This window comes from Lagopus muta, chromosome 25 (genome assembly GCF_023343835.1).
Source record: "Lagopus muta isolate bLagMut1 chromosome 25, bLagMut1 primary, whole genome shotgun sequence".
NCBI classification, from domain to species: Eukaryota; Metazoa; Chordata; class Aves; order Galliformes; family Phasianidae; genus Lagopus; species Lagopus muta.
This window is the reverse complement of record NC_064457.1, coordinates 1,819,512-1,878,546: the sequence shown is the minus strand read 5'-3', so window position 1 is coordinate 1,878,546 and position 59,035 is coordinate 1,819,512. Positions and strand designations below refer to the sequence as shown.

The 59,035-nt window shown below is 51.1% G+C and overlaps 4 protein-coding genes and 1 non-coding gene across 6 annotated transcripts; 2 read left to right on the top strand and 3 right to left on the bottom strand.

Moving 5' to 3' along the window:
* The first annotated feature begins 3,840 nt into the window (after window positions 1-3,840).
* Window positions 3,841-9,628, top strand: PHOSPHO1 (phosphoethanolamine/phosphocholine phosphatase 1). 2 transcript variants are annotated; one of them, XM_048926879.1, is made up of 4 exons: window positions 3,841-3,999; window positions 5,377-5,494; window positions 6,734-6,850; window positions 7,591-9,628. In XM_048926879.1, exons 3-4 carry the CDS (start codon window positions 6,806-6,808, stop codon window positions 8,350-8,352), a joined length of 807 nt encoding a protein of 268 aa, XP_048782836.1. In that variant the 5' UTR covers window positions 3,841-3,999; window positions 5,377-5,494; window positions 6,734-6,805; the 3' UTR covers window positions 8,353-9,628. The 2 variants fall into 2 exon arrangements, with proteins under 2 accessions (XP_048782836.1, XP_048782837.1); XM_048926880.1 differs by lacking the exon at window positions 3,841-3,999 and adding an exon at window positions 4,071-4,912.
* Window positions 9,629-9,881: 253 nt separating this feature from the next.
* On the bottom strand, window positions 9,882-14,342 carry ABI3 (ABI family member 3). Its single transcript, XM_048926878.1, has 8 exons — window positions 14,003-14,342; window positions 12,933-13,100; window positions 12,320-12,496; window positions 11,687-11,766; window positions 11,412-11,507; window positions 10,930-11,108; window positions 10,687-10,818; window positions 9,882-10,513 (listed from the first exon to the last, which is right to left on the bottom strand). Exons 1-8 carry the CDS (start codon window positions 14,111-14,113, stop codon window positions 10,353-10,355), a joined length of 1,104 nt encoding a protein of 367 aa, XP_048782835.1. The 5' UTR covers window positions 14,114-14,342; the 3' UTR covers window positions 9,882-10,352.
* An 80-nt stretch (window positions 14,343-14,422) lies between these two features.
* Window positions 14,423-18,279, top strand: GNGT2 (G protein subunit gamma transducin 2). Its single transcript, XM_048926881.1, has 2 exons — window positions 14,423-16,644; window positions 16,855-18,279. The coding sequence occupies exons 1-2, from the start codon at window positions 16,561-16,563 to the stop codon at window positions 16,978-16,980; spliced, it is 210 nt and encodes a 69-aa protein (XP_048782838.1). The 5' UTR covers window positions 14,423-16,560; the 3' UTR covers window positions 16,981-18,279.
* Window positions 18,280-18,641: 362 nt separating this feature from the next.
* On the bottom strand, window positions 18,642-18,713 carry TRNAQ-UUG (transfer RNA glutamine (anticodon UUG)). The gene has a single exon. It is a non-coding gene; the product is annotated as a tRNA-Gln (tRNA).
* A 6,740-nt stretch (window positions 18,714-25,453) lies between these two features.
* IGF2BP1 (insulin like growth factor 2 mRNA binding protein 1) lies at window positions 25,454-51,180 on the bottom strand. Its single transcript, XM_048926660.1, has 15 exons — window positions 50,952-51,180; window positions 49,876-49,936; window positions 32,420-32,468; window positions 31,856-31,907; window positions 31,497-31,560; window positions 30,221-30,502; window positions 29,650-29,784; window positions 29,316-29,438; window positions 28,809-28,944; window positions 28,560-28,682; window positions 28,263-28,379; window positions 28,050-28,124; window positions 27,635-27,766; window positions 27,406-27,519; window positions 25,454-26,792 (listed from the first exon to the last, which is right to left on the bottom strand). The coding sequence occupies exons 1-15, from the start codon at window positions 51,124-51,126 to the stop codon at window positions 26,700-26,702; spliced, it is 1,731 nt and encodes a 576-aa protein (XP_048782617.1). The 5' UTR covers window positions 51,127-51,180; the 3' UTR covers window positions 25,454-26,699.
* Between the last annotated feature and the right edge of the window lie 7,855 nt (window positions 51,181-59,035).

Below are 59,035 nucleotides of genomic sequence, written 5' to 3'. Positions count from 1 at the left end.
TCTGGTAGATATCATTCATAGTCTGAAGGTCTCAGGACACCTAAAATGAACGACGGTGTCCTGTTCAAACCGTGTGTGATAATGGCTCTGGTTCTTACATAGCAACTGTGATTTCAATAGGTTAAGGCATCCTACAGCTCTCTTTCACAACAGGTTCTGGAGAATGATAAAATGCATCGTATGTCAACAGAGAGGTTGAATTTGAAGTTGAATTTGATAGCAGGCACAAGATTGTTCCCAGGGGGGAGAAAAAGAACAGGTGGACTAGGAAAAGAAAGCGTCAAGGAAGCGTGTCATCTAACTGTCCATTCCAGCTGCAGGTTTGCAATCACAGAATCACAGCATGGTTGTGTTGGAAAGGGCCTTGAAGCCCATCCAGTTCCACTCCTGCCATGGGCTGGGTGCCTCCCAGCAGCTCAGGCAGCCCAGGGCCATGGGAGCCTCCAGGCATGGGGCACCCCCAGCTCTGGCCAGCAGTGCCATCACCCTCTGTGTAAAGAATTTCCTCCTCACATCTCCCCTCTTCTAGTTTAAAGCCATTCCCTGTTGTCCTATCGCTATCAGACCGAGTCAAAAGATGCTCTCTGTGTTTTTTATGAGCTCCTTTAAGAACTGGAAGGTCACCATGAGGTCTCCCTGCAACCTTCTCCAGGCTGAACAAGCACAGCTCCAGCAGCCCACTTCTCAAACTTGTTGGGGTCCCTTTGGATGGCATCCCTTCCTCCTGCTGTACCAACTCCCAGTAAGTTCTGCTCTCCAGCATTTTTAGGCTTGGTTTATTACGAAACACACAGAGATTGGAATTACTTCCATGTGAAAGAATAGGATTTCCAGCTGAATGATTGAAATGTATTCGACAGGACTGCAGTTACTGAGAAGAATGTGTTGCTCTGCTCACCAGCCTGGCAGCGTGAGAGCAGTTAAAGCAGCAGATTCTGCTGACCTGTAGTGTGCAGAGATAGCACTATCAGTGCCTCTCTTACACTGCTTCAGCAGAAGCTTATCCCACCTGATAAAAAACCGTGTCTTGTTGCCTGTGTTTCCTGATTTCTAAGTATTATATAGAAGAGAACATATTGAGTGCTCTGTTTTATATGGAGCTGCACAGTTCCAGTTTGGTGCTTCTTTTTAATCCCTTGTTGTACCTTTATATTATGGCAGCTTGTTATATGAATCATTAATGGTGATTAATCTTGTAAATGCTTTCTTAACTACTAGTCTTAATGTAAAACTTCTTCCTCAACATGCTTAGCTTGAGACAGAAAGGAGCTTTTGGTGAATGAGTTCTGAGTGGAAGAGTTGTTGTTTTTCAGGTTGTCTGAACTTCATGACAGTTCTGTCTAGGTGAAGAAGGGGAAATTGTCCATATTGACTGGGGAAGAGGGGAGATGGAAGTCCTCTGAAGAGCTTGCCCAGAATTTAAGTTAAACGTTTGATTCACTTTTCCTTAAAAAGAAATTGGAGTCGTACTCATCCCATGACCACATGAGTACAAGTAAGGTGACTGTGGGGAGGTACAGAGCACGGCTGTTTTATTTGCCCCATTTAATAACTTGCTTCCATAAAAAACAGCATTTACAAGATGGAAAAGGTGTGGGATTCTCGTCTCCTGCTGGATGGTTACCTGACCGCTCTGGTGAGTCTTTCTGTCTTCTTTAGGGATTATTACCAGTACAAACTTGAAGCCTGTGTTGGAGGAACCTCAGGAGACCTGGAATGGCCTGAACTGAGCACACCTGCCTGCTCTGTGTTGTGTCCCAGCTGCTGCACTGAGGGGTTTGCAGATTTGGATGCATGGTGAAGTCACCCCATGCAGTGAAAAGCAAGGAGTGGAGTTTTGTTCTCTCTTTTCTTGACGGTTTGTTTTTTGGTGGTGCTTTGTTGTTTGTTTGTTTGTTTGTTTTTTCCTCTCTCTGATACCAAACAAATATTGTTTGCTCAGCCAATGTGTATTGCTATAAAAGAAATGTGTAAGATGACAGCGTGTTGGGAAGCAGATAGCACAAGGTGACTGCAATTGAAGGTTCCTTGTCTGTGTACCTTAAAGACAACAAGAGTTCCCCTTGTGAATAGAAAAAAGCTGCAGTTTTACTCCAAGGTTCCCCAAAAGGTGTAATCCAAGGAGAGCAGGACTCTGAGACAGTTGGCCAGATGGATTTCATAGGGTCTGCTGAATTAGGCTTCACCTGAGTGCTGCTGTGTGTTGCTGGAGGGCCATGGGCAGCAATGGGGCGGCTGGCAGCTGTGTGCAATTGTAGGCTTGCTGGGTTGCTGATGCAATCCACTTGTTGGTTAGAAAACAGGACGACAGGCTTGGAGAAAAGCACACAGCAGTGAATTTCCTTCAGCATAGGGATGTTACACCCATTGTGGGGAAATTGTGTGTTCATAAGAGGGTTGCCTGCCCGTCTGGGGGTTGCCAGGAACCAGAGCAGCCCAATGCAGAGCCATGCCGTCCTCACTTGCTCTCCTGGATTCTCAACAGTGGAAAATCACTGGGATACAGGATCACCCTTGCCAAACTCCTCTGCCTGTGGTGTTTCTGGAATGATCTTCGCTCTGGTGGTGCTGCTCAGTGGGAAAGAGACAGCATGCAGGGGACAACGTGCCCTTGTTGGGTTTCCCATTGCCTTCGACCTACTGATGGATCACACAAACGCAGCCTGCTGTGTTCCTAGGGGGTGGTGTGAGCACGGGGGGCTGTAACAGCCCCAACATCCCAGACTAAATAGATGATAAAACAGTTTCTTTATAACCAGGATTCTTCCAGCTGGGAGGACGGTGCCTGCAGGCAGCTCTCACTGCATAGAAGTCAGTGTGCTTTAACTCTCAGAAGCGAAGTCCGTTAGGAGAGATCTCAAAATAGCAGTGCTGTGGCTGCAGTAACGCTGCGGGCTGGGGCTGGATTTTGGAGAAATAGGGGGGAATCTACGGGGCTACGCCTGGCACTGCGGGCAGGGAGCGCTCCGCAGCACAGCTGGCACCGGAGAACTCCAATTTGTGCAGCTCTTCTTCAATTTAGCGCGGCTCCTTCCTTTCTTTAGCCGCCGTTAATTAAAAAGCAGGACAAAACCCATCTTCTGGCAGCCTCTTCAGGACGTGTTTTTCAATGCCACGCTGTTGCGTCCCTCCCTGTGCGCGTCCTCGGTGCAGACTTTATACAAGCAGCGCTTTGCTTCCCCCCCATCCCCCCCTTTTTTTTCCCTTAATCACTGGCGATCCCGGCCCCAATTACACGTCCTGCGGAGCCGCAGATACCGCTTCCCCCCGCCCTGCGAGCACGAGGGGGGGTCGGGGCGTGGGTTCGCTTTGCAGCACTCTGCAATTCGATGTCCTGCGGCGGAGCCAGCACCCAAAATTAGCCGTGCTGCGGGCGGCGCCCGGCCAGAAAAAGAGCTATTTTGGGGTCCTGTCACCCACAAACGGGGCATCTTGGGCAGCGCCGAAGGGCCGAGCCCTCGCCCCGCCCGGGCGCCGTTTGGGGTGAATTGCCGCATTTTTGGGTCCGAGCCTCGCTGTTGGTTTTTTTTTGCAAAGCAGTGCGAAACGGCGAAGCTTCTCGGAGATTCAAAAAAAAAAAAAAAGAAAAGAAATAGGTTCTTGTTGGTTTATTGCTGGTTTTGCTGTAACTTTTTAGGAGCAAAGTCACGCTACGGCCGCGCTCCCTGTGTGCTGGTGCGCGTCCCCGACGTTTATTTGGGGAGGGGAACGCGGCTCTCTGCGCCCCCGCCCGACGGGAAAGGGGCGGAACTTCTGTAAGCCCCGCCTCCGTGCTGCGCGCAGGGCGGGCTGCTATTGGCTGCGTGGGCGATGACGTACGCGCACTGCGGTTGTCCCGCGGCGCCGCGCCGGGGCTTCGTTTGCGTCGCCTTAAAGGGGCCGCGCTCGCGGCAGCCCCGGCAGCGGCGCCGGCCCCGCGCCGCTCCCCAGTCGCTGGTGTCTGGCTGTGCTCCGCCGCTCTGTGGGGTGAACCGGGCGCTCCCGGGAGGTTCCGACCCGGTAAGGAAGCCCTGGAGGCTGCTCAGACATGAGTCGGCACCGGTACGGCTGCTGCCGGTACCGAGAGGTGCCGACTCCAGTAGGAGGCTGCGAGGAGCGATGCACAGGGACGGCTGGCACCGGTACCAGGAGATGCAGGCGGGTACCGGTACCGGGAGGTGCCTGCTCCGTGACGGTCTCCAATGGCTGGTGCGACCGGTGCCGGGAGGTGTCAATCTGGTAGCGCTGGTGCCGGTACCGGGAGGTGCTGGTATAGAGCAGGAGCCTTCAGGCACCGATCATGCGTGATCCAGCCCCATTGCGGCTGTCACCCATACCGACAGGACCCGAGGAACGACCACGCATCATCCGGCACCGGCCCCGCTCCCTGTGCCGGGCGGTTCGGTCCTGGCAGCTCCCGGTGCCGCTCCTCTGCATGCGCCCCCCGCCAGCCCCATCCCCGGGGAGCGAACTGCACTCCGGGAACCGATTTTGGGTTCCGCGGAGCACCGGCTGTCTGCCGTCCAGCGCCTCGCAGGTGTAGCATTTTGGGGCTAAAACAGCCTGCTTCGGGTTTGCTGCTTGTTGGTTTGGTTTGTTGTTTTGTTTTGCAGAGAGAGCAGTGCTTTGGTCACGGCGCTTTGAACTGCGTCGTCCTTTTACTGTCGGACAGGGGGAAAAAACAAATGTGTAAAATGAACCGTCCCCATGGGCGGTCCCCAATGGATCATCTACCAACGGAGGGTGCTTTCCTCTCCTTTGCTTTTGGGGCAGCAGCACTTTGTTTTCTGCTTTTCCTTTAGTACGGGTTTACGGGCTGGGCAAACAAATTCGGCGAAGGTCAGCGGTTGGGTTTGGGGTTTAAAAAAGGGATATATTGTCTGTTCCAGAAACAGCATCTAAGCTAAAAATCATCAAAACCGGAGGTGTGGGGGTAAGCAGGGCGATGGAAGTGTGCTTGGGCAGGTGGGAGATGTCTCAGTGCCCCTCAGTGTGCCAGCAGGTCCTGCAGCAGTGCTGGCTGGGTGGGTGCAGCACTGCGCTGCTCTCAGCCGGCGCCGTGTCCTGGGCTGAACCCGAAATCATGGGATTAAGCTGTAAATCCCACAGCCGGGCAGAGTTCCCCTGGGACACACAGCGGTGACCGCTCCGCGGAGATAACGAGGGTGGCAAATGTCGTAGGGTTCCTGTGGGGGGCGGGAAGATGCTTGAGGGGGATGGGAGGGATAGAAAACATCGAGATTTGGGGGATAAATGACCCGGAGAGATTCATCTGCGTGTGACACCAGCAGCTCCCTGCTTTTATCGGGGACATTTTCACCCTCGTCTCGAAATTGAGTTTCTTTAACCCTTTGCTTTCGGTGCCGTTAACGAACCAACGTCTGTTTCCTTTTCCAGTTCCAACCTTCAGGCTTTGAATAATGTTAGGAAGCACGGCTGCTTTAATTTTATTTTGGAAGGACTCCTTTTTCTTTGCAGAAGGTGGAAGGACACTCTCCCAGGAAGCAGCTGCCCGGTGAGTCATCTCCACATATAAATAGCACTGGTGGGAGCGGTGCCGCGGTTTGCTGCTCGCAGAGCAAAGGGGTGCAGTGCTTCTCTTTAGATGGAGAAAGAAAGCATCCATCCCTGAGGAAATCCTTGGTCTTTGTGCACAACGTAACTCCAGGACTTCAGCTTTTAGAGCTGCCTGTAAGCTGTTATCCGTGGGGCTTCGTGCAGCTCTGTTCCAAGGCTCTTTGCTGCTGTAATGCGTCCTTAAAGCTCAGACCAAAATGATTTTGGCACCAATGTAGAATATAAAGAAAAAAGTCACAATTAATCTTCCATGCTGTTTATTCTGTTTCTTTTGACTCGAACCTGAAGATCGTAGTGGTGAATTTCAGCCCCAGACTGGCTGTGGCTTGATTTGGTTTTAAATGATGCCTGTGAATAAGAACCATCTTTTGGTGGGTGCTTACAAACAGAAGTTGGTAGGACAACCTGAGGTTGTGGGAGAAGCAGATTATGGCAGAGTAAATGGATAATCTTCAAGTTCCTTTCCAGCCTAAGCCTTTCTGTGATTTGTTGTGGCCAAAATAACCCGGTGCTGGCCTTAAAACAACTCAATTCCCAAACAAATCCCCTACAGACCAAAAAAAAAAACCCTCTTCATAAAATGACACTGACATTAAAAAAAAATCATTGAAATCCTCCTCGATTCAGCCAGCAATCCATTAAATTGCCCACGTCCCATTGTGCTATTCCTCTTGCCCAGGTCTCCCACCAGGCTGAACTCTGAGTTTTGGCATTCTGAGGTTTTCTGTCGCTCTGTTTTTTCTCCCCACACGCTGCAAGAGGTTGGCAGGATTGCAGATCCAGGGCTGTGCCTGCACTGCGGGCAGCAGGCTGGCACGACTCAACCAGAGCTGCCTGCGCCCTTCTTTGCCTTCCAAGATAATTGCTCCATTTAAAAAAGCAACCCAAACTAATTAGACTGGAAGAAAATCAGGACGATTTTTGGAACGGGATGTTGTTGCTGGGTTGGGTCTTTTCATGTGTGGCAAAGCCTGAGTGCTTGGGAGAGCTAAGAGGGATCAGGAGCATTAAGTGGTCCCTGCCCACTCACGCTGCTCCCTACAGAGTCATTTAATTCTTCAGCTCCTGATACAAAAGGTCATGAGCTTGGGAGTTCAGTGCAGGACACGGGCACACAGCGTGCTGCACGTCTGTGCACATCACATCCATTAACCAGCATCACCCTTATGGTTTGCAGGGAGGATCCCAACACAGAGAGCCCTGAAAGAGACCTTCAGCAAAGTGGTGCTTGAAGAGTGATGGTCTTAAAATGAAAAGGTGCTGTGAGGGTGTTGGGCTGCCATGCCTGTTTAAGGTCAGTGTGATTCTCAGTGTTTTCACCTCTCTGTCTCTTCTCAGGGTCAGGGAGCAGAAGTGAGGTCCCTGTCCTGCATGTCTGATTGGTGGCAGGCGGTGAGCGGGGGCTGCTGGGTTTGGCACTGGGCCTGGGCTGAGGCTGTCCAGCTCTGTGTTGTCAGCAATGTGGTTTTACTTTGGAGAGAAGGGCGGACCCCAGCTCTGAGCCCAACCCAAAGGGAAACCATATCCAGGTGACAGCAAAAATTTAACCTGCAGAATCTTTTCCAAGGAAAAGCCAGACTCGTCCTCGCGAGAATGGCAGCAAGAGGGGTTTGTTTGCAGGTACACGAATCCTTTTGCACAGGTGTGATGTGAGTGGGATGGGGAGCAAACTGCCTCACCCCTTCCCCAGCCCATGGAACCACGCCAGCAATGTCCCCACGTCCCTTGGGAGAGGACGTGTGTCAGTCCTTGGCACACTGACCACCTTGTCTGCAGTACAGGGATTAGCAGTGGCAAAGTGATCTCTTTATAGGAAGGATAAACACTCCAGGGTCAGGGCTGAGGTATGTCAGCAGGGGATTACCCCCAAGGTCCCCAGCTGGGTTAATGAGCTACATGGCAAAACGAGGGCAGGGATAATTTGGCAGAGAAATGCCGCTCTGCAGCGCTGGCAGCCTCTTGTGCTGTGTTTGTTGCCTCTGGCTCCAAAGCCAAATGCTCAGCTCACTATGGGCGCTCTTCTTCCCCCCGCAGGGTGTTGGCATGGCCAGCTCCCGGCCTCCCAAGTACCTCCTGGTCTTTGATTTCGATGAGACCATCATCAATGAGAACAGCGACGACTCCATCGTGCGTGCAGCACCGGGGCAGGCGCTGCCTGAGCACATCCGACAGAGCTTCCGCGAGGGCTTCTACAATGAGTACATGCAGTGTGTCCTGGCCTACATGGGGGACCAGGGCGTCAAGATGGGGGACTTCAAGGCCGTCTATGAGAACATTCCCCTGTCTCCAGGCATGCCTGACCTCTTCCAGTTCCTCTCCAAGAACCACGAGCTCTTTGAGATCATCCTCATCTCCGACGCCAACATGTTTGGCATCGAGTGCAAACTGAGGGCGGCCGGTTTTTATTCCCTCTTCCGTAAAATCTTCAGCAACCCGTCCAGCTTTGACAAGAGGGGTTACTTCACCTTGGGGCCCTACCACAGCCACAAGTGCCTTGACTGCCCAGCCAATATGTGCAAACGCAAAATCCTGACGGAGTACCTGGCCGAGAGAGCGCAGGAAGAGGTGGAGTTTGAGAGGGTATTTTACGTTGGGGATGGTGCCAATGACTTCTGCCCTTCGGTGACTTTGACTTCAGCTGACGTTGCTTTCCCCCGGAAGGGCTACCCTATGCACCAGATGACCCAGGAGATGGAGAAGAAGCAGCCTGGAGCTTTCCAGGCCACTGTTGTTCCCTGGGAGTCAGCTACCGAGGTTGCCCGCTATCTGCAGGAGCTCCTCAAGAAGAAGTGCTGAGGATGGATGGCTCCAAAGAGGCTTGTTTACGACAAACAGCTGGGAAGGGAGAAGGCTGGAAGGTCACGTCCTGCACCCCGTGTTTATTTGGCACTGCTCACTTGGACTTTGATTCCTGGACTGCTTTCCTGCCTTCCTCTCCGAGCTCCTATCTCCCCAGTGATTGAAGCACTTTCTCTCCCCCTACGTCCTTTCCTCTTCCCTCTGCCACATTGAGATGAAGTCTTCTCTATGCAGCTTAGACAGCTTCTCTGCTGTTGGTGGTTGGCAACACTAATGGTATGGTTTGGTTTTTTTCCCTTTTTGACTTCACAAGAGCAGTTCTTTACCATCCACAAGTCAGCTCTCCTGCAGGCTGAGCCCTGCACGTGATTCCTCTTGACTTCACCCCTCTCACCTCCTGCCCATCTCCACTCTCCATGCAGGAGCCTCATGCTGTTGCCTTGAACCCAGTGCTCCAAGGGCTCTTTGCCTCGCCAGGAAGCCACAAGAAATTTAGTCTAGGCAGTTTGTGCTGCCCAGGCTCCCCAGCTCACCATGCATCCCACTCCTTGCTCAGCAGATGAGCCTCGCACAGGAATTTATTGTCCCTTCAGACTTCATTTTCTGAAGAGAAAAATCATGAGAAATCAAGGAAACCTATTGGAAGGTTGGTACCATGCAAAAATAAAAAGCAACCCTCCTTCAGTTCCCATTGCCCTCACCCCATTTTTCTGGGGGGGAGGCAGAACGGCCACATCCTGCTTGAGGAGAAGGACCTGACTTCACCTTTCTCTTCCTCCCCATCACTTCTCCTCCTGGGGCAGCAGCCCCCCAGTGCAGACAGCTCATCTCCATGTCTTTGCTGGGTTGTATTGACTGCTCTGCAACCTCCTGCCTTGGTCCAGAGGTGCTGAAATCCTCCCAGCTGGAGAGAAAGGTGCTTTAGCACTTCTGGTATCAGCTCCCCCAGAGGCCAAACCCTTTACGCCACCACAGTGTTAATTGCCCATTCTAATTGCACTCTGTGAAAGGGAGCTTGCAGTATTTTGCTCTCTGGTGTTGGCTTTTCCTGGATTTATCCACAGCCTTAAATGACCCCCGAGAGTGGCTTGTAACTACTCCAAAGCATAGAAATCCTGGCAACAAATCAGAGAGGTAAGGAAATAACCAAAGTAGCCCTGAGATGATCCTCCTTTATTTCATTTTTTCCCCCTTTTCTTCGTTCTTCCTCGTCTGGACACTGTTCAACTGTGTGGAACTTAAAGCCATGGAATTAAAAAAAAAAATACATATATATGTATATAGATATATATCTATATATTACAGATACACAAGTTCTTTGTATCCAGAACATAAACCTGAGTGTGAAATGGCTCTGAGGTGCATGCACATGGTGTTTCCCTTCCTCAGGCTGCAGGAGGAGGCAGGCAGCCTTTGGGAACTGACCAGGGGAGCAGCAGAGTGGGGTTGGATTATAAGCAATGCTCTGCAGGTTGGGCCTGATCCTACAGCAGCCCCTTTGGTGCAGGATTTAGACCTGGCTCAGCCTCCTCTCTCTCCATCTCAAGCAGCTGCAGATAGGGAGCAGATCCTCTGTGGTTATTGCTCTCCTCCTCATGCTTGTTTGTCATTTCTGAGCTTTGGTCCTGCTCTACCATCAGTTCTATGGGTTCAGGAGCAGCAGCATCAGGGCCAGCCCATGGGATTTCAGAGCTTGCTGCTCTCCCAGTTCCAGCAGTTTGAGGGACAGGGGAGTTGCCTCAGTGCTAAACCTTCACAGCATCTCCAAAACAGCGATTGCTGGTGTCATTAAAAAAAAGATAAAGGGTGGCAGAGGTGTGAGGAGCAGGCAGGGGGATGTGTGGGGCGCAGGCAGCAGCATGTGGAATGGGGCCATGGCGTGGCTGCAGCAAAAGGGCTGAGCTGTGCAAAGCCAAAAGCCAAAGGCAAAGTGGAGCCCTCGCCTCCTGCACACGGTTGAGCTGGATGGGCAATGAGGGGTCAGGAGCTCCTGGTGCTCAGAAGGGCTCCACATAATTGCCAGGGAAGAAACCTGCCTCCTCGCCCAGGATGCCTTCACACCATCCATCAGAGTACCTCCGTGTGACGTAGATGAGGGCCCCAGGCTCGAAGGAGAGCTCGTTGTCCTTCTGCCGTGTGTACGGGTAGAGGGTCAGCACTGTGCAAAGAAGGGGAGAGAGGCCATGGAGCAGAGTGGGGACAGCTGAGATGGGCAGGAGGAAAGGGCTGCACTGCCCTGTAGTGGGGCAGTCACATCCTCAGTGCTGTGACCACACTCAGGGCCAAAGAATCTGGTGGATCTCAGCAGATCTGACCCTGGAGCTGCTGTACCTTTGTCCAGGTAGCTCTGTGGGGTGCAGAGGGGTTCCTCTGCAGCTGCTGGTGGTGGTGGTGGTGGGGTGAAATCCTCAAAGTTGGGCAACACTGGTGGTGGTGGCAGTGGTGGCTCGAGGTCATCGGGGACTGTAAAACAAATTCAGTGAAGGCCAAGGGGCTCCACGTGGAACAGAGACCACGCACAGCACTTGTGTTTGAAATGAGCACCCTGGCATCCGCAGACACTGCAGCACTCACCTGGAAGGCTGAAGTCCGGTGGGGGCACAGCCAGGTCCCCTGGTGGTGGTGGGAGCAGATCCCCAGGGAGAGGTGGGGGTGGTGGGATGGTGGCTGCAGCTGGGGTGGGTGGTGGACCTGATGGGGGTGGAGGTGGGGGTGGTGCTGGGATGCCTTCCCCAGGGGCTCCTCCACTCGAGCTGAGGATTCAGAGTCAGGGAAAATGTGTTGGGGGGGGGGACAACAATGTCACCATGGGCAAACACCCCAACATCTGCGTGCAAAGCCATTTCCCCATTCTGTGCCTTAGCTTCCCCCTTGGGAACCATCTATGTCAAGTTTTTTTGCTTTAGAGATATACAGTGAATTTCCTGCTCCCCAGAACCATATTGCTTATCAAAACCTCTCTGCAAACAGATGCAGTAGGGTAACCACAGCTGCCCCAGGCCCACTAATCCTCCTCCCTGGGCATTCCAGACCCCCCCCCAGGTCCAGGCTGGTACCTGACTGATGTCAGTGAGGAGGCTGATGAAGCTGCAGAGAGCTTTCCCTCGGGAATCACAGGAGGCTGGATGGGCTCAGGGACACGAGTGCTCCTCCTGCCAACAGAGGAGGCGCTGAGCCCACACTGCCAGGTGATGGCATCAGGACAGGGACAGGACACTGAGGGCAGCTGCATTAGGCAGCACACCCATGGCTCTGTCCCTGCTGTTGTCACTTGCTCAGCGACACCCAAGGCAGAAAGATTTCCTACTGCACACCACCCCAGAAGCCTCACCCCATGGTGCCTGCAGACTGTTGGCTCTTGATCCCTTTCCGAGACAGTGTGCCTGTGCGGGACAGCTGGGTGCTGTGGTCCTGCAGGCAGGAGAAGACACAGACATATGGACAAGCTCATTGCATCCCATGCCTACCATGCCCCTGAAGTGCCCCCAAGGCCTTTGCTGAACCCTTCTCAAAAAGATGGGGGCTGTTGGAAGCTGCCCCAGCTGATAGGAGCAGATGTCTGCTGTGTGGCATTGCCACCGTGGGAACTGCAGCCCAGCACCACCACTTCCCCTCCGACTCCATGGTGGTTTCACACTGTGCACGTGGCTCTGATGCTGCTGCAAACCCACAGGCGCCTTCCGGTGAGAGGCAGCTTACAGGGGCAGTTTCAGTGTTGAAACAGCACTGGGGTAGAACAGCAGCTCAGCCCCAGCCTTGGCTGAGCAGCTCTGGGACTGTGTGCCTTTGTGGCACTAACAGTGTTCCATTCCCCTCATGCCCCAAGATGAGCCCTGCTGGGTCAATTCCTGGAGTGGGCTGGGCGAAGTATGGAAAGACCCCAATTCTCCTTCCAGGAGGGGTTTGTGATCACAGAAAGTCCACCTGAGCCCCCACCTTCCCACGGGACACCCTCCAGACTGACCTTTATGCCATGGCCAACGTCGTCCAGGATGCTGAAGTTGAGGGGTTTCCTGTAGTAGGGCTCCAGGGACGGTGGGTTGGGGGGGGATGTGATCTTCTGGTGGGATGGGAACCTCTTGCTGACAGTCAGAGAGCCAATCTCCCGGCGAGACACTTTCTCCTTGTGCATGTCAACACTCTGTAAAAGATGAAAGGCTTTAGGAAGCCTTCAGGTGTCAGGAAGAGGATGAGTGGCTGCAGGGCTCTGTGTCAACATCCCCAGTTCTCCAAGGGGACAAGGCCAGTATCCAGTGAGGGGGGATTACAGCATCTGAGCCCTTGTGACTGCTGCAGGGTGGCTCCTTGGGGGTTTCCCCAGAGGCCTCCATGGTCTCCAAACACCCAGACCAAGACAACCCCTCAAGAACAGTTTCTCACCCCTCGGTGGACTTTTCTTTAGCACGTTGGGTGACCAAGGTGCTGCAAGGGCTGACAGGCCATTAAAACTGCAGGGAAGAATGGTCTCCAGCCCCTGTATAAGCTGTTCCCCTTTTTTTGAGGCCAACCCTTCCTCAGGGCCCAAACCCCACAGCAGCACAGACCCATAACCAGGCAGTTGCTGAGGTTGGACCCACCTGGGCTACACAGCTGACATTGGCCTCCAGCTTTTGCAGCTCGGCTGCCTGCAGGTCCAGCAGCTGCAGGAAGGTGGTGGCCAGCCTGCTGACCTGATAGGCCACGCTGGCCAAGGACTGCGTGCTGAACGCCATCGTCTCCTCCAAAGCCTTCCGCTTGTCGATCGCCTGGAGGGTGAAACACGGCCCTGATGAGCTGGGAAGGCTGACAGCACACAATGCTGCTGCTGCCATTCCCACACTGGGGTCACAAGGGAGCAAAGGGGCTTCCTTCTGCTTTCCAAATGCATCACAGTTCCTCCAGCTCAGGCGGTGGGACTCAGCGGTGCTCAGCACCACCAGGGTGCGGTGGAACAAGCACAGAGGGGGGTCAGGAGGGTCTGTCCCAGCCCTGTTGCCAACAGCTGGGGAAGCAGTCTCAGTTCTCTGAATTGTTTTGCATGCTTCCCCTTCAGAGATACAGCTGGGGGCTGTGAACCAGCCAGAAGCTGCAGCAACAAGAAAACAACCCAGCCCTAGAGGATGCTTAATTGAGGCAGCAGCAATGTCTGGCTATGGGACAGGGAATGCTAGGGTCACAGCCCCATATGGCTGGGGGGGCACCCGCATCCTCGGGTCTGCCATGGGGAAGTGAGGCCAGCAAGGTAGGATCCTTAAAGCACCCAGGAGACCCCCAGTCACAGCACTGTCCCCAGCCAATGGGGCCAAACCAACCCTTTTGCATTCCCTCAGCAGGTCACAAGGACAGCGGGGAGGAAGGCAGCACAGAGCCCAGTGCCCACCGTGTGCTGGGAGGGAGAGAGCATTGCGCAGCACCTCCCAAACCCCGAGCTGCCATCCCCGCTCCCATCCAGCACCAAAACACCTGGAAGACCCCCCCAAATCCCATAACCCTGACAGATGAGCAGAGGGGAAACTGAGGCACAAAAGCAGCGCTGAGAGCACTCAGTGCTGGTCAGGAAATGAACGGGAACAGCAAAGCCTTCACCCTCACACCATCCTCCCCACCACCACCACAGATTCCGCCCCCCCCCCCCCCATCCCAGCGACCCCCCAGCCCCACATCCCACCTGCAGGTAGTTGCTCTCGCAGTACTCAGCCACACGCTGCAGGTTGCTGTGGTTGTCACGCAGGCCCTGCCGTGCCGTGGGGACATCGCAGGGCTGCAGCGGCTCCGCCATGGTGCTGGGACTGGAGCCCACTTCCTCCCCAGCCTCTCAGGCGCCGCGTTTTGAAGCTCGCGGCGATGCTGACGCACTGCTCTGCGGATGCCCTGTGGGTTGTCACCTCTCCCAGCTCCGCCAGCTCGCCGGCCCACAGCCCCGTGAGGAGTGGGCTTGGCAGGCTGAGGGCTGCCATCTTGTCTGCCATAGCGGTGGAGGCTTGGGGGCATGGAGGGGTGGAACCTGAAAGCTGTTGAGGTGCTGGAAGCCCAGTCCCCACCAAATCTGCCCTTCACATCCATACTTACCCCTCTCCCCCCCCCACCCACCCCCAAATTCAACTGTCCCCATCAAGGGGGCATGGCTTCTTTATGAGGTTGAAGGCAGCACAGCCCTGGGCAGAGTGGCATTTCAAGGACAGTGCTGCATTTTGGCTCCTAAGGGCCCAAATCTGGCCACTTCTGGGCGTTTTGGTGCTTGCACCTCCATCCTCTGACAGAGTCCATTAGGCACGGGGCCAGGCTTGGCTCTGTTGCACTCAGTGAGGGGAATTCCCTTCCCCTTGCCTTTATGGGACTGGCAGGAGGAGATCTAACCTCAGGATGGTGCTTCCATTGCCAGCTCAGCTTCCCCAGATGGCCCCATGCCCCCACCTCGCCCAGTTCAGGTGCAGCCATCAGTTTCTGCTTGCTTCTGTGTGCCGGGACAGCACAACCCTCCTTGGTGCTTTGCTGATGGCCTTTCCCATCCCCACAGGACAGTGCCAGAGGCCATGGCCAAGGGCAGGAAACTCTCACTTCCCAGCACTGGGAGGGTCCTTTGTGCTGGGAATCCCCCTCCACCTCCTCCTCTTTGCGCTCCCTCGGGGCCTCCTGAACTCTGTCCTCAGCTTCAGTGTTGCGCATGGGCCAAGCAAGAGCTAAATGCCCATCGTGAGCCCACAACAGTGTGAGGATGAGGGAAATGTTGAACCAGCTCTGCTTCTCACACCCTCAATGGCCAAGAGCCACCCCAAATGCCTCCTGGACCCCTACAGTCCCCTTACCCAAGCTCTCATCCTCTCCATTCCCTCCTATGGTGGAACCTGTTCCAGCTCCCATAGCGGATGCTCCCTTTGCTCCCCTAGCTGGGCCCCAGCCCTGCACAGGCTCAAACACACACACTGGGAGCTCAGAGGCTGTCGAGTGCCCCACAAAGCACATCTCCACCCTTGCCCTTCCTCCCCCATCTTCGCCCTCTCCCAGCCCTCCCCTATGGCCCCACCACTGATTACCCAGAGCTTTGAGGCTAATGCCCAACACCTGACCAGCTTATTCTTCTGAGTCTATTATCAGCTTAGGGACCAAAGACATCTGCTACCTGCTCCTGGCTGGGAGATCTGAAGGAGTCTTCAAACAGAACAGTGCAGACACAGAGGACGGCGGCTCGATGGGTTTCTGAATACCTCCAGCACTGAGAGGGGGAGCCCCTCATCCACACAGGTAAGTGGCTTTGCTTCTTTCCCAGTGCACAGAGGCATCACCACCTCCTCGGGTTGATAAAAGCTGCAGCTTTTATCTTCTTGGGACTCATCATGCCCCATAAGCATTGATGGGGAGAGAGGAGTACTGGGTATGCATGCCATGAAAACAGCCACACAAAACCAGTGGGGTCTGGGGAACAGAAGTTTGATGCCTTCCAAAGCAGGGACAAGACACACCGCTGCTTTAATCACATTCCTCTTTACGATTTAAGAGGTTGTGGCCAGGCTTTCAAGCTAAGTTTTAATATGGGAGCAGCACATGGCAACTCTCCAAATCTCTCTTATATCCCTTGGATGCACCTTTGTAAAAAACAGATGAGCTTTTCCAGCTCACACCATGGAATGTCTCTGTGCCACAGAGGTAACAGCAGTGAAGGGACATAATTCACACCATCACTTACTTGCAAGGGTGGCACAATGAGTGGAAGAGAAAACAACAGTTCAGTTCCTCATAGTGCCTGTGGGCTGCTCCTGCCCAAGCAGAAAGGTGTAGTTACAAACTCACATTGGGAAGGCATCGTCTGCACCTATGCTGCACTGCTTTGTTTAGGAGATGCTGTATAGTTTGGTACATTCTTATCTGGGTCCTCCTAAGATGCTGCAAACCCAACAGCCCCGCAGTGCAATTGGTTTTTCTGTGGGCTCAGCCAGCCCCACTGAACCAGCCATCTCTTGTCCTTGGGAAACAGCCTCTGCTGCACGCAAAGAAAGGGCTGGATCTTCTGCTGCTGCCTTCAAACCACTGTTTTTGCTCCATTTGTCTGGGTGAGAACAAGCAAAGCAAAATTTGATTACTGCAGTTACACTGTGCTTTGAAAGGTGCCTGAAAGCTTCAGCTGAGACGTTATCAGCATTTGCAATAGTGTTAGGGCAAAAGCAAATGCCTTAGGAGAAGCCTTACTGCACTTCAAGCACGCGCCATCTCTGTTGGTTACAGGGCAGAATGGCTCAGGATATGACAGAGAAGGAACTGCTGAAAATGGAACTGGATCAGCTGAAGAAGGAGGTAAAGAACGAGAGGCAAATGGTGAGTATTGCCCCAAAATGCAAAATGGGGAGCAACCTTGGCACCCTGAGGATGCCGATGGGGCACACCACAGCCAAGGGCAGCTCCGTGGTTCCCTCTCCCAGAGGTTCACATGGATTTGTAGGCAGACGATCAGCAAGAGAGCAGCTCTGCAGTGACTGCTTGTTCCCATAACCCACACGAGGCGTCTCCTTCCTTCCTTCCTTGCAGGTCTCCAAGACCGGCAAAGAGCTCAAGGAATACATTGAATCCATGGCAGGAGAGGATCCACTGCTGAAAGGTGTCCCTGAGGACAAGAACCCCTTTAAGGAGAAGGGCGGCTGTACGATAAGCTGACATCCTTCCTCCTCCTGCACCGCCCTGCTTGGGCACAGAGCCATTCCCATGCTCAAGCCAAGACTGTCAGAAACCTGCTTTCCCTATAGTCTGACCTCAGCACTGGGGAGTACCAAAATAAAGTGTAGTTGCATCTGAAGTAGCAGCAGAAAAAAAGAAAAATTATGAGAAAAAAAGAAAAAAAAAAAATTACCCCTGTGATTGCAGAGATGAGGTGCAGCAGATGGAGCAGAGTGTGTTTGTGTGCTCCCATCACTGATTGATGGTTGGTTTCCAGCAAGCAAAAGTTCTGTGTTTTCAGCAGGCAGCAGCAAAGTGGGCTTTAATGGCACAGGTAGGGCTAGGAATGGTTTGTAGGTATAGGGAGGTACTGAAACACGTAGGGCTGTACCTGGACTCCAACCCCAGGCATCCCAGCAGCAGGGCAGGCTCCAAAGCCTAGAGCAGAGCCCTGCATCCCCACTCGCTGCAGAGAAGCATCCCGGTGGGACCTCGCTCACGTTATCGCCTATCAGTGCCTGAATCCCCCATCTGGCACAGGCAGACAAACACGCCCTGATGCTCCCAGGGGTCTGAAGCTTTCATCTCCTCATTCATAACTCCGTCCGTCGCTCACAGACCGCACCTCCCACCCGCAGTGCGTCTACAGGATCGGGGAAAGGGGGCTGGGGAAGGGGGGCCGAACAACCCAAGCGGGGCACGGGAACGAGCAAAGCCTCCATCAAAAACATCAGCCTGCCTCCGTGTCCTCCTCGGGAAACCCTCCGGCAACCACAAGAGATCAAAGCCCGGAGGTTTACAGGTCCGGTTCTGCTCGAAGCACCGCCTTGGCTTCACCTTCCGCTCCGTGCAGCCGGGGAAGAGCGGACCGCCTCCATGCGGGCAGAGGTGCTGCAAAGCTTCGTCCCGCAACGTTTCACCATTGATAAGGATCGACTCGGAGCCGGCAGCTCTGTTTGGAGGTGGCACAAAAACCGGGGCAGATTGGGGCGGCACAGGGATGAGGTCGATGGGGTGCAGGGGCCCATAAAAAAGGGAAAATAAAGGTTTTGTTCTTCCTCTCGCGGAAATACTGAATAAATCCACTCCGTTCCATACGCGGTCTCTTGTCTCTCTCGTACCCGCGTTCCCGTGCCAAAAACATCACCTCGGGGCCAGCATCATCCGTCCCCACCGCTAACCCCGGTGGAGGTCCCATAGAGCTCCGCGACCCCTGAGCTCAGCAAAAACAGCCCGCTTAATCCCAGCTAAACCCCGCGCCAACCCCCTCTCATCCACGCACCATCACCAGCCCGCCCCTTTCTGACCAGTCGCAGCTCAGCTCTTATCAACGAGCCCCGCGATAGCTGAGACCGCAGAGGGAGGGGGGGAAGCTACCAGCCAATAGCAACGCGGGAAGTCGTGAGTGTCGTCCCACGCGCCCAATCGGATGCCAGCTCCTGGATTAACTCCCGCCCCCCCCTTAACACCGCCCCCGCCGCTCTTCCCGCGCATGCGCATCGCGGCGCCGGCGCCCCCGCACAAAATGGAGCCCGGGAGGTGCGCGGTGCCGGTGGGGGGGGGTGGGGGAGCGCGGGGCGACCCCGCAACGCTTCCCGCAGCACCTCGCCGCCGCTGCCGTCCTGCGGGTTCAGCGACGCGCCGGGGGCAAAAAGTACAGGAGGTCCCACCGAGATTTGAACTCGGATCGCTGGATTCAAAGTCCAGAGTGCTAACCATTACACCATGGGACCACGGCATACGCGTTGCGCCACGGCGCCTTCAGGCTTTGCGCACCGCCGCGGGCGTCCGCCCCGATCCCAAATCTATCGTGGGTCCCGATGGAGTCCGCCTCGCACGGCCCCATATCTGCGTACAGCCCAGTGCCGGCAGCAGCCCCGTTCGCCTCCCCCGAAGCTCCCGCTGCTTTCCTTTTAAACCGGGACGCCCGTCGCCGTGACCCCGTTCCCCATCCAGCGGCAAGAAAACGGCATTCCACCGTCCTCCAAACGCCATTGAATTGTGACACGGGCTTGGGTTCCACCACCGCTGCTGGACGGCCCCGAGCACGCGTGGCATCGGCCCGTGCACCCCCCAGCATCTCCATTTCTTCGTTCCCCCCCACCCCACCAAATTGATGAAAAAAATGCAAAGGAACAGCATTAGAGGAATTTTTTTTTTTCCTTTTTTTTTTTTTATTTTAATTTTTTTTTTTTTTTTTAATTTTTTAAAAATGAAACAGTGGAGTAAAGCGGTTTGTGGCAAAACCTCGCTGGGAGAGAAATTAAACCTGCATCCATCCGCCATCCCTGCTACTCCACACCCAAAAGCAACGGCTTTGCGGTGTGGGAAGGATGGGGGTGGAACAGGCAAAGAGGAGGGGAAAGGTAGGAAGAAACAGCCAAGAGGAGGAACACCAGCATCGGCCCCGTACAGTACAATGGTATTGAGGAACAGCCTGAAATCACACTGGGGCGGCTGCTGGGAGACATTGCTTTGGCCATTGGTGTGGTGAGAGCCCTTGGGTGCAGCTGTCCCATGGCTCCTGGGTGTGGGGTGATCGGGAACCCAGAGCTGGCTCAGTTGGATCAGATTGCATGGCTGGAAGACCAACTGCTCAGAGCAGTGCTCATGCTGTCACCAGCCCAGTGGCACCAACCCAATGCCACCAACCCAGTGCCACCAATTTAGTGCTGCCAGCTCAGTGCTACCAGCCCAACGCCACCAACTTGGTGCCACCAACCTGGTCCAACCAAACCAGTGCCACCAGGGAGCCACCAGTCCAACTTGGTGCCACCAAGCCAGTTCCACCAATCCAGAGCCAACCTGGTGCCACCCACCACCCCAATTCCACCAACTTGGTGCCACCAAACCTGATTCCATCAACCTGGTGTCACCAACCTGGTACCACCACCCCAATTCCATCAACTTGGTGCCATCAACCCATATCACTAAGCCACCCACACCCATGGCCACTGGGAAAACCATTGAATGATGGCCCCAGCATCTCCCACCCATGCATGATGGGGTTCAGCCCCGCGACGCCGGGGAGCTGATGGAGTTCTACTGCTGACAGAAGTAAATATCAAAGTTCAAAAGGGAAAAAAAAAAAAAAACCCAAAACAAATGTAATGGAAGTTTGAGCATTAAAAATTAAAAAAGAAAAAAGAAAAAAAAAAATCAGTCACAACCAAATGGTTTGGACTGCTGAGGTCTGGAGCTTTTACAACTAACGACCACTTTAAAGTGAAAAGAAAGCCCGTAAATTCTATTTTTAAAGAACATTTTTCTTTGGAAAAAGAGTAATTTTTTTTTTTTTTTTCCCCTAAACTACAGCATGTGGAGTTGCCACTACCTAGTTTTAATCTATTGTCACTAAGAGGTAGATAAACAAAAATGACTTGGTTATATAGGAGGTCGCTGACGTGGTGGAGCAGGCAGACCCCCGGCTCCAGGGCTTCCTCTGGGGCTTTGCCTCATGTAGGGTGACCCCCAAAAGTCGTCAGGTTCCGATGCAGCCACCCAGAGCTGGATACAAGGCAGTATCAGGGGAGGGGGAAGGCACATGTTGGGTCTGAGGACCGGATTTTGCCTCCTGAAAGTCAACGAAAGTTTGATGTCAACACTGAATCCAGATGTGCTTCAAACGAACCATTATCTGCTGGGTAACGAACACTTCAACCCATTCCAGTGATTCTCACTGTTTCCACTCTGATTCCAGACAATCCCATCTGTTTTCTGGGGTGACCCCAGTGGCAGTGGGGGGCGTGGGAAGGATGGGACCCTGTGGGATGCTCTGCCCCAAGCGCTGCATCCCCACGGACAACAGCCTGTGCTGCTTTACAGAGACCATTTACATGATGGGTCTGAAAAAAAACGGCTTTGGTTCTGCTGTACAGCTGTCTCCCATGCCTTAATTTGGTGCTGGTTCTTTTTTTTTCAAGTGAAAAGTTCCTTTTCATCATTAGCTCTTGTTGATGTTTTCCAGTTCGTAACCCATTGCTTTGCCACCATGGCCCAACACAGCATCCCTAATCAGAGCATCCCTGCTGGGAGCATCCCTGCTTAGAGCTATTCGCCCTCACCAAAAGCTACAAAATGCATAATGCAGCAATGGGTCAATTTCCAACGGGCCCAATGCACTGCCCAGTGACCATTCCAAACCAGCAGCCCCAGCAGTCTTCCTCACCAGCTCTCCTCTTCTGCACTGCAGCTCTCCCTTGAGATGTCCCTGCAGTCTGGGGGGGGGGTAGGGGGGGCTGTGCCCAAAGCTCCTCCGTGCCCAATGCTCAGCCCTGAGGTAGTTTGCACGTGTGCGTTCGCAGCATCTGCACCTTCTCCAAAATTCAAGATTGAAGAGCCTCTCTGCTTCCTGGTTTCCCTTTGGGGCTTATCCAGAATCACAAATGTTCCAAAGGGGGGAAAAAGAAGAAAAAGAAGAAAAAAAAAAAATAGAAAACCACCAAAATGATGAAGGAAGGTCGAGGCCTATGAGCGAGGCTACATTTTTCCCTTCCTACTCCACACCAATTCAGAGCTCCCGTGCCCTGCACCACCATGGTTCACACCTCTGATAGGACCTGGAGCATCACTCAGCCCAGAGCTGACCTCCAGCTCTGCCTACAAATGGACCCCCAGTCTACTCAGACCCTTCCACCTGCTGGCACTCAGCAATGGGCAGCCATTGTCCTCCTCTCCCTTTCCAGGAAGATGGAATGGAAACTCCTTGAGCAAAATCATTGCCAACCACTGTTCCCAAAGCAGACCTGCAGCCCAAATCCTTCACCTCCCATCTGCACAGCCCATAGCCAGGCTGGAACATTAGCAGCAAGAGTATTACTGGGATGGCTGAAGGGATGCTTAGTGGAGCATACACTTGTCACAGGCTCACACTGACTTCCCCCAAAGGAAACAGAAGCTACAACAGAGAATAAGAAAAAAAAAGGGGAAAAAAAAAGAAAAAGAAAAAATAAAAGACACCATAAAACCCAGTGCTGCCGAAACCCTGCTGCCTCAGATGCACTTTGAGGGCTGAGAAAATGGGCAGAGCCTGGAAGGACAAAACAAAATCTGATTTTTCGGTGGGGTTTATTTGGCTTTGTTTTTCATTTGCCTCCAGCTGAAAGACAACACAACATCCTGACAGCATGAACACAAACCCCATAACCCACACAGCATCGCTTTGCCCGGTGCACGGCCCTGAGGACCACAAAGTGCTTTGGGGGCACGGGGCTGTGGGCCCTGTGTGAGGTAGGTGAGCAGCATGAACCTCAGCAGGGAGAAACTGAGGCACGGAGGAAATTCTCCTCATTATTTTTGCTTCCTTTCCTTTTTGCTTTACATCCTCAGCACCAGTGAGAAACAAATCCCTCAGCCCTGGGGAGCAGAAGGCTGCATTGCCCCATTCCCCCTCTCCTGCCCCAAGGTTCCCCACTTCCTCAGGTCAAAGCTCAGCCCCCAGGGGAGAAATACCCCACATCCACAGGGTTGGGCTTGCTGCTTTCTCACTGCAGAAGAAATTAAATATATAAACCCAAAGGATTTCTGTAGGGAAAGCAAAAGGCAGGAGGAGGGCAGGAGCTGGAGATGCTATTACCTTTCTGGTCCTCAGCAAAGCTGTGCCATGAGTCAGCACCTGCCTGATTGCTGCTGCTATATTTTTTATCATTCAGCAGATGGGGGCTGATTTTCTTGCTTTCAAAGTAGGGTGGTTTCCTCCTAAACTGCCTTTTTCTTTTCTTTTTTTTCCCCCTCCAGTGCAAAGAAAGCAGCTAACAGGCAGCAAGGTTCCTTCTCCTCCCTTCTTGCTGATGGGCATCCCTGATTCAAAGCTCACATCTCCTTCCCTGGGACCTGGGGCAGGGATCCTGGCAGGAGATAGGCACAAGTCCTATTCAACTCCATAGGACATCAGTAGGGATTTAAGCAGGGATTGAAGGAACACCACCGAGGGCAGACCTGCCCCTTCCCAGCAACCACCTTTGGAAAAACAAAGCAGCCCCCAAAGAACCTCTCAGCCCTTGGAACAGCACCACAGGGGGAGGCACAGCTCCCACAAAGGGATGGCAATGGGAGCAGCACAGCGGGGTGGCACTGGGATGGCAGCACAGAAATGGGGGAAAGCATCACAGGTTTCCCTGAGTCACCATCAGGTTTAGGTATGTGTCCGGATCTGGATCTTATCCATGCAACAACCCAGAGGAACAGGACTGGGGGTAAAGAGGGGGAAAATGGATCTTTTGTTGTTTTTTTTTCTCCTCAACGATACACTTTGCACCAGTTATTAAAAAAAAATAAAAATAAAAAATGCTTGCTGTGGGAAAAAGAAACACAATTCTTATAATCACCGATGTCTGAATAACACTGATCTGTCCAAAGCTGTAAGAAGTAGAGAGCCAGAGATGAACACTTCCCTAGGACACAACGGCAGCCCCAGCTGGGACCGAAGCAGCCCACCACCACTGCACTGCATCACCCACAGCCCCATGCACCTCGATTTCCATCTTCTCATCCAACGCAGAATGGGTCATTTTCCTGCAGGGACAAACAGCAAGATGGCACATAAAGAAAACAAAAAGAACCTTTTCAAGCATATAGGGTGAGGTCCGTGCCTGTTATTCGTGAGGGTCATTCCATTTTTCTCTCTCCTCCGTGTGCGTTTGTAGAAGAAAAGTTGGTTTCCATTTCTGTCTTTTTTTATTCCCTTTTTTTTTTTTTTCCTCTTTTTTTTTTGTTTTTGTTTTTTTACTTGCTTTATCCTCGGTAAAACTGAGGCAAATCTCTGCAATGCGTTTACCAGCATCATAGTGGAGAAGACAGGCGGCCATTTTGCCTCCATGGCAGCACCGTTGGGGCAGCCCATATGGGTTTGGTTTATGGCAGTCCATACGGTTTATGGCTGCGGGATGCTGCCTGGGTTTGGGGCAGCTCAATGTGCCCCACGTGGTGCTGAGCTCCATTCCAGGAGTGCTTTCGTGGAGGCAAATCCATCCTCATTGCCCACAGTGGAAGATTGCCAATCCCAAGCTCTTCAGCCGTTTGCTTTCCCAATGAAGTCGGATGGACAAAAGCCTTTCGTCATCCAGTAGTTTTGCTGTTGGTTTCATTTTTCTTTGTTCTGTTGGTTGATTTGTTGGTTTGTTTTTCTTGCATGTGAAAGGAAAAGAAAAAAAAAAGAAGAAAAAAAAAAAAGAAATAAAGTCTTTCCAATTGAAAACGTCGGTGGGCTCCGATTTGTCCAAGGTCTCAAAGAGTCGCGACATCCGACAGCTCGTGTGTCGTGTTGGCATTTCTGCCTGGCTTTGGGAAGGCCAACACCATTCGTGCTGCCATCTTTTCCACTACATCTGAGATTTCTGTCGTTCTCCATAGAGAGCTCATCATCACACCTGGGGACCCGGGCGCAGGGCTCCTGGCTCACAAGAAATTACGAACAACTTAACTTCTCTTTTCATTAAAAAAATAAAATATTCAAGACTATCAGCTTTTATATAAAATACCAGCAAGCCCCCCACAAAAAAAAAACCAAAAAAAAAAACCAAAAAAAAAACCAAATAAAAATTCAATTGCTGAGGTAACGTCATACCTTGAGGTAGCTTTTTTTTTTTCTCCTTTTCTCTTTTTTTTTTCTTTTTTTTTTTTTTTTCTTTTTTTTTTTTTTCCTCTTTCCCTCCTCTCTTGTTGCTCAAACACACGGCTATACCTCACCCCAACTCCTGGCCTCACCCCACTGCTGCTGCTGCAGTGCCCCCAGGGACAGTAACCGCTGCTGCGTCCCCATCTCAGCTCTATGGGAGCAGTCTGGTTTAAGAAGAAACAGTACAGAATCAGTGCGAGGTTCACCCCCACCTCCCTCCTTATCACCTCCATGCGGGCTCGCCCCGCTGTCCCCAATGCAATCAGAGCTTTTTGCTTTCTCCCCCTGCTCCCCAGCTTGTGGGACAGCACCGGCGCTGAGTCCCCAATGGGGCCGGGTGGAAGGGCAGCACGGTGCACACACAGCCCCATAGAGACACGACCCGGCCCCGTGTGAGGCAGTCACAGCAGTTACTGTCCCTTCCCAATACTCAAATATTAAAAAACAAACCATTAAAATATATCTAAAATATAAAAATCCTCCTAAGAGTGACGGGAATCAGGAACCACCTTACATTCGTTTGACGGATCTATTTGGTATGGTCGTGTGAGGGGGGGGGGCTGTTCTGGCCGCAGAGAGAAGAGGGTGGTGGTGGTGATTGTGGGCTTTGTTGTTTTAAAAATAAGAAGAAAATAAAGCTTCAGACGTGCCAAATTTCAAATAATTTTTTTTTTTTTTTTTGCCCCCATCTGGAGAGATTTGGGAGAGGGGAGAAAGGGGGCTGGGATACACCACAAACAGCCCCACGAGGGTTAACACCAACCAGCATCCTCCAGCTTTGCTAATGAAAATATTCCATTCCCCTGAGTGTTTTTCCCCCTTCCCCCCCCCCCCCCCAAAAAAAAAGCCACAAAAAAAATCACTGTATGTGGCTGAGCCCATAGAGATACCAATAGGATTTCAGGGCACAAATCTGTACTGGGAAGCGAAGCTGAGGCTGAGCCCCTGATCCCAGCAAAGCCCCAAAACCCTTTGGCTCTGAAACCCAAATCTGTTTAGCTCCCATTTCCCATTACTGAAGGATGGACGTTAATTCATGCTTCCTACCAAGCGGGCTGTGCTTTGTTCCTATGTTTTATTGCTGTTGCTCAGAGGGAGGAAAGTAAAAAAGCAAAGCACTTCCCTTGCCCCTTCCCTTCCCAGGTCAGCATCTCTGCAGTTAAAGCTCTGCATCCCATTCTGCCATTAGTTCATAGGTCAGAAAAAAAGAAAAAAAAAAAACCCCACGATGACAAAGAGAGAAAACAAGACCAAAACTCCCCCCCAAAAACAGCTCCTTTCAAGTAAACTAACATAAAGAAACATCCAACCAAACGAAAAACTAAAAAGTTGTCCTAGAAAATAGAGGTCCTGCGTTGGTTCCTAAGGCTTCAGAAGGCATTGCACTGCACACACAGCACAGGGGAGAGAAAAGCTCTCCTTCTGCCCACCCTCGGGTGCTGCTGACATGATGGGATCCTCCCAGGGGATCCAAATCCATTTGGCACCATGGAGTTTTCCTCCCCCTCCCTTCAGTCCCTCACAACGGATCTCGTTACCAGTGGGGGGGGGATTGGTGATGGTCCACTGGAATTTTTGAAAAATTAAAAAAAAAAAAAAAAAAAAAAAATTCTAAAAAAGGAGAAAAATTAAAAGGGGAAAAAAGAATTCAAAAAAAAAAAAAGAAAAAAAAAAAGATCCCAAAGGTTTAACATCACTCTGGGAAACATCCGTCAGCCATACCGCTGAGGCAGGGAAGGGACTGAGGGAGGGATGGGGAAGTGAAGCTGGGGGGAGCCCTGGGGGAGCCCCAGAGGCCCTGAGATGAGGGCAGGCAGTGCCTGCAGGGGCTGAGTGCAGTGCCTGGTGTTGGGCTCCATCCCCCAGCCCCACAGCACCTCCCGTTTCGGTTCAGTACAGTGTCAGCACATGGAGCTAAAAAGGGGTCAGATGGTGCGGTCTGGTTCTTAGCCCCGTCCCTCTTGCCTTGAAAGCCAATCAAACTGCCTTTTAGTGTCGACCAGTTAATGAAAACAATTGCATCTGTCTATGGTAACTGATTCCCAGCCACTCTTAAGCCTGGCATTGGCTTGTTCCACTTTTCACATTGGTGTCAGTGCTGCTCTCATTTCCTCCTCGCTTGCAGCTGGCCGCTTTGTCCCTTCTGATGCTGCTGCTTCACCTGGGCCAGGATGTCCCGGATTTTGCGCTGCGCCATCTGTGGATGAAAGGAGCAAAAGGAAAATGCAAGGGAAATGGCACTGAGTGCCTTGAGGAATACAGCTGAATGGGAAATCATTGGTCAACCAGGGTACCATTGGCCTTCTTGGCCAGCAGGGCACCTTGCTGGCTCGTGGTCATCCTGTTGGCCACCAGGACCCGCACGTCCTTCTCATCAGAGCTCCCTTCCAGCAGCTCAGCCCCCATCCTGTACTGATGCTGCACTTGTTCCTCCCCAGCCATAGACCCTGCACATGCCCTTGTTAAATCTCATCACATTCCTCTCTGCCCAACACTCAGCCTGCCCAAGTCTCACTAACCAGCGTCAGTGAGCATCAACCACTCCTCCCAGCTCTGCACCATCAGCACACTTGCTGGGCATGAATTCTATTCCTTCTTCTGGGTCACTGATGAAGATGTTGAACACGTGTCAATGTACCCCTCACCCCAGCTCTCCCTCCTGCCCACACCACTCCACAAAAGCACACAAAGACGACAGCAAACAGCAGCAGCCAAGAGCAGAAAACACTGTCATAGGAGGAAGCAGCACTGAACACAACCCCTTATGAGCCGTCAGAGACTCCACCAGCACCGAGCCGCCGGGATCATACCTGGCTGGCATAGAAGTGCCCGATGATCTTCACAATGACCTGCTCGTTCTCATCAGGGGTCTGATCCCGTGGAACCACCACCTCTGCAGCCGTCAGGTTCTGCAGCTCATTGACCTGCAGGGAAGGGACAGAGACCAACATCACCACGCAGTTTGGAAGAGACCCCCCCCCCCCCCCCCCCCCAACATCCCAAATGCTCCCACCCCCTTCCAAACGTGGCTTTGCTTACAGTTTTGCCCCCTTTGCCAATAACCCTCCCTGCAGCCGAGGCAGGGACACGGATGTGTGTCTCCAGCTTCACTTCTTCCTTCGGCCCAAAGAAGTTCTCCTCCTTCAGCTTCCCATAAATCCTGCCTTGCGCCTGCAGAGGAGGAGAAGCAGCATCAGGCTCTGTTCAAGGCGCTCTGTCCCCACACATCTCCATCCTGGGGACAACAGATTCCCTCCCCAAATCCCAGCTCCTCAGAGCTTTAAGTCATCTCAGCCCCAGGAGGGCTGGTGCTGAGTTAAGACAGGTCTCAGTGTCACACTGGGGAGGGCTGACTGTGATGCTTCTTCCCACCCTGCTCTGAAGGGAAGGGGATGGTGGAGGAGGCACTGGGTGACTCTGACACTCCACTGTGATGGCAAGAAAGTGAGGGGACCTTGAACTGAGCTTCTGGAGGGCCTGTGATGACCACCATGCGCACTTTGGAGTCTGGCGTCTCCGGGGGTGCAATCTGGAATGGGGGAGAGAAACAGTCACTGCAGCATCCATACACATCACCCAGGTTTTTAAGGTAATTTCAGCAGCAGAAAGGCACCCAGCTCAGCAAGAGGTGCTGGCAGGACACTGCTCCTTAATGAGGTGACACTACCTTAATAGAGGCACTTGCGAACCGGGAGAGCTGCTTGATGTGCTGGCCCTTCTTGCCAATGATGGCACCGACTGCTTGGGCAGGGATGAAGACGTGTACGGTCTCCTGCTCGGGAGGCTGAGGACACAGAACCACTGCTCAGAGCTCACCATGCCCCCAATCCCCCCCAGAAGTGTCACCCATACCGTAAGTGCTGGCCTTCAACTGCATTTGCAACAGGTGAAGAGCACAGATCCTGCACACACATGGATGTGACCATGCTGAAAGCACCACAAGGTTCCTCAGCTGTGCACCTACCATGAAGGAGCTGTATGGAGCAGCCCCAGAGACACTGCTGGGAGGAGGAGGTACTGCGTTGGAAGAGGCAGGGAAGAGGCCGACAGCAGCCAGGTTAAGGCCAGGGATGAGATGAGATTGGAGCTGAGGGGGAGAGGAGAGAAACGCTCATTGCTTGTACCAGGGCATCCTCTTAGAGCACACAGGAGGGGAGGTAGGGCAGGAACCCTGCCTGGCAGAGCTGCCGTCCCGAAGCTGAGCCGCACTCACGCTCATGGCTGCGACATCGTTCTCGTAGGCTTCTCTCACTTTCTTCATGATCTCCTGCTCTGCTTTGCAGCAGTTCTCGATGGAGCCCTTCACTGTGATCGTTCTTTCAGGGTTGTACAGGGTCAGGTCCTGCAAGCTGATGGGAAGCCAGAGTTACACCAGTGCTGGCCAAAGCAGGGAGCAGCATCATGGTTTACTGCCCGTGTTTTTAAGGAAGGCAGCACAAACATGCTTAAAGAACAGAACCCCAGTTCTGCCTGCTAAAAAAATAAATCAGCACTGCAGCACAGCTCCAAAAGGGAAGAAGAGGGGAACTCAGGAAACAACATGCAGGTATATCAAGACAGGTTTGGGGATCAAAGCACTCATGCCACAGGCTGGCTTCCCAGCAGGTTGACAGCGATCTCTTTGCTTTCTTCACATCCCCCATATCTGCCTCCCCACTTCCATCTGCCTCAGGTTGGGAAAGTCCACCCTGCTTTTCCCAAAGACATCAAGGAGCCTTACGATGAAATGGTGATCTTTGTCTCCGTATCCTGCTCCACTTTCTTCAAGTTTCTCCCTTCTTTGCCAATCAGGCGCCCCACAAAGTTGTTATGGGCCAAGATTTTCAGAGGCACTTCATCAGCTCTTGAGAGAGGAACGGGAAAACAACAAAATTAAAGATTACAGCAGGCAGAAGAAGAGGGATTGGGAGCAGAGTGATGGGGAATACCATGTCCCCCAGTTCTCCCAAGGCAAGGCTTCCACATGGAGCTCTGAGTGCTGGGATGGTAACACAGCCCAGCAAGGAGCTGTGGATACAGCCTACAAGTACAGAGGGATAGGGGAAAAAACTTACGTCTTTGTGTCCTTTGCCTCCTTCTGCATGATCTCCAAGATCATTTTGCAGGCAGCAGAGCAGCCCTCAGGGGTGGAGTGGATGCTGATGGCTTTTTCTGCAGCTCCTGCGTTCTCCTTACGGTGAACATCAATCCTGCAAGCACAGCATTGATGTCAGAGTGGGCACAGAGCAGAGGCTCTGCAGCTTTGCAGCATGTGCTGGCTGCTCTGCTCCTCCAGCATCCCTGCAGGCTGCCCAGAGCTGAAGCTTGGATGTACACAGGAAAGGAAAGAGCAGTTAATTCTGGGCTCAGCATTCCATGTAGATACTGTAGTTAGAAGCCCCATTCACAGAAATCCAAATAAGACATCTGACTCTATTTTAAACAACATGAGTGATCACATAGTGGAGAATGGGTCAGTTGCCGGCAGATGAGATGCACTGCTCATCACTTCACATCTTAGATAAAGCCCTCCTTGGGAGAGAAGAGCAAAAACACATGGGACAAACCCAAACTCAGCCTCATAAGTCACTATAGACCACTCCACTAATTAGAACCAACATGGGGGGGAAGGGTAGAGAGACTCACTTGGACTGTGTCTGCTTGGTAATGTTCCTGATGGTGGCCCCTTCTTTGCCAATGATGGCACCCACATACTGTGTGGGCACCAGCAGACGGAGCGGGATGTCCACGGGCTGCTGCTTCACTGGAGCCCCTGCTGTGACAGGGGAACCCTGCCGGGGGGCACCTCGGGCCCCAAAGCCACCCCGGCGCCCATTCTCTGGGCCCTGCACTGACTGCTCATCAGGGATGTAGGAGACCTTCAGCACGTGGTTCTCCAGCTGGTGCCCGTTCAGCTTCATGATGGCTCTAAAGCAAGGAGAGAAGGGGTTGGGGTGAGGGGATTCCAACCCCTTAGAGCTCCCAGCAAAAGGCAGCATATCAGCACCAGCCCACCCAAAATGGGACAAATCCACCCAGACTGGGTCAAGCCTTGATGTAACACCCTTTGGGAAAGAACTAGGAATGGGGCACAGAGATGTCATCAATGCCACGGGGACCTGGCAGGATTTCCCACCTGGTCCAGATGGAACAAAGTGCTTTAAGTGGGGCGGGGGGGGAATTTCCAAGCAACCAACCCTGGGGAGGGGGTGGGAGCAGTGGGTGAGAACAAGGAATGATCCCCAGACTCTCCTCTGCCTTGCAATATATTGGTTGGTATTTCAGCTGCTGGTGGGGATTTTGGGGACTGGCTGCAAGAGCTAAAAGCTGTCGATAGATGGGGCTGGCAGCAAGAGAAAAGCAACAGCTCTGGCCACAGCTCTGCACAGCTCTCCTAACTTCTGTGGAGAGAAGTCAAACTGAAGGTCTCCAGAAAGGGCTCAGTTACTCCCTTTTGGGCTGCAAAACCCCACCGCTGAACAGAGACAAATAACACCATCTCTGCAGGATGCAAAGGATCCAAAGACCCTCCATAAAGCAGAAAAAGATGACAGAAAGGTCTCACACCAATATTACTACTTTTTCCTTGAGCTGCAATTACTTAAATGACTTCAGTACAAGAAAATCTTCACTTTTCCTTGTAAAAAATAAAAAAGTTGGTTTTCTTTACTCTTTGAACTGCACAAAAAAGCCTAACTTGGATGTGCTCTAAAGGGCTCCAATTCTACCCCACCCCACCCCACCATGAAGGTGAACAAAAAGAAATCAGGGCAGAAAGGAGGATATTTCTCAAAGGTTTGCAACCCCCAATTGATGAATTCTGGGACAGCCTGACTCCCAGCAATGGAAATCCCATTTTCTGTCCCCAGGGAAGGGGCAGTGGGCCATGGGAGGTCCATGGGGTGGCCGTGGGGCAACTTACTGCCTGGTCTGCTCCCGGTTTGTGTAGGTGACATTAACCACAGCGGTCTCACTGTCTGTGTTCACTGCAATAAAAGAGGCAGAAATTAGAGCCAGCATGAGCAGTCTGGGCCATTATGCAACATCTTTGGCCACTAGAGAGTGCTTATGTCTGTACAGCCCATCCTGCTTTATTTATATACAGGGATGTCCTTGTTTTGGTCAAGAAACAAGAGGACACAATGACCAGACTCTGACATCTCTAGCCATAGAGATAACCTCTAACAAAGAACAACAACCTGTCTGTCCTCCTCCAGCCCCAAATAGCTAGGGCAGAAAATATTTAAACAACAGCATGTTGGCTCCTTCTTTCAGCCTTACCTTGCTCACAGTTTTCTACAGTGCCATATTGTGCTAGCAAGCCATCCAGAACCTGGGAAACAGAGAAAAAGCCCATTATACTGTGACAGTCAGGACAGACCCAAGAAATACAGTCAGTTGATAAAGGCAGCCTTCTGGGCATTAAGATTCCACAAGCAATTAGATGAGCAAAGCTGCTGTGTGCCCCAGGATGTTGGGTCAACAGGCCCCAGAACCAGAGCTGGGAAGGCAGCAAGAAAAGGAAGAAGTCCCAACAGCTGGAAGGAAGGATCCGTGTTGTTCCTACAATGGATAAATCACATAATGCTGTTATTAATGGGGATTTTGTTGGTGGATCTTGCATTGCTTCTACCAGCTGAATTGAATCCTGCACAGAAGAGGAATAAGCTGCATGGATGCAAGGGTGCAGCACCATTAGGCTCAGTTAAAAACAAAGAAAAGGATGAACCAACTGTAATCCCAAGTGCAGAAACCCACAGGGGAGTCAGTCCTTAAATGTGCCCCACACTTCTCAGTGCAAGTCCTTGTGTCTCAGGCTCATGCCCTGCTCCCTCACCCCCTTACCTCCCATCGCAGCTGGGGTGGGATATTTCGGATTTGAATCTTCCGGCTCCTGAAAGAAACAAAAAGCGATTAAAAGCCAGGTTTGGTGTCAGCAATGCATCCATCTCACACTGAACTGCTCCTCATTGATGGACCTAATCAAGCTTTCCATTCCCACATGCTCCCGGGGTTTCTGATGGCTCTCTGTTAATTACACCCCGCCAGGTTCTGCATTTACACTGCAAGCTTCACTGTGAGCAAGATGCCCAAATCCACCAACCTTCCTGCACCAGCACAGCTACAAATGCTGAGTTAAATGCTGAGTTCTGCCAGATTGATTACAAGGATTAGAAAGAAAAAAGAAGAAAAAGAAAAAGAACCATGCAGTCATTTCACCTGAAAGCAAATCTGGACATGGAAAGGAGACCATGGGGATGCCCGCAGCACCTGGAAACTTGGCTCCAGCATCCCAGTTTGTCTGAGATCACTCCTCCACTCACATTGTTGGCTTTTTCAAACCTAATTTTTCCCAAAATAGAATTTTTGGGGAAAATTTTTGATGCCCAATTGACCCAGGAGGTGCTGCCATGGATTGCTGTGGGTCCCTGGGGCAGCTCCAGCACCCACACACAGCCACACTGCTGCCACCCCAGGGCTTCCACCAACACAAAATGCTGAGAAATGATTTTTTTCTCACCGTTGTGGTGTTTCCACCACGTGGTGCTGCCACCTCCTGCAGTGCCAGCACCCCAAGTGCTGTGTACAAGCAAAGGGATGAGGAGCACACCAGGCTGAGCCTCACATCCCTGCTCACAGCACCCAGCAAAGGACTCACCCTGCAGCAAAAGCACCCACGGGTGCCCAGGGACATCCTTGGAGGATGCAGCTTTGTGTGGGCAAATGCAGCAGCACAATTCCTTTGGGTTAAACCTCTACCCTCCAGCTAAAGTCACTACAAAACACCCTTCTTCATCACTGCCCCTCATTTCAGTCCTCTAAATCTCAGCATCTGATTTAAGGCCCAAAATGAGCATCTGAGAATAGTGATGGGGCCTGCCTGCAAGCTCACCGAATATGGAACCTTAAGATCCCTGAAAAGGAAGGGAAATGAAATACTATGACCATCACCTGCAGCTCAGCACTGGCATCACTTTTTTGGGAGATCACCTCCGGACCTGCACTCATCATAGACCTGGGTCTCAATCCAAAATATTCGTGAATATTTGAAATAATAATTAAAAAAATAAGGAGAGAAGATGAAATTCTAGACTTTTATCCTCTTCAGAAGATTCAGCTCATTTGTCAATGAGAAGAAAACAGTCAGAAGCAATCAGTGTTGCTCAGACGTGGAGGTAAAGGGGCTGATGAGGAATCCTTATCCCATAGGGTTCTGCCTGGAGAGCATCCCCTGACCTGGGCAGCAGATTCAAACACACACACAGCAAAATGCCTGGAAGGGCTGAGCTGTTCAGCAGGTTTCCAACAGAACCAGAAGTGATGCTTCCCCAAAGTCGCTCAGGTTCAGACCGGAGGGCCAGAATGGCCAAAAAGCTTTGGGGCTGCGCTGCCATTAGAAAGACAAAAAGGAAGCAGAATAAGATTTTCAGCACTCCCATCAGCTCAGCTATTGGGAAGTCTCCAAAACACCAAATTTTGCTGCTGCTATGGAGGAAAATCTGGGTGGATGGGGAAAAAGTCCTGAACCCTTAGAACTGCATCGCATCAGGGGGGATGAAGGGAGAAAGGGGGGAGGGGAGCAGGCTATGAAACCAGATCCCTTGTTTACATGCTAATCCACATCCCAAAATGAATGGGAGAGAGAGATTAAGAAATTCAGAATGCAAAGAATGCCACAGTCCAGGGAAGGTCACAAGGATCTGAACTGATGGAGGAAACCACGTCTCCAACCACCCACCCCTGCCCCAGAAACTTCTCCAGATAGGTCCAAGCATCCGCACAGGCAGAGCATGTGTTCTTCACATACGTGACCAGAATGAAATGCATCACGGAGAGAAAAGAGCCATTTATGTCCCCGCACCGTCATTCTGCTGGTGGCATCTCATTTTCTCCCCCTTAAAAAGGAAAAAGAAAAAGCCCCTCCGAGGAGCCAGCACCCTGAGCACTCACTGCCCATCTCCATCAGCGCCCATCCTGCAGAAGGGCTGCATGCCACAGGGCAGCATCCTATGGGGCAGCATCCCAACTGGAGCCAGCATCACTCAGCCCTGAGGTCCGGCTCAGCTCCCCACAGTGCATGGAAATCTTCCTCCCGAAGCACAGCCCCTGCTTGGCTTTGGCTCCTTTGGAGCCCTGTGGTTAGAATTACAGAGGAAGTCATGAATAAATAAACCCATCTATTTGCTTTGCTTGTAAGCAGGTCCGACTGGATTTAAACCCTTGTCGTGAAGTGCCGCTCTTTGGAGAAACCCAGTTCTGCTCCCTCCGACCTCTGCTCCACACAAGGCTTTACTCCAAATAAATAACTCTGCTCATCGCCAATTCCTGGCTTTTTATTCATCGTGCTGCAGAGCTGGAGCTCCTCTCATTGCTCGCAAACTCAGCACACGACCTGAGCTGTGAGCTGGGAGTGAATGGATGGGGGTCTGCACACAGGGGAAAAAGGGGGGGAGCAGCTGAAATAGTTGTAAGCAGAGAGCTGCAGGTCCCAGGAATGCATCCCGGTGTCACCTCCCTCCTGCTTCGTGCCAACACTGCTCTTTGTGCCCACGGGATGTTAGCAGCCATCTGTGCCAGTACTACAGCACTCACAGACCTGCAGAACTGCCCAGCAGCCCCACACAGACATCCCAGCTCTTCTGAGGCGCTGACACCTTGGAAATCAGAACTGAGCAGCTTGATGCTCTCAGCAAACCCTCCCCAGTTCTGGATAGGGTGTGCTGGGAAGATAAACGCTCAAACTGATGCAAAGGGATGGAGCAAAGTGCTACAGAGCAACCTGGAGCATCCAGGAGATGGAGGAGGTAATCTCATCTATCCAGTGTCAATCCAATGGAGATTTCTTGCCCTCGCCTCCTGTGCCCATCAATGCAGCATGGGGGGTAGAGCACATGGCTCAGGAGGAAAGCATACCAGCAACACCCTCTTATCCAGAATGCACAAACCAAAGCATAGCTGCTTTTTTGAAGAACCAGCCCTGCCCATTGACAAAATGCCCTCTGCTGCTCCCCAGCAGCCCCAAACCCAAGGGGAGATCACTCTCATTCTATCCCAGTGCATCCAAAGCCCTCCCAGCATCGCTGTCGGTGCTGAGGCAGCAGCCACACGTTCAGAGCTGCCCATCCCACACAGGCATACAGTGCTGTGTGTCACACAGACAGGCAGAACCCTCAGCAACAATCCCAAATTAGGTCTGGTTCTGTTTGTTTGTTTTCAATTTTTAAATCTCACTGGGAAATACCCCAACAATAGATTCAGCTGTCGGGATCTCCTTTCACATCGAGGAGGGTGGCCAGAGCCCTTCATTAAGAACTCGCTGGCACTTCCCCCAGGACTGGCACAGCAGCAATGACAGGGACCCAAGCAGGGGGCACTGACCTGCTCCAAGCCGGGCTGGGAGCCAGCAGGAGAATGGGGCCAGCTGCCACAAGCAATGGCAGAGCACCACCAGGGCAGCCCCTTCTTGCTCAGGGTTTCTCTTCCCTTTTGCAAAAGCCCCAAGTGATGCTTTCAAAGTGATGCTCTGAAAGGCAGAGTTGCTCCTTTGCTGCACTGCCAGGGGAAAAGGCAGAGCAGCAGCAGCAGCTGTGATAAAAGTCAGGTGTGTCCCCATCCCACCTCACCCTACAGATGTGCTTCCTTCCAGAAAGTGCATGGAGGTTGCACCCCACCAGCATGGCAGTGAGCGTGCAGTCATGCTGCTTTCCATAGAGCCACAGAACGGCTTGGGATGGAGGGGACCCCAAAGATCACAGATCGATTCGAGTTGGAAGGGACCACTGATCCAGATTTTATCCACACAATTTGATTTGTCTTCAGCCCCAAAGCACATGGCCTGCCTAGTGAATTCCTGCTGGAGAAAGTTCCAGCCCCACGTACCACGAGCAGCCATAGCTCACCCTGTCTTACAGCATCAACAACGGTGGGTCAAGCTGCACAGATCCACCAGAGCTGCACATACACAACACAAGGCTTCTGCAGGATGCTCCCTTACATCCAATTCCTTTCTCCACTCCCTACCACAGTTTCCTCAAGGCAAAGGTGATTGAGAGCACAAGGGCACCGAGCACTTTCAGTAAAGCACAGCCAGGCACCAACCTCCCTCTCCTCCCAAAACCATTTCTGGAGCTCTTGGGGACAAGAAGAGAATGGCTAAACCTGGAGAGACACTGGGAGACCCACTAGAACTGAACAACATCCACGATGGAGATTCAATCAAATGCAAATGCTATGCAAATTTAGGGGCTGAAAAAAAAAAAAACAACAGCACATCCCTGATTCAATTAACAGCATTTATCTAGTTAAGCTTTGATTCAGGAAAGCACTTAATCCTGTGCTTAATGTGTTGTTGGTAGTGGTTCTTAATGTTTTAAACACTTCTAAATAGGAAAATGCGGTTGCTAAGACACAAACATTGCTGGAGGACTCAAAGTTGTAGCTGAAATCATGAGTTTTTCCCCATATAAACTGATATGCTTTGAATTTGTCAGCATCTCTGTGAGGTGGGAATATCATCCCTGTACAACCTTTATTGACAGCGAGAGAAGAGCACAGAGAGGGAAGCACCTGCTCCCCATCACACCTCTGAGCACAGCCCAGCAGGGCTGTCCAGGTGGGATCTGCCCCAGGCTTCACCCAATTTGCCTTTGATTTTCACTGTCCCTTAAGCTGACGCAGCTCTCAGCTTCCCCACATGGCATTAAACTCACTGACACACAAGGCAAAAAGAAAAAAAAACACCAAAAAACAATCCAACAGCAAAACCATGTCCCAAATTCACCAGGTGATGCTAAAGGAAGCCCAGAGTTAATGCTTCCTTGGAAGCAGCATCGCTACAGTTTGAGATATGCTGAACCAGAGGCAGAGATATTGGAATTTCTTTCTCCTGCTCCTCCCAGAGGTGCTGCAGGTTCAAGTTTGATTTTTGCAGCCTTTGTGGTCTGGTAGAAAAAAGCCTCGATGTGGGCATGAGGAGGAGCAACAGGAAAGTCTTCTCCTAAGCTTGTACTGAAAGCAGAGCTCTGAGATTTGGAACCATCACATAACAGCACTGCAGGTGCCTTGTGCAAAACCATGATGCATTTAGACCTCAATTTAATGCAATTGAAGCAGCAAACCAACTTACTGTAATATCCTCCACTGTGAGGCTCCTATCACACCCCTCATTCTAGAACCATTTCGTGCTCTTTCAAGCTCATCTCTTGCAGATTTGATCTAGAAATGATCCAAAAGGCCCCTTAGGAAGTTAACAAAGACACTCAGCTTCTTGTAGCTGGAGAAGCACAGGAGTAAATCAGCCCTGGGATTTTGGAGGAATGCATCCTCCACGCAACAGCCTTACACAGTTCCACTAGCTTAGCTGGCAGTTATCTCTGGCAAGCATGCACAACATGATTAATCCATCCCATCAATCATCCCAGCAACCAGAATTTGATCTTGGACTAATAAATCTGTCTAATTGGTCTCTCCCCATTAGTTCTTTTTTGGAATCGCATTTAATGACTGATGAGATTTTTTGAAGAGATGCCAAAGAATGAGAAGTCGTCCATGAACACCCCTTGAAAGGCCTGGAAAACTCGTTTTTGAAAGAAGTGCTACAGCTCGGGCACAGAAGGAAGAAGTGGTCGATGGCCAAAGTGAAGGGCTGGTCAATGCCCAGAGCTGTAAGAAATGCTGTCTCTTATTCCCCTCCTTTATGAACCTGCTGTGCTGCCTCATTCCATTCCCCCACTGACCCCAGGTAGATGGTGCTGGCCTGGAGCTCGTGTCAACCCAGCTGAATGCCAACACCTCACACCTTAAAAGATCAAGAAACCTCAAAAAAGCCTCACAAAACCTCGATCTTCAACAAGCCAAGAGGAAGCCTAATGATCCCCCAGACCTCTGCTGTTAGTCCTTGCCAAATCCATACATCAAGTATCCGCAGACAGGACAAGTTGAACAGTAAGTAATAGAGAGGAAAGACAAGACGGATTCTATGCAGCGCACCCATTATCTTTCCATTCTAATTTGCTGGCAGGTTGCCATTTATTGAAAGACTCTTTCTGATGCTCAGGACACGTCCCAAAGCCAAGCCCAATTACACTTAGCGAGCTCCCACAACCCAGCTCCGGGACTGACTGGGATGCACCAGTTCCTTCCTGGCAAACTCCAAGCACAGCAGCTCACACCCACTCTCCTACTGAGGTGCCAGCAACACAAGGTAAGAGGCTTTCAACCCTTAAGAAGATCTGAAATTGCAAATCTTAAATTGACCTTCATCCAATCTGACCCTCGAGCTCGTGCTGGCTGCAACCAATGCAGGAACATACAAAATGCTGCCATGCAGTTTTCCTGCAGCTATTACACAGAGAATGGAAAAGAAAAACGACTTGTCTCTCACCTCATCTTCCGTTTGCATGTCTCAAAGCACGTCTGAAACCATTATCCTGGAGAGCAGCACAACATAACCACCACTAAAGCAGTGGGGTGAGGGAACACGCAGCAGCATCTGCTCGTCCTCAAAGTGTCAAAGCCAGCATTTCCAACTCCACTGCATTTTGGTTTGCGTCATTTTTTGTTCATTTTCGATTTATTGCGACCGCATTCAGAGCGCTGCTCTTCACCCACCATGACTGATTTTGAGCAGAATATCTTAAAGGGACATTCATGGCTTTTCTCCCAACCTCACCTCCAGGACCCACCAGCACAATAGATGCCAGACCGCCAGGTTTTTCCTGCTGTCCTCCCTCAAATCCAACAGTGCATTAAATAAAAGCTCAGAAGGCACGAAACCCACAGAGTGGTCATCCCAACCCCCGTCCCTTTGTCACCACCCCCTTCAGGATGTTGGAGCCGAGGTTCCAGCTGGTGGCACCCACTTCTCTTTGCCACCAGAGGGCACTTCTGCCCTCTTCCAGTTCCCAGAACTCCTTTCTAACTGGTTTCCAGTGGCTCTGATGGTGCTGTGGGACTGGGGCTGCTTCAAAGCCCGTTCAGGCACTGCAAAGCAGCTGACATCAGTGGGGACCCCAGAGTCCATCAACACATGCTCTATGATGGGTCTTAAGCCACTTCAATTTGTTAATGTTTAAGCATCTTTACCAGTGATTGACAGGTGTCACTATATTTCACATAGCTTGCTTAGAGCAAGTCATCAGGGTCATCTTTTTCTTCTGTTTCCAGTTCAAGGACAGTGGGGCATTGCCTTAGAGACCCTACAAACAGCAAAGGCTCATAGAAGTTTGAGCAAGAGAAATGGGAAGGGATTCTGCTCAAACTTAGGGGGAGTTGCAGAGATTCAGGTCCCCACCAACTTCAGGTGTGTCAGCAACCCTCATCCCTGATGGGTACAGATATGTCAGATAAAACTGGGTCCAAAAGCAGTGAGGTGGTCACTACACAGGGCTGTGCACTGAACCACTTTTCAATCCAAATCAGGTTAAAACAGCACAATCACCGCATGCAGAGAAGCCCTCGATGATCCAAGTGGATTTGTCACAGCAATAGAGTCTGAATTCTGAAGTTATGAAACAGATCATCCAATTTCATGAAGGGCAGAGACCCTTTCATCAAAACACAAGTTGAAACCCAGAATGCCATCCTCAGATCTGCCAGTCATCCCAGTTTGGGCAATGAGGTGTCACGAGGCTTTCCAGCCTTCCAACAACCCGCAGAGCTGCAAGCACCCCACATGGGATCTCCCATTGCATTCCTCATCACATCCAGCAAAGCATCACCCATGGCACTGCCCACCCCCCATGGCATTGCCCACTGCATCCCTTATCACATCCCTCATGGCATCGCATTTCTTATCACACCCCACACGGCGTCACCCACTGCACTGCCCACCCCCATCCCTCACTGCATCCCCCATGGCATCACTCATCACACTTCTCATCATATCCCATAGGTTGGGTTTGGTGTCACAACCAAGTCTGTGGTTGAGCCCAAACCGGGTTGAAAGTGCTACATTTTTTTCCACTAATAAATGACATCAAAATGCTTCCGTGCCTCTTCCTAAAGGGAAGGAGAACCAAAAAATGAGATTAAGAAGTACAAGTGGGGCTTTTTTTTTCCCCCCTCCATTTCCAGTTCAAATTCCTTCAGTCCCCAGTGTTTCGTGCAAGGCAACACAAAGGGTGCTCAGACCTTCCTGGTCACCTCCTTCTCACACCAAAGCTGGACGAGCAGCTGAAGAGATGCACATTTTCCAGATGGGGAAATCTATCTTACACTCATCCATTTCATTTTATGTTTTGTTTTCTATGTATTTATAACAAGAGGATCGGGATTAAGAGGAGAAAAGGCTGAGGCTTGGGTAAAACAGAACGGCTGGAAAACTGCAAGGATGGGGCTCTTCTACTTCTCTGCTGCCCATCTCATTACAGAGACACCTCAGCAAACAGGCTGAAAGCCCACCAGGACTTTGGCACGGACAACATGAAAAGCCAATCCAACATCCCCCCTCCTCCCCCAACAAACTCAAGGCACCGTTAGGGAAATCCTGCACAAAGCTCCCGAAATATCTGATCTGGATTTTTTCCTAAGTGAATTCCCCACAGACACGTTCATGCCCTCTCTCCCGTCTGCCTTCCATAAACATTCACATGGCCAAGTTTTACTGGCACAAACAGCGGCAGAAAGCGGCTCTCAAAGCCGCACCAACAACTTTTGGGGAAGTTAAACATAAAATTTACACCGTGCAAACAGGCAGGGCAGGCAGCACGGCAGGATGGATGAAGACTCACCAATGCAAATTTCTCACTCAAGCCAGTTTTAAAGAAGTTACAGCAGCTCACACTCCGCAAAAGGCATCAAATAGAAAAGGCACCACTGATGGCACCTTTGCCATAGACAAGGGGCTGCAAATGTTGGAGAAATTGGGTGATTATTGGTTCTGCTGCAACCAAATCCTCATCAATGACTGCATGACATCCACCTAATGCTGTGTGCTCGGGCTCAGCTTCAGCACATGTCTCATTACAGCACTGAAACAGAAGCATTCACTTTGACAGGGCAACTTCCCCGTTTAAAAGCGCATCCTTTGGAGACTTGTGAAGCTGAGTCTAAAAGCACAAAACTTATTTGAGGGATTTGGCTTCTTCTGGAATTACTTCCCAGTAAACAGCTCCATAAGAGCACATGCAGCAGCCACAGCTTCTTCCCTACAGAGGACATCACAATTTTCTTTTATTCTTTGATCATTTGATCAATTTGTTTGTAAATACTTTTATGCCTGGGGCTTGAACCATAGACAAGAAAACACTCACTCACAAATGTTTATATATGTATATACACTATTCACTCCGATGCCCGAGTCTGCTGAGACACAACCAGTATTTAACAAGAAATAATCTGAGTAACACTGACAGCCCTGGATATAAGGCAGAACATCAGAGCTTATCCCACCCTGTGAGGTTTCCTGTTAAAGATACATTTCCCAACACCTTGCATGTATTTTGGGGGGCTATCTTAATACAAACATCAGTTATTTGCAGGTGGATCTCTGCACACAACCTATCCAGAAGGTCTGATCCCACAGCCCTGAATCACACAGGAGTTCAAGCAAAGGCAGTCGCTTTGCAGGTGACACATGATAGAGAAAACAGAAGCAAGAATGGAGAGCTCCTGTAGCGCTCCATCCCCAGCTCTGCACCATTAAACTGCATTTAATCCTCAAATGCTGATCTCAATGCACGCTCACCAGCAGGATCTACTCTTCCCAAATTCCTCCTCTGAGAAGCCTTACACCCCAAGCACTTTGTGCAACGGCTCTCAGAGCAGCTAAAAGCACAACAGCAGTGGGACAAGCAACTTTCCTGGATCTGAGAGCCTGCACCCATGGCATTCATCCCCCACCTCGAAGGCCCTAATGCAGCTGCACCCTCTGAAGCACCAGCCCCAGAGGGATAACGCTGCTTGAGCTTCCTAGCCATCACCTGGTGGATCCACAATCCTCTAAGAGAAACCACAACAGGCAGGTTTTCAGGAGCACCATCAGGTGCTATAATCACTTCTGAAAACACAGCTTTTTCCTGAGATACTTAATCACAACTTGGAAAACCTGGCTTTAATTGCAAATACAAACCCAGCCCCGAGTGCATCTTTCAACCCCTCTTCTTTCACTAGGCTCTGGATCTCCACTCCCCCACCTGTCCTACACTCCACCAAGGAGCCTGCTCCCAGAGAAGCTGCACTTCCAACTTACAACAGCAAACTGCCACAGGGGACCTTCATCCCAGTCAAACTTGCTCCTTTTAGTGCAAATCAATTTCACTGCAATCTCCAGCACTGTTGACAGTGCGTGGTGCCACTGGATGGTGCAGGATCTGCTCCATGCATGGAGCCCTGCCAGCTGCACACGCTCCTGCTGCATGGTTTGCTGCTGCTTTTACTACAGTTGCACTGCAGCACTGGGAGCCCAACCTGGCAGATCGCTCGTGGAAACTGCAAACCTGATTCTTCCGGGGCTGCACGTGGATTCAGTTTTGTTCCCTCCAGTCGCTTTCCTCCACGCACATCGGGCAATTAAAGCAGGCAGAAAAGTGTGAAATTTCAGCTCCGACCATGTCAGAGCTCCCAAGTGTCAGTTACAATAAAATAAATGACCCATTTCCTGATGGATTGCGAGGGCTCCTCCGAGACGAGCGGACGGACAGATTTCCCCGCTTGTTTATTTTCTCTTTTTCTGGCAGAAAGGCTGCACTCCTCTGCTCTTTGGCATCGAGGGCTGCAGCAGCTTGGGATGCTCTCGCTCCTGTGCCGCTGCCCTGGCAGCGCCCTCCTGGCTGCTGTCCTCAGCAACGCCCCTCCTCTTGAGCCCTGCCAACTCCTGGCACATCTCCTTCTGCAAGAAGCTCCAGAAAACCCACTCTGCTCTTCTTGCAGCTCCTGAGAGGCAGCACCCACCTGCAGAGCCCACAGAATCCCCTCTCTGCGTGCCAGCACCAAACCCGACGCTCCGCAAACGAAGCCAAACCCCAGGGGATGGGACAGGGTTGTGCAGCGTCACCTATGGTGAGGGCTGACAGGAGGCAGCGCAGAGGCATCCAGCTAAAAGAGGGCTCAGAAGAGAGCTGGAGCTCCTGAAAGACCCTTTCCACAATGCCCCATTTGTTGCTGGCTCTGTCCAGGGGGAAAAGACAAAACAAAACCAAGGAGTGGGCTCCAATTAAAGTGCGATTTTTCATTTTAATCTTTCTATTTAAAATCCCTAAGATCCCTCCAGCATCTTCAGGAGCGTGCTAGGGATGCTGAACCCAAACAGATGGCAAAGCAGTTTCCTCTCCCATTCAGTAGGTGATTAAATCAGAAAGATGATGCACCCCGGGCTTAAGACCACCAGCTTGAGACAACACCTGACACTTAACTTCCCAATGGAAGAACAGTTTGTTTTCCCAGGGGCTGCACCGATGTCTGAGTGCTACAAACCCTTTTGCTTTGGTCTGGAGCATCTCCACCAGCTCCACAGCAGGACTCAGAGGGTCTCTTTCCTCCACCCATCCCCTGTTGGGTTGGTTTTTTTTTTGTTGGGTCTTGAAGCTGCCCAAGCAGAGCAGCTTACAGTGCCAGAAAACAAGCAGCAAGGTGCAGAGTTGCACCCACACCCAAAGCACTGCTTATAGAAACGAGGAGATTCTGCAATCCCCCCCACAGTACCGGAATACAGGGACAGTTTTCAGCTGAAGCCCAGCAAAGGTATCTGAGGTAAATTCACAACACTGCACATACACTGGGAATGCCCAGATGATGCAGGAATGCAGTCGGGATAACACAACACACAGATTTCTGGAGCAGACAGGAACATCCCCCCGCCCCAGGTTGGGGCTTTTAACTACTTTAAAACAAATTAAATGAAAATTAAAAGGAGAAAAACTCCCCTAGCGAGCAGACCATCCCACAGCTGCCTCTGCAATGCATCTCAGAGAAGCAAAAAGCAACTCGGAGCAGAGGGGGATGCTGCAGGATGTTACCCCAGCCCTCCAATGCGTTTTCCTCCTGCCCTCGTTGTTTTCCTATTTTATTTTCTGTTTTAATTTGCTGGGAAATGCATTTTTGTTTTTTAAACCCCGCAGGCACTCAGTGCAGGATTCCTCCATCAACTGGGCAGAATAAGGATTTAAAGATTAAAAACAAAACAGTTCAGCCCCACAGGTCCTGGCAGTGAGGAGGAGGGACGAATCCTGCACAACTGCATTTCTGCTCTTCTCCCCTCCCTCCCTTCCCAATACCCCTTCTTTCAGCCCAGCCTGTTTAGTAGCTGGGAAACCTCCTCCTCCCACCAAAACTGGAAGACTCATGCAGTTCAGGAGGGTGACTTAGGAGCTCACACCTTCACTTTAAGCTATCAGTGCCTCCAGGTATGCTCAAAATGAGAGTTTTCACCTGCAGCATCTGATCATTTTTTCTTTCTCCGCTGAATCAAAACCCCCAGAAAGTCTCTGCAGCTCCTCCAAAATGCATTTCCTCAAAAGCCAACTACAAACCCAGGTCCACAACTCCTTTCTCCTGCTCGTCTCTCATCTCTCCCTCACTTCTGGGAGCAGCTCTGGCGTCCCCGGGTGCTTCGCTACACTTTCAGCCTCCCATTTCTCCCCATCTCCAAACCAGAGCTCTACCAAACCAGCTGTTTGATCAAACCAGTTAGGAAAGGAGGGAAAAAAACAAAACTTTCCTAGCTGCCTTGAAGTAGCAGGCAGGCATCCCCAACTTGCTACATTCAGCACATTTGGAAGCAAGGCACGTGCTGTGGAGGGGCTGCAGGCAGTTCCTCCTTGCCTCACCCTCCCATCTCCCCCAAACTGCAGAGCCCTGAGCCAACCCCATCCTCCCAAACCCCCCCTCCCCAAACCCATTGCTGACTCTGGAAAACTCTGAGCATTTCTGGGGGCTCAGGCTGGAAGAGGAGAGGGCAGAAATCCTCTCTTTTTTTAATTTATTTTTTTTTTCTCATCCTGAAAGCTCTCCATTTTCAAAGCAAGCACTTTAACCCCACCTCTCTTATCCATATCTCTGAGCTTTGTTTGCCTGGTTTTTAACCTAAAAGGCAAAGACAGAAACACAGGTTAAACTGGAGAAGGAAACTCAGCCCTTGGAAGCGCCACTGATGTGGCAGCTCTGTTTTACTGCTACCAAATTTATTCTTTTCTTCCTAATTCCAAAAAACTCAAACACTTGAAGGGCATCTAGGCAGGACAAACTCCATCTCCAGTGCTTTCTAAACTTGAGGCTGCAGAACTTACAGCGAAATTGCAATTTCTTGCCCTTGCTCCTGCTTGGAGAAGGGGAAATAAGGAGGATTTCTTTAACTTCAGACTGCAAACTGTTAAATACATTCCTCCTTCCCCAGTACGTTAAAATTGGTTAAATTACCCCAGCTCTGAACCTAATTGACGAAACTTGCTGACAAATTATTAATCCCTAATTGAATTACAAATTATTTCTAGTTTTTCTACCTGGAAATCGTTAAAAGGCATTCATTTCCAAGCCATCTCAGCAATCCAAACTCAGCACCGCGAAGCTCCCGGATCAAAAATGGGCGCTCAGATTAAACTGAAGAACTCAATGTTACCACCACCGTTTGGGGGGGGAAATCAAGAGACACAGAACAAACTGACCCACATTAAACCCCCCCAGAAAGGAGCTCTCCTCCTGCCTCGCCATTCCCACACATTGCAGTGCATCGGGGTGTTCCTAATTATTTTTTAATAAGGCTGTAACTTGTAAAACAGACCTGTTTTAAGGGGGATTGTCTTAGGAACGGATTAAGAATACATTTTGTCTCAATGCTCCGGTGAACCACCTTCGTTTGACGTGAGAAAGAACGGCCCAACTTCTTTCTTTGCCCCCTGTTCGATTTGCACACAATTAAAACAAAACGGGGGGGAGAAAGGCACCGTTTTCTGATTGCTATTTACAAACAAAGAGGGCACGCTAGCTGCTACCTAAAGTCCTGCAGTGTTCCACCACACTTAACCACACGATCACACACACGGCGTTTCAAACAGGTTTCAAGCAAGGACTTAAAAGCAAAACGCAGCTTTCAGGTTTCTCCATCCAACTCCATGCACCTTCACACCATTCCACAATTCCCACCTCCACTCAGGAGCTCGCTGACCCATTCTGAACGCAGAGCAGAACCCTCCCAAGCTTTAAGCCTACTGCCTCTTATCAACCCAACTCCCTCTTCCCCCCCAATTACTCGGTTTCATTCTCTCTGGTCGACTCACTTCCACATTCCTCATATTTGGAATGTCTGCTTGATGGATTCACTTTTTTCCCCCTCCTCGCCCCTCCTCCTTCCTTCCTTCATTCATTCTTTCTAATGCTCTCGACTGAGCTCCCTTCAGGTTTGGAGCTTCCACCTCTACCCCCCATTCTGATTTATCTTTCTTTATTTTAATCTCAACTTGGAAAACCAAACGTTTTTTTGTCTTAAAAACAAGTATTTTTTCCTTATTTTTAACCTTCCAAAGAATAAACAGCAATCGTTTTTCAGACTGTAGAAAACACACTTTTAGCTTTCCTCACTTTTTTCCATCAGCAAAGTGAACAGAAAAAAAAACTCCAAAACAGAACAAACGATGGTTAGATTGATTTAAACCCATTGTTTTTAACGAAACAACGCATTTATCAGCAACGACCCTTTTTTCAACAGTGATGTTTTAAAGTTTCGCTGTTGTTTTCTCTTTTTTTTCCCCCAAAATAGCTCCCAATGATCACTACAATAAGTTGCAGCTTTGGGTGTTATTTGGAGGAAAAAAAAAAATCACTGTAATTAAACAGCTCTAAAGCAGTTTGTCCTTGTTGTGAATCTCTCTCTTACACCACATTCACAAATTCTCCATTTTTTATCCCATTCCTGCTGCAGGACTGAAGGACAAGAGGGGTTTTAATGAAGAAAAGACACCAGCGGGGGAGATTTATTTACAGCACGCAATTTCATCGCATGCGTTTCTCCCCAAAAGCACCCAGCTCAGCTCTCCTGAACTTCAGCATTCGCAATTTCAATGAAAAGAAACACAACCATCGAGCTGAGTTTTATTTTGCAGGTTATCTGCAAAGCACATCGTTGACCATCGCTTTCTTTCCCACGTTTCTACATGAAAATAACCCAGATCTGAACGCGAGGTTGGGGGGAGGTGGGTTTAGATCACACCAAAACCCATCTGATTTCGTCCTCTCCGCTCACACTTAATTAACCATATCCTGCTCTGTGCGCTTTAAACTGGAAATTCCTGTCTTAAAAAACAAGCAGAAAAGAAAAAGAAAGAAAAAAAAAAAGGCAACAACTTCAAAACCAGAGACGGTGCCATCACTGCAGCCTTTATCCAGAGAGGGGAGGGAAGCAAAACAGGCAGAAAAGTCCACCAACAACCTGCAGAGTTTGCAGCTATGCCACAGTTGCCTTTGCTGACCCAGAAACACAAACTTGGCATCCCAAAACTGAGGCAAAGAAACTGTAGCAACCTCTCCACCAAAGCATCCAGCCACCCCATCTCGGCTGACCAGGCGATTTTCCAGCAAAGCACATGAAGAAAGTCAACAGCAAAAATGGCTCCTGCAGCTTTAAAGGCAGCGGATGGGGTTATGGGGCTCAAACCAAAGCCCCTTCTCACCCCCAGCCCGGGATTTAGCCACCAAACGTAATGAACTGCACTTCTCCTGGTTCTCATTAAACCACGCTAACGAACCTTCCCTTTGCTTCCACCCATTGTAAAGTTTCACCCAGCATTTCTTTGAATTACAGACGCCAAAGAAATATTTACATTTCCATTGAATTTCTCCCGGAGTGCTCTTAGCAAAAGTCAGAGGGGGGAAAAGAGGGGAGCAGGGAAACACTCTGAGATCTTCTGCACCCCCCAACCCCATTGATCACCAAAAGTACTACAGATAAGTAAAAAAATCGTGATGCATCCCCTTCCCTTCCCCCCCCTTTTCTTTTTTTTCCTCCCCCCCCGATTTATTTCTCGGCGTTATTACGTTACCCTTCATAGGATAATTGCCTTTCCAATAACACACTTAGATTCATTGATACTGGGAGCCACAGGGAGACTCCGAGCCTTATAACGACCGATATCGATCCCCTTTCCACGAGGAGGGTCTGGAGAAAAAAAACAAACCCTATAGGGGACGTTATTAAATGGAGTCCTGCCTTTAGGGTCGGCCCCACCACAAGGCACAACCCCCTGGCGAGGAAAAGGACCGTCACCAAAAACCTACAGCCTCGCAATAGGGTTCAAACCAGCTCCCCCAAAGGGATCCTCGGCCAGCAGAATAAAAAACCCCCCAGAGTTTAGGGAAGAAGAGTTGCTGTTTTTTTTTTCCCCTTCCCTCTGCACCACGTTGAGCGCCGGGGCGGCCGCCCCATCACGTGGCGGAGCGGCTGCATGGCCCAGCATGGGCACAGAGCCTTGAGGAGAGCTCCCCCAGCTCAGTGGGGAGAGAGAATCAGCATCACCCCCAAAGACCCCCACTCAACAAGCAACAGTGAACCCCCCCCTCCCTCCCGGACCCAGCAGTTTGCTGCCTGCCCCCTCAAGTCCTCCAGGCTCGGCGTCCCGCGCGCCCTCAGCAACAAAGGGCCAAGAAGATGGGGAGGGCCGGGGAAGGCCGCGACGCCCAAAGAGAGCGTGAAGAAATGGGGTTTTAGCCCCAAAAACAACAAGTTGGGGGGGGCAGCCAGAAGCTGAGCCAGCACCCTGCATGGCCGGGCTGAAACCTTGCACCAACAAGCAGCCGGCCCTATTTTTATGTAATTATTGACGCCCGTTTTTAAGCCCTCGCCCTCCATCCCAGCAAATTTCACCCGCGAAGGAGAAATAAGCCAAGAGTATTTTATTAAACAAACTTGGCGGTTCCGTCCAAATAACAAAAGGTTTTCGGGCCCCTTCTCACGGGGAGAGGCTGGGAAATTCTTCCAGTGCCACAAGTTTGAAAATCCCAACCCCAAACGCCATTCATCACTTGGGCGAATGAACGGGCGGCGAATCGTCGGGTTGGTTTTTTTTGGGGGGGGGGGATTTTTCATTTTAAACAAACAAACAAAAAAACAACCCTTAAACCCAAAGAAAAGCTTCCTTTCAAAAGACCCTAAAGATAAGAAAGGGGGGCACTGGTCCTCAGAACCGCTCCTCACCTCGCTGGGCCATTACCCAAAGCCAAACCACCACCATATCTCCTTCCACATGCACATATTTGGATATAATTTTTTTGGCCTCCTTCCTCTTACGTTATTATTTCCCCCACTCCAAAGGAAAAAAAGAAAAATACATAAATACAACAAAAAGACAGAAAAAGTAATTAAAACACCGAATTACCTTTGCTTTTTAGGTACTGAGTGTTCAATCTCTAGCTGTTTTCCATGCAGCTCCACTTTCCCTAAAAATAAAATGTGGCTGTTCTGTATGATCTGGGCGGAGGGGTCAGAAAGCTTTGGGTAACATTCTATCATGTGAAACTTCCCATTTAATTTCAATCACTACAAACTGCACAAAAAGGCTTTTTTTGCTTTGTTTTGTTTGTTTCCGATCACAAGTGTGATCTATTAAATATAAGGCTGACTTCTAATGCGGTGGGAGGGAGTGGTGAGTTCCGAACAATGTTCCTTAGGAACATTTAATTCCGTCCTTCATTCAGCTCCGATTCGAGCAACAGCAAACGAAGAATAATATTTGGAGATCAATTTTTCGTCTTTAATTCCACGCCGTTCCGAACTCCTCCGGGCAGATCACTCCTCCTCCCCATTAAAAGACTCGAAATCTTAACTCCATGCTACGAATGGATTTCTCTTCGAAAACGGGGCGGATTTCTACACCGCCGGTTTATTTATTAATTGGGGGGAGGGAAGGGAAGAGGGGAGCAGCCATGGGAAAAGCCCGGAGGAAGAAGCTTTGGGCGAAGGGGGAAAAAAAAAACTCCAACATTTTCAAAAATTCTCTGTTTCCCGGGGACTTTTTTTTTTTTTTTTTTTTTTGGCCTCTTCCCCCCCCCCCCCCCTTCTGTCTTGCGAACAGCATGGCGACCTTCGCGCTCCTCCGCGCATCACATGCCCCAGGAAACCCAGTTTGAAATCAAAATGGCCAAAGTCCCACCCCACCGCCACTGTCGCGACGGGACCCCCGCGCTGAGTACCGCCGGATCGGGCACCGTGCAGCCCCCCCGTAGCCGTGGGGGGCCATAGGGAGCTGCGGGGGCCCCTATCCTTCCCCCCCTCCCCCTTCCCCACTGCAGTTATTGGGGGAGAAGCGGGGTTTGCCCCCGCGCACCGCTCGCTGATGCAAACCCCGACGGGGCGCAACGGCCCGAACCCCCTCCCCCCCCGCTCCCCACACGAGCCTGAGCCCCGACGGGGTCCCGCAGACCAGAGTAGAAAGGGCCGGAGGACACCGCTTACCCGAAAAAGTTTCGATGGCTTTCATGGCCCACTGTTCGTCGGGGCAGTCCACAAAGGCATAGCCGGACTTAACCAGGAACTGCCCGCTGAAAGAGATCTTGTGGTCGTTGAAGACTTTCTCCAAGTCGGCCGGAGTCACGCTCTCGTTTAGGTTCCCGATGTACAGCTTGTTCATGGTGGCTGCCGGCGGGGGGCGGCGGACGGGCGGGCGGTGGCGGCGCGCCGGGGCTCGGAGCGCGGCTGCCGGGGGGGCTCCCACCGAACGCCCGCACCGTCGGACAGCGGCCGCCCTCTGCCACCCCACAGCCGGGGCGGGGGCTCTGTGCTCCTTTTCTTTGAACACTCCCTCCCCCCCCCCCTCCTTTTTTTTTTTTTTTTTTTTTTTTCCTTTTCGCTTTTTTTTTTTTTTTTTTTTTTGGGAGGGGGGGTTTCGGTTGGGTTTTTCTTTTTTTTTTTGGTCGTTTGGCGGAGTTTTCCTCGCAGAGGGGTGCAGGCGGCTGCTGGACGGGGGGGGTTCCTAAAGGAGGGGGCGGCTGTAGAGGGCGACGGCAGCGGGGAGGGAGGCGGCGGCGGCGCCGGCTGCGGGGCCCCCAAAGCGGCGGAGCGGCACCGGAGTGTCACCGGACGCCTTTCGGCAGCCGGGCACCGCCTCTAAATAAAACCGACCTGGAAAATGAGTGAAAATGTTTGCGGGAGGAAGCCACGTGGTGATGCGGGAGGGCCCGGCCCCCGGGGGGAGGAGCCGAAGGGGGGGGAGGGGGCAGCCTCCACTTCATTATTTATTTTAATTTAAATACTACGTTATTTACCTCCACACAGACACACACACACCCCTCTTCGGAGCGGGGAGCGCAACCGCTCTGCGTTCCCTTCGCATCCACCCCCCCCCCCTCCCTCCACCCTTCGGGCCCCGCCCGTCCCGTCCCGTCGGAGGCACTTTCCCATCTGTGCAGCCTCCAGCCCCCACCGCGCCCCTCCCCCCATCGCTCCCCTCCCCCCAAGCCTCTTCCCCCGGTGCCTGAATGGGATTTTTCTGGGTGTAAAAAAAAAAAGAGAGAAAAAGAAAGAAAAAAAAAAAAAAAAAAAAAAACCTTCGGCATCAAAGGGGCCGGGAGGTCCCCTGGCGCCAGGGGAGCGGGGCTGCAGGGGAACGGTCCGACCCGGCGGGGTGAGCGGAGGAGCCCCCGGGGAGGGCTATTGTCCCCGGTATTGTTTTAAGCCCTTCATGTGCAGCCCTGCGGAAGCCTTCGGGGAAGGGGGAAGGCTCCTCCTGGCACAAAAGGGCCCCGCGATACAGCGGGATCGCTCCCCGCGGGACCCGGGGTAGGGGGTGAGGGGGAGGGGAAGGGGGGGGGGGGGGGACGCGCCCCGTCGGCCGAGAGAAGCAGCCCCCCATCCCCCCGTCCCTAGAAACCCTCCCTCCCTCTTTCCCTCTTCGCCTTTTCTGGAGGCTTTTTATTTTTAGGCTCGAGATGGATTGAAAATAGCAGCGACCCCCCCCCCCCACACCCCCCCAACCGGCACCACCCACCCGGCCGCCTTCCTGCTGCCTCCCCCGACGGGGCGGGCGGGGGACCCCGGTGCTCCGGGGGCTCGGGGCGGGCGGCTGCCGGGTGCGGAGGGGCGGGGGCGGCCGTGACTCCCTCCCGTACATGTAGAGGCACGGGCCGGCCCCTCCGCGCCTGCAATTAAATGTAACGCGCTCCTGCCTGCCTTGCCCGCCGGGCCGGAGGTTCCGTTTTCCCCGTCCCATCGATCAAAAAAATAAAATAAAAAATAAAAATAAAAAAAAATTAAATAAAAAATAATTTAAAAACAAAGAATTTCCCGATATAAAGAATAACTTTTCCTCCATTGAAAAAAGCGTTCCGGGCTCTGCTACCCCCAGCGATATGCGGGCACGGCGCCCACCTTCCCCCCCCCGCACCCCAGCTGGGGGTGGCGCAGCGCTGCGGTCGGGATGGACCCCCCCTCCCCCCCGCGCTGCTGAGCTGTTCTTCGGCTTCTCATCGTCCGTCTCTCCGCTGTGGCACGGCTGGGGGAGGAAGAGCCACGTGGAGAATTTGTTAGTAAATAAATTTGGTGGTATTATTCGAGCAGGAGAAGTTGGGAAAAGCTTTAGAAATCAGCGCACCTACCCAGGGGTATTTCGGTGCGTTCAGTGCTACGGCCACGTAGGAAACTCGTCAGAATGAACGATAAAAACAAAAAAAATCTGGGAAATTTAAAGCGAAGAGCTTTCAGCTCCCCCTCCTCTGTCTGATGCATTCTGCTGTCCTGGGCTTTTGGCTTTCCAAACACAGAGATGCTGCTCACAGTTTGGTGCCATCCTTCCAACTGCATCACTCTCCTCACAGCACCAAACCGAATCCACCAGAGGGGTTTGGATGGAACTGCTGTGTCTGTGTGTTTCTGAGGCAGCATCAGCTCCGTGTTCACAGGTGGGAAGAAGAAAGTAATGAAATTTGAGGATAAATCTCCTGCAGCTCCCAAAGTGGCTGAGAAGTGGAGAATTCACCTTCACACACAGACACGTCCCACAGGAGCAACTCATTTGCTGCCTGCTTCACATCCAGCTCTAATCTGGTCCCAAATGTGTTTGTTGTTGCTTCTTCTTTTCTTTTTTTTTTCTTTTTTTGCTGATTTATAGAACACCTTCCCCATGCAACACAATCCTTTAGCAATGAAATGAAAGAAACCAACCCCAAAATAACAACAACCAAAGCCCTAACAAAGAAGGAAAGCCTTCCGTTTAGACCCACAACAAGCAAGGCTATCAGTCAACCTCCTTCCCTCGGTGGAGCATTCCAGATGTAAGGTATTTAGGGAATGCAAACAGCAGAGCCCAAATCATTGATCTGCTGCGGGGTGATAGGGCTGCTCAGCCCTGGGCAGGAGGAGGGGCAGCTGCCCTACAGTCCCAGCTGCCCCACTGAGAGCAAAGCTCTGCAAACCCCCCCCCAAAAAAAAGAGGGGAAAGGGCTCAACCTCACCAGGAAGCTCAGCAATAATCCGGTGTGATACGGGGAGCTGAGCTCTGTCACATCCAACAGCAGCGTGGCCTCGTTCCTCCCCCAGCGCTTCCCTGAGGTTTTGAGCTCCCTCTGAGGAGCGGATTTCTTTGTGCAGTTTGCACCACGTTCCAATGGGTCCCTCCATGCTCTGCAGCCACGTGAGGCTGTGTTTGATTTCATACCCAAAATGTGACCCGGGTTAGAAGCTGTTTTTTGGTTTGTTTTGTTTTCTGGGAAGGGGGGAGGTTGCATGGTTGATTTGTTGTTGTTGTTTTGATGAAGGATTTCCACCTTGGAATGAGGCAGAAAGGTCCTTAATGAGTTTTTGTGATTACTGTGCAACGCCAAACAACCCCTGTTGTCACGCAGGAGTTTAGGAGAACTTTATTAAGGTTAATTTAAAAAAGCAAAACAAAACAAAAAAACCCAAAAACAAACGGTGGGAACTGAATGGTGGATAATGCACCTATGAGTGCAAGGGTTCAATATGGAAAGGTGCAATTCCTGCACAGTGGTGAAGCACTGTTGTTGTTGTGAGGCAGAGGAAAATTAAAGCAGGAATGATCTCTGTGGCAGAGAAGTGGTGAAATGGAGGAGCTCAAATCCTGCTATCTTTTCAGGCAGTTGCCACTTGATTTTGTTTTAATTTGTTTGGGTTCTTTTTTGATTTGGTTTGGTTGCTTTTGTTTTTAATGTCTGGTGATGGCACTGCATTTCCAGTTGGGCAACGCAGAGAAACACCTGAAGCTCTGAACAACACTCATTTCCCAGAGCTTTCATGTATGGCTTAAGTCACAATCAAACAAATGTGGGCTGAAGGATTTCACTGAAGCACTTCTGTCACAGAAGGGGGGAAAAAAAATCACCATTTGATTCATGCAGAATCTGTTACAAACAAACCTCAGCCACCAGAAATCAGCCGAGCACAGAGCGAGGCTCTCCCTGAAACACAGGTGAGAACTGAGCAGAATGAGAGGTGTGAGGGTGCAGCTGGGGAATATTTCCTTTCTCTTACGTGGGATCCCAGTTCAAACCACCTTTTGTTCATTTTTTGTAAGGAGGAAAACATTTGTGAATGAAAAAGGAATCTCCTATCCGTGATCTGATCCCATTGATTAAAGCTGGAGCGCAGGAATCAGTTGAGAATCAAACTTACTGCAGAATCACTAATTGGATTTCAAACAAAATTCCAGCTTGGCATCGATTATTAATAATTTCCTGATTCTCTGTGCTCTTTGGACACAACTCTGATCCCCAAGGGCTGCTTGCTGAAGCTGAGGAGCAGAGCAGCATCCTGCCCTGGGGGGAAATGGGGGCTGTGAGCACAGGGGGGGTCCCATGGAGCAGTGCTGAGGGTGGGGATGGCTCCCAGTGCTGGCCACATTGCAGCACTTGGGTTAAAAGCCCAGCACACGCTGTGATCAACTCAGGCTGCAGCATCAGCTCACTTTCTAAAAAAATCCTTTTGTTCTGCTGCTGAAAGATGGGGCTCCTTCCCAACTACAGCGAGCCACAACCAAACTCTTGTTTTCTTCTCCCTCCATCTGCCTGGGAGCTGCTTTTGCACAGGGCAGGGTGCTCTGCTCTTGCACTCCTGCAGCAGCAATCTGAATTCCCCACTGGGGCTTTGCAAATGTTCTGAGATCTGTTCAGACTTCAGCAAAACAAAGCTGCTTTGCATCGAATTTTTTTATTTAATTGTTTTTAATCGTTCTTTATTTTTTTTCCTCCCACGATGGAAATGATTCGGTTTCGTTTTGGTGCTTCAGTCCTTTGCTTTGGCTAAGAGGTAAATCCCAAATGCAAGGAGAGGGAAATGCTGATGGGAAGGCGCCCTGAAATTGTGCTGTTCAGAGAGTCCCTTGAATTTTTCATTCCTCCCCCCTCTTTAATGCAGCTTTCAAATATGCCCCCACTTCTTTCCATCAGACTTTCCTAACGTGCCAAATTGTTGTTTTTCCCCCCTCAAAATCACTGCAAGCTGTGGGACAAATACCTGGAGCAGCCATTCCCCCTCTGGGTGGCTGGAAAGATCCATGGCTGTGAAGGTGGTGGGAAGTTTTGCTGTTGGTGCAGTGATAAAAGAAACCAATGTAGCCCAGAAGGCATCGTGGGAGATGGATCCTGCCGTTGCTGAACTCCCCCTGACCTTATTCCAAGCAGGAGCTGATCTTTTTAACCCCCCTCCAAGTATTTGCAGCACATATACAGCACGGATCAAAAGTTTTCCTGGTAGGTATTTGTCTCAGATTCCTTCCTATCCAAACTAAATACATTTATATCAGATTTGTGCTACATGGGTACGAATTCAGGGGTCTCGTGTGTTTTCATGCACCATTTAAACCCCCCAAGAAAAGAGGGCTCTCCAGTGCTGCTGCTCTTCACCCTTCTGCTTTCTCAGCTCGCTGAAGCAGGAGGCAATGAAAGGCTCAGCATCACCATCCCATTTTGCCTTAATTCTTCAGACCCAAAACAAGTTTATCCCGGGAGGTGGGGAACCGCGCAGCGACCGTTTCTATTGTGGGTCACTTTCAAAAAGTAGAGGTCATTTCACAATCCAAACCTTGAACTGCTCCCCACCGCCTGTGCCGGGGCACCAGTGCTGCTGGGCTGCTGGAAAGGTGCTGGTAGAGAACAGAAAGGGCACAAGATGGAAATAATTTCACGCTACTGAACCGGCCACTTGGGCAGGCGCCGTGCCGGGACTTCGCCGTCTCGTTTCTCGTCCTGCTGCTCTATGGCTGGGATTTATCGGGACTGATTATTTCCTCTCTTTTCCTGTGTTTTCAACGCTCTAATCTCTCCAGCTGTTCGGTTCTGGCTCTGCCTTTGCTTAAGGATGGGTTAAGGGTGGGTTTCGTGGAGCTGCCACAAGGTATCGCTCGACAAGGATGAGCACAGGTAGTTTTAATGCCATGGCACTTTCAGACCCGTCCATTTGGAGCAGTGACAGCACTCAGTTGCACAGAGGCAAAAGGTGCAGTTGAGGGATTTTTATCCAGAGAGCTCTGTGCTCCAAACAAACCTTTCATGCAGCGATGTTCCAGCGGCTTTTTGCTACACTCACTGCTATCCCACAGCTCTCTGCTCCTGGGGGTGCAGAATAAGCACCAAAGATAAAAGAAACAGAGAAGTGGGAACGTAAAAGAGCCTTTTCCCCATGTCTCGTGGTTCCCATTTATTTGGGTGTTGTGTTGTTTTGTTTCTTTTTAGTTCAAGCTTTTGATTTTCCCAAAAAGAAATGGCAGTCACAAAGCAGCAGAGAGACAGCCACACCAATGAGTTGGGTTAATCAAGATCACAAAGAGCTTTAAAAGGCCCCAGGGTTTGGGGTTTTTTTTTGCAGTTAAGTGTGTGTATTGGCATTTAAAAACATATCTGGCATTTTGCTATGGTGAACAAACCTGTTTCATTCCTGTGAGCCCAGGGAGGGAGGAAGGCTGGAACCAAGAGGAGAGGATGAAGTGATGCTCGTCACTCAGAAGATCCTCTGTAATTACAGGCAGAACATCACTGATGTCCCGTGTGCAGATAAATGGGAACAGTGTGGGTTTAAGCATCAAGGATGGGTGAGAAGCCAGGGAAAACCTCACTGCTCACAGAATGGCAGAGGTCTGTACAGGGACAGCACTAGAGAGGAGGATGTCCTGGAGGAGAGAGAGAAGCCAGATCTGGGCAGTGGGGTTGGAGACTGATATTTTGGATTGCCAAGATGCAGTAGGATGAGGAATAGTAAAGCGTGGAAGAGTTACATCCCCTGCAAACATCACTGCTGGTGTCTTAGGGGGAAGAAGGAGCCACCAACAAAATCTCTGAGCCTTTCTGCCTTTGACAGCAGGAAGGGTGAGATAGGAACAGAACCAGTCCTGACTCAGGAGAAAAATTGGAAAATGATGTTTTTTCCAATGCTTGTGATTTAAGGGTGAGGGTTTAGGAAAACAAAAAAAGTACCAAAAATCCATCCAATCCATCTGTCCCTGCAGGTAACAGAGCAAATGCTGATGGTAATCAATCACAGCTGGATACAAGCAGCAATCTCAGATCAGCCCAATGTTTGATGCAAAAAGGAGCAGCAAGTGTTTTCATGTGGCTTGTGCAACACCTGCAATCCTGCCCCTGTGGCAGAAGAGATGCCCTCGCTGCTGCCACACAGAACAGCACCTGAGCAGCACTGCTTGAGAGGGAAAGGGAAAATCCTGCTCACCACATCCACTGGGAATGGGACGAAGGTGTAAATGGCTCCACTTCAAGTGAGATGTCCAGCAGAATTCTATAAAACATTCACTGGGAAGTTACAGAATTTCCATGTCTGAAAACCTTTGGGAACAGATCAGGCTCTCATCCATTGGGAACGATTTAAGCAGAGCCAAGCCTGTCTGGAAGCAGGGGGTGAAGGATCAACCTCTTCAGGTCACATCAAGCCCTGCTTTTCACCATTACAGGGACCCTGATGCTTGAAACACTTTATAATCAAAGTTGCCCTCGAGGTGCTTCAGTGTCTCAAAGCAGAGTGGGACTGTGTCAGTAACACAGCTGGGATCTTCCCAACATGTTCTGAGATTCCCAGAGCCCCCGACTGCTCAGGTCTGCTGCAGAGGGGAGCAGAGCACTGGCACTGGGTGCTGGGTGGGTGACATGGGGCAGCCCTGGCTCTCCTGCTTTATTTGCAGGGAGGGAAATGCTGCAGCTGGGTAAAACCTAAGCAGAAGTGTCCTTTGTCCCAAGCTAAGAACCAGCTGAAGCTCATGAAGCAAGTTGTTATTAGGGAGTGCAGGCAGTGCTATAAGGGGAGCTGTGATGGGCAAAGGCTGGAGAAGAGCAAGGTCGACATGTTTAATAGACCCTCTGTTGTGCTGGGGGGGAAGCAAAGCAGCACATGGCTCTTTTCTCTTTTCTGTCAGTGCTTTACTCCTTGTTTCTGCACTCATGTTTTTAATCTGCTTGGTTGGTTTCAAATTATTTTTGTACTATTCCTTTTTTTTTTTAATCTGCAAGACTGTGAGAAACTTCAGAGCGATGCTGATGTCCAAAGTGGATCACAAACAGATACCCTGAAACAGCCGTAACTGT

What these genes read in the sequence shown, in the direction of transcription:
- GNGT2 (XM_048926881.1), top strand. Translation starts at nt 16,561, where the DNA reads ATGGCTCAGGATATGACAGAGAAGGAACTGCTGAAAATGGAACTGGAT. An exon ending in TAAAGAACGAGAGGCAAATG is followed by an intron (nt 16,645 to 16,854) that starts GTGAGTATTGCC and finishes CCTTCCTTGCAG; the next exon opens with GTCTCCAAGACCGGCAAAGA.
- IGF2BP1 (XM_048926660.1), bottom strand. Translation starts at nt 51,126, where the DNA reads ATGAACAAGCTGTACATCGGGAACCTAAACGAGAGCGTGACTCCGGCC. An exon ending in TCAGTACCTAAAAAGCAAAG is followed by an intron (nt 32,469 to 49,875) that starts GTAATTCGGTGT and finishes TGTTTCTTTCAG; the next exon opens with GAGCCGGAAGATTCAAATCC. An exon ending in ACGATGTCGCAGCCATGAGC is followed by an intron (nt 28,683 to 28,808) that starts GTGAGTGCGGCT and finishes TCTCCCCCTCAG; the next exon opens with CTCCAATCTCATCTCATCCC.
- PHOSPHO1 (XM_048926879.1), top strand. Translation starts at nt 6,806, where the DNA reads ATGAAAAGGTGCTGTGAGGGTGTTGGGCTGCCATGCCTGTTTAAG. An exon ending in GGCTGCCATGCCTGTTTAAG is followed by an intron (nt 6,851 to 7,590) that starts GTCAGTGTGATT and finishes TTCCCCCCGCAG; the next exon opens with GGTGTTGGCATGGCCAGCTC.
- ABI3 (XM_048926878.1), bottom strand. Translation starts at nt 14,113, where the DNA reads ATGGCGGAGCCGCTGCAGCCCTGCGATGTCCCCACGGCACGGCAGGGC. An exon ending in GCGAGAGCAACTACCTGCAG is followed by an intron (nt 13,101 to 14,002) that starts GTGGGATGTGGG and finishes TTCACCCTCCAG; the next exon opens with GCGATCGACAAGCGGAAGGC. An exon ending in ACGTTGGCCATGGCATAAAG is followed by an intron (nt 11,767 to 12,319) that starts GTCAGTCTGGAG and finishes TCCTGCCTGCAG; the next exon opens with GACCACAGCACCCAGCTGTC.